We start from the raw sequence: 71,009 nt of genomic DNA, 5'->3' as shown, positions 1-71,009 counted from the left end.
TTTCTCCTATAGCACCATATATGCATTCCTAGGGATGCTCATCTCACACCATTTCAATTTACAGGAAAAACAGGGTTGGCAGACCAACAGAACTTCGTGATTAGACTGGTAGCTAAAAAACCCAGGTCCATTAAGTATGCAAACCTGATGAGTCTTTTCCAGCATTTTCATTAGCACTCACAGCCTCACCAGGAGTTTGCCGCAATGGAAACCAGAGTAGTTGGTAAAGCCACTAAATCGGTCACTACTTGACTAAAGACAATTCTGTAGAATTTAGTATTTTCTCTTCAATTTTAAGAAAGCTTGCCCATGACCACTTTAAAACATTAAAATGCAGGGGGAAAATCACATAGGAACTGGCATGAGGGTCCCATTATGCCTAAACCATTCCCTATTCACCAGCTGCCAAACACATGTGATAGCAGAAGAGACTGTCAGTCAGTCACTCATCATGGCACGTTAGTGGCTCTATCGACTGCCAGATTGCTAAAAGTTCCTCTCCCCATTAAAAAACAAAGAAACACTAACAAGCAGTCTGATTGTCAATGACTTTATGAGAACTAACACTGGATACCTTGGAAGAAAACAAGTTAATTCAGACATGCTAAACCATGGAGTAAGCCTTGGAGATGAGACCAAAAGTGAAGTCCTGTCTCCTCCTTCGGTGTCTTGGGGACATCATTTTAAACTTGTTTCCCTCATTTCTAAAATGTATCTTACTTTAAAAATTCATTTACTTATTTGAGAAAAAAAGTGTATGTGTGCGTGTGTGTGCAAGTGGGGGGAGGGGCAGAGGGAGAGACCCTTCGAGCAGTCTTCCCACTGACCCTGGAGCCCGACGTGGGGCTCAATCCCACAACCCATGAGATCATGACCTGAGCCAAAATCAAGTATCAGACGCTCAACTGACTGAGCCACCCAGACACCCCTAATTTTTTCTTTTAAGTTTTTAAGTAATCTCCATATTCGGTGTGGGGCTCAAACCCACAACCCTAAGATCAAGAGTCACATGCTCTACTACTCTAGCCAGTTACCCCTAAAGTGAGAATTTTATTTTGCTTTATTTTATTTTATTTTTAAAGATTCTGTTTGAGGGGCGCCTGGGTGGCTCAGAGGGTTAAGCCTCTGCCTTCAGCTCAGATCATGGTCTTAGGGTCCTGGGATCGAGTCCCGCATCAGGCTCTCTGCTCAACAGGAGTCTGCTTCTTTCTCTCCCTCTGCCTGTCATTTCCTCTGTTTGTGCTCTTTCTGGGAAATACATAAATAAAATCTTAAAAAAAAAAAAAAGATTCTGTTTGAGAGTGAGTGAAAGTGAGAGAGATTACAAAGGGAGGGAGAAGCGGACTTGCCGCTGAGCAAGGAGCCTGATGTGGGACCCAATCCCAAGACCCTGGGATCATGAGCTGAGCCGAAGGCAGATGCCCAACCGACGGAGCCACCCAGGCGCCCCCAACTAAAATAAGAATTTTAAAAGAGACAGTAACATTGGTAGCGCTACCATCTGATTTGCAAACGGACTTGAGGAAGATAATGTATGTGACTACACTTATAAAGTACAAAGTGCCCTGGCAAATGAAGGGATCATTATTTTGAATTACCTTTAGCTTTATCATTGTAGTGAGAGCCTGTTCTCGAGCTTGTAATTGTCCTACCTGGGCAGAAAGTTCCACTAATGTGTTGCTGAGGTTTTCGTTTCTAGCCTACAAGGGAACAACACATAAAACACTAACTGAGTCATTTAAAAGCTTTCATTACTATCATTACTTTCATTAGTATCATTTCATTTCATTTAAAAGCTTTCATTATTTCATTACTTTCATTACTACCATTAGCCACAGTCTGTGCTCATTCTGTTTTAACGTTCATTTAGTGACAAAGTGGGCCAAGTAAGCAGTCATCAAAAAGAAATACAAATATCTCTCTCCATTACCTCTGGCATCCTCTCCAAGCTTATGTTTGCCCTACTGAATCATATTGGTTATGCTTACAAATGTCTATTTCCCAATCTCTTTTATGTTTAACTCTAGGTTGGCAAAAAGGAAATGAACAAAAATTGGATTAGTAAGAAATTTACTTTACTGAAATAAAGTGAACATCTATGTGCGCGCACACGTGTGTATACATAAAGTGTTTAACTCTATGTTGAAAGACCTTCACTTCATACTGGGGTATTCCCATGTATCAGGTTTTTTGCAGGTTTTTCTGTTTTGTTTTGTTTTGTTTTTTTTAAGATTTTATTTATTTATTTGACAGACAGAGATCACAAGTAGGCAGAGAGGCAGGCAGAGAGAGAGAGAGAGGGAAGCAGGCTTCCTGCGGAGCAGGGAGCCTGATGCGGGGCTCGATCCCAGGACCCTGAGATCATGACCCGAGCCGAAGGCAGCAGCCCAAACCACTGAGCCACCCAGGCGCCCCTGTTTTGTTTTGTTTTAACCACAGAACTACGTAAGATATTTACTGGTTGGAAAAATAAGAATAATGAGGCTTTTAAGATAGTATCTTCATGAAGGAAATTTAAATACATGTTACTAAGTAAAAGAAGCCAATCTGAAAAATCTGTATTCCATATGACTCCAACTATATGACATTCTGAAAAGACGGAACTAAAAAGGTGACTGGTTCCAGGGGTTGGGAGAGACAAGGATGGAACACAGGATTCTTAGGGTAGTGAAATTACTCTGCACAATACTACAATGGTGGGCACATGTGATTACGCATTTGTCAAAACCCACAGAATATACAAACCAAGAGTGACCCCTAATGTTAAACTATGACTTTGGGTGACAATGATGTGTTAACAGATTCACTAACTATAACAGATCTACTCCCATGGTGCACAATGTGCATAGTTGGGGGGAGACTGTGTTTGGTGGTGGAGGCGGGGGGGTAGAGAAGAAATGTATGCATTCCACTCTGTTTTGCTGTGAATATAAAGCTGCTCTAAGAAATAAAGTTTATTAATTTAAAAAATAATAAAAAAATGTTCTTGCTAGGAACTGAATTGCATCCTCCACAAAACGCGTATGTTGAAATCCGAACCCTCAATATGGTGTTATTTGGAGATGCTCCTTTGAGAGAGAGTTAGGTGCGAAAGAGGTCATGATGGGATTAGTATCCTTATAAGAAAAGACACCAGAGATCTTGCTCATTCTCTCTCTCATACATTTCCTTTTTTTTTTTTTTTTTAAAGGTAAGCTCTATGTCCAATGTGGGGCTTGAACTCACGACCCCAAGAACAAGTCACATGCTCCACTGACTGAGTCAGGCAAGTGCCCCCTACATTTCCATTTTTTTTTTAAGATTTTATTTATTCATTTGACAGAGAGAGATCACAAGTAGGCAGAGAGGCAGGCAGAGAGAGAGAGGAGAAAGCAGGCTCCCTGCTGAGCAGAGAGCCGGATGCAAGGCTTGATCCCAGGACCCTGGGATCATGACCTGAGCTGAAGGCAGAAGCTTTTTTTTTTTTTTTTTTTTTTTTTAAGATTTTATTTATTTATTTGACAGAGAGAAATCACAAGTAGATGGAGAGGCAGGCAGAGAGAGAGAGGGAAGCAGGCTCTCCGCTGAGCAGAGAGCCCGATGCGGGACTCGATCCCAGGACTCTGAGATCATGACCTGAGCCGAAGGCAGCGGCTTAACCCACTGAGCCACCCAGGCGCCCAGAAGGCAGAAGCTTTAACCCACTGAGCCACCCAGGTGCCCCTACATTTCCATTTTTTAATTCAACATACAAATAGTTTACTTATTTTATAGCTAGAAACTGTCTAGAATAATAGTCTGAAAAAATAAAAAAGGCATTTTATGAAACCAGCATAATATGAAGGCTAGAACAACAAAAATATGGCTCTGTGCCGCTCATAAAACATGAGTTCAAAAAACACCTGATGACCAGTTAGAAATGAGAAGTGAAAAATTTAGTCTTACAGATTTTATTCCCAATATGCCACTCAAATGACGTAGATACTGTTTATCGTATCAGAGAAGGCACGTTTAGAAAGCATCACGTGAAGCTACCAAAACCCGATGCTATTCGTCTGACTTTGAGAAACGCTTTCTAAAATAACCTGTTGTTCATAAAGTCATGGATGCTCCTAGCTCAAATGGGCTGTCACAAAAGGTGGTAATGAAGGTCATTTCTCAGACAACACAGCCCTGCGCAGCCAGACAAAGCCGTACTGTCAACACAAACCTTGTGTTCAGATGGATGGATTGACTTACACACACACACTTCAATGGAAACATTTAAATCTAATTTCTTGATAACTTGTAACAGAATTTGGGCTAGCGAAGCTTATCACAAAATAAAAACCAACCTCGAGGTCTTCAGAGAGGAGAGAGGAATGGGTTGCCTTTTGAGCCATTTCCTGAAGCTGTAGCTGAGTCTTCTGAAGAACCGCCTGGCATTCAATTTGATTCGATTCAAGGGTTTTTACCTTCTTTGTGAGTGACCTGATTATTTCAGTTCTTTTATGTAGTTCACCTGAGGGAAATGTCATCGATGACTACCTTTTGATCAGACTGGAAGCTAAAATGCATTTTCAAACACACAATTAAAAGGTTAAGTGTGCTAAATAATTTTTTAAAGGATAATTCTTTCTTAAGAATGTATTATGGAATGCACCATACTGGACCCTAGCCAAGAAACAGAAGAGTCAGCAACCCTGCCCCTGGATGTCACTTCCTAAGCACGATGTCTCCAATTCTCACCTTCCCAACCACCGTCTGCTAATCATTTGCCTGCTTTTTAATTACAGTGTTGCCACCTATGACCACATCCCTTAAAAGTTCGATTTTAGCCATATATAATTGGGACCATACTCTATGAGTTCTTCCATTGATTCACTCACATTGTTGTACGTGACTGGTATTTGTGCACTGATGTTACTACATGATACCCCATTATAGGACTACGCCAAAATGTATTTACTACCACTGGTGGTCACTTGGGTTGTTTCCACTTTGCAGCTGTTATGAACAACACTGCTCTGAATATTCTTATACGTGTATCTTGGTGCATGTTTGCAAGTTTCTCTAGAGGCTTGCTACTCCAATTGGGTCCTTGACCCAGCAGCATTGACATCACCTGGTTAATCTGTCAGAAAAGCAGACTCAGGCCCCAGACCTGTTGTATCAGAATCTACATAGTAAGATCCTTAGGTCAATCACATGTACTCTGAACTGTGCGTATATTCCTAGAAGTGGAAATCCTGGGCCATGACTAGGTGTAACTTTAACTTTACAGGATACTGTCAAATGATTTTCCAAAGTAGCTGTACCAACTGACACTCCCACCAGCAGGGAGAGTCTTCCCTTGGCTCTACAACACCCGCTACCTTTACATATACCTGGTAATTTTTGCCAGTGTGAAGCGTAAATGGTAGCTCATTGTGGTTTTAATTTGCATTTCCCCACTTATAATGAGAATGAGAATCTTTTTTCTAAGTAGGCTCCATGCTGGGCTTGGAGCTCCAACACAGGGCTTGAACTCATGACCCTGGCATCAAGACCTGAGGTGAAATGAAGAGTCAGATGTTGGGGCGCCTGGGTGGCTCAGTGGGTAAGCCGCTGCCTTCGGCTCAGGTCATGATCTCAGGGTCCTGGGATTGAGTCCCGCATTGGGCTCTCTGCTCAGCAGGGAGCCTGCTTCCCTCTCTCTCTCTCTCTGTCTGCCTCTCCATCTACTTGTGATTTCTCTCTGTCAAATAAATAAATAAAATCTAAAAAAAAAGTCAGATGTTTAACCAACTCAGCCACCCAGGCGCCCCTCAAGTTTCTTATTTTAAAACCAGATACTGTTGGCTATGTGCAATGTGATCTTCATTCTTAAACACATTTGTATAAGGTATTATATCACATCTAATATGCGACCGAATCAAATATGATGTGAATATGTGTGTGGCTGGGTATGGTCAGAGGAAAATCAAATGATCATCAAAGAAATGGAAAACTATGCATATTTAGATGGTCACGTTTACCTAGATGTCCAACAACAGATGAATGGATAAACAAGATATGGCAGACAGTCAGGTTTATAGAATCCTTTGGGTAACAGAAGATAATAAAGGAGGTGCAATGTAGTTATCTATTAAACAGATCTAAAGTTTCCCCTTCTAATACTTATGTCTGGTATTGATGTAGTATCACTAGAACATTCAGACCTTAGGGCAAAACTGATGGGATGACAAAATTAAAATATGGTACAAAGAAGATTTTTGTAAACCATTTTTAAGACTGCTATATTTTTAAGACTATTTTAGATACTTAAGATCAAGTTCAATACCAAAAATTTAAAATCTTTCTATCAGTTCAACAGAAATGGCTAGTCCCATGGCATCTTTATTCATATTCTAGCTCAAAACTAATTTATTTTTCTTTTAAAAAGATTATTTTTTAAAAAGATTATTTATTTATTTGAGAGAGAGAGAATGAGAGAGAGAGCATGAGAGGGGAGAAGTCAGGGAGAGACAGACTCCCCGCTGAGCAGGGAGCCCCATGTGGGACTTAATCCTACAACTCCGGGATTATGACCTGAGCTGAAGGCAGCTGCTTATCAACTGAGCCACACAGGTGCCCTCAAAACTAATTTCGTTCAGATTCACTCTTTTTTTTTTTTTTAAAGATTTTATTTATTTATTTTACAGAGAGAGAGAGAGAGATCACAAGCAGGCAGAGACAGAGGGGGAAGCAGGCTCCCTGCTGCGCAGAGAGCTCCATGTGGGGCTCGATCCCAGGACCCTGGGATCATGACCTGAGCTGAAGGCAGATGCTTAACCCACTGAGCCACCGAGGCGCACCTCAGATTCACTCTTGAGCTCACTCCATACCCTTTCTACATTTAAGCTGTCTGCCCAACTTTAATTCACATTGTGTTTGTTCAACTCTGAGTGTTCATAAAGGCCTCCTACCTTCAATTAAACTAAACTCTAGGGCAGCAGGGACTGTGTTGAGATATTCTTTCTTTCTCTTATCTTTCCTGTGAGCCCCGTTTTTTCCCCTAACATATTTAATATTTAAGTACATTTGTGTCTTGGGTGCCAGGGTGGCAGTTGGTTGAGCATCTGACTCTTGATTTCGGCTCAGGTCATAATCCTGGGGTCCTGAGACTGAGCCCCCTGTCGGGCTCCCTGCTCAGTAAGGAGTCTGCCTAAGGATTCTCTCGCTCTCCCTCTGCCCCCTCCCTGCTCGTATGTGTGCTCACTCACTTTCTCAAATAAAAATATTTATTGTAAAATAAATACATTTGTGTCTAACCCATGAGTCCTTTGAATTGGCTGGCATATAGAAGTGTGTAACAGATACTGCTCGTATATTTCTGACCCTCTAATCTGCTGCAACGTTCTTCCAAGGTCAACACTTTCTGCCGATCCTCCTCCCACGAAAGAAGTTGTCTCTGATGTACTGTAACCAGATCATTGAGCTCTTTATCACGATCTTTTAGTTCTCCGATAAGCAGCTGCAGCTCTTTCCGTTGTTTCTCGATAGTGGAAATCTCAACTTCTGACCCGATGTTCTAAGCAAAGAAAGTGGTTTTACATCAAAATAAAACTAATCAATAACATAAGTCAACTGAGGCATTTTTTCCAAATAATTTTATCTTCTTTTGCTGCCAATTCGAGGCAGTTAAATTATTTTTTATTCACTGATTATAACATGGCATCAAAATTGCGTAGATTTAAAACAAGTTCTTGCCTACTGTGCACTCTGCCTCTATAATTTCCTGTCATACCACACATGCCATTCTTAAAAAGTGGGACCGTTTGTAAAACCTTCATTAGCTTATCACAAATAAACTCATTTTGGCATTTTGGTCTTTGCTGTCAACCCATTCCTTGTATTAACAATATTACCCCACACTTTGCCCCAGCAATTCCGGATCAATCAAGTAAAGGAAAACATGAAATAATTACTGTTTGAACATAAATAAGTCTCATAACATCTAACACATAATCAATCTACCAAGGACAATGTAATACTGTGATCAGTCCAAACTCAACACACCCATTTATATAGGAAAATTTTCAAACCTACACAGAAGACAAGGGAACTATACAATAAACTCTCTTATGTTCAGTACCTTAGTTCTACCATTATCAAGATTCTGTCACGTTTCAATTTTTCCTTTCTCTTTTTGTTGTTAAAAAGAACTCTCACATATTTTGGCATACATCTCTAAAAATGAGCACTTTTTATATCACCATGATGCCATTTCACACCTAATAAAAGTATCTACAGTGATTCCCTTTATGCATATGTCATTTTTAGTCTTTATTTATTTTTAAAGATTTTATTCATTTATTTGACAGACAGCGATCACAAGTAGGCAGAGAGGCAGGCAGAGAGACAGAGGAGGAAGCAGCCTCCCTGCTAAGCAGAGAGCCTGATGCAGGGCTCGATCCCCGGACCCTGGGATCATGACCTGAGCTGAAGGGAGAGGTTTAACCCACTGAGCCACCCAGGCGCCCAGCATGTCATTTTAACTAGATCGTGAAGTTGGTCTGACCTAAGTGTGAATCCAGAATTTACCACTTTAGCGGCTCTATAACATTGCACAAGTTACTTAAGCTCTCTAAGCCTTGGTTTCCTCACCTTTAAAATGGTAATAACGACACTTGATCTTCTTAGTTGTGTGGATTAAGCAAGATAAATTGTGTAAAGCACTCCACATTACCTGGCACAGCGTAAGCACTCAACAAACATTAGCTATCTTTTTTTTTTTAAGGAAATATAAGGAAAATAAGGAAAAATACCATTATATTTTTTAAGGAAAAATTTTAGATAACAACTTAAACACGTGAAGGGATACATAGTTTTTCCAAATAGCTATTATTAAGATTGTGAAGCACATTTTGAAATATGGTACTGCTCCTTAGCCAAGAAACAAAGAACTGAAAGTGTTACTTGAAGAATTTTATCTTAAAAATAGTAGTTAAAAGGAGCGCCTGGGTGGCTTGGTGCGTTAAGCCTCTGCCTTCAACTGGGGTCATGATCTCAGGGTCCTGGGACTGGCTGGAATGGGCTCAAAGCTGGGTGGGGAGCCTGCTTCTCCCTCTCTCTGCCTGCCTCTCTGCCTACTTGTGATTTCTCTCTGTGTAATAAGTACATAAAATCTTAAAAACATAAATAAATAAAATAGTAGTTAAAAGTTCACCAGAGGCCCAGGTATATCATTACTACTTTCTGGAAAATAGGATTTGAAAATAAATAATGACAAATGAATCACAGTTACTCACTAGTAAGCACAAAAAACGGAATTTGGGTCAAGTGATATCAAATCGCAAGATTTAAATTCTGGTCTTTGATAAACCATTCATTAATTCACTGGACAAATCCTTGCTGAGCGCCAAGTGGTTGGGGATGCAGTAATGAGCGGGGGGCAAAGAGCACAAGTTCTGGCATAGGAAAACCGGCAACACGTCAAACGTGCAAAAAAAAAAAAAAAAGAGAGAGAGAGAGAGAGAAATTTTTTAAAAAGTGCATTTCACCGTATTGATGAATGCCAAGCTCACTTTTCATCGTACACTCATAAATGCAAAGCTCGTTTTCAACCCTTTTTGGGAAAACGGAGTCACGAGCGTGCTCCGCCCCTGGCAGGTTACTATGGAGGAAATTCAGGCCCGGAGCGAGGCGGCGCCGAGAAAAGCCCCCTCCAAACGCCCGGGAGTCGTTACCAAGGGAGCACCTAGTTACTCGCCGCCCGTCTCGGCGCCTGGGCCGAACGTCGCTCCTGCTAAGGGCAGGGTGCAGACGCTCCGTTTCTCCTCTTCGCACAGTGTATCGTTTTCCATTTTAAGGAAAAACCGTTCCTTAAAAACCACCCGGGTTCGGCCAGAGTGCTCCCCGTCCCGCGAGGCTCGCTGTCCGCTCGCTCCCGGACGCGCCGGCGGAGACGCGGAGCCCGCGGCGGCCGCTCACCTGGCGCCCGGCGAGGAAGGTCGCCGAAGGGTTCATGGGTGCTTCCTCCGCCCCCGGAGAAAGTCGGTGAGCGCAGGGTCACCTTACAAACGCCATAGGCGCTCCTGCCCGGAGCGGGGGGCGAGCCCCGAACCCCGGAGCCCCGCGCCCTCGGCCAGTCGGAGCAAGCACCCAAACCGCCCGCCCAGAGGAACGCGCCCGCCGGCCCCGCTACGGCGTCGCCGAGGGGCCAACCCCGGCTCTCGCGAGACCTCAGGTGCGCCGTCCTGGCCCTCGCGCGGGCCGGTCCGGGGGCTGCAGGCTCTGGGAAGGTGTATCTGCGGTAGCGAGGTCCACCAGCCACGGTCAGCAAAGAAACGGTTCTTCACCGCTACCCAGCGAACCGGGGCTTAAATTAAAGGCCGCTCCTGCCCGTCACCCCAGTTTATGACGGTTGACCTGCTCACTTCTCTCCCGGTCTCGTCGGCGGGCACTGAGAACGGTGCCTGGCCATTCACACGAACGCCTGGACGGACGCAGACGCCAGCCCCGGGAGTCAGATGCTGGCCAGCCAGCAGACAGCTCGAAACGAACCAACAGATGGCCGGGAGAGGGCGATTTTTTAAAATTTAATTTTATTTTTTGATTTTTTTTTTTTTTTTTTTTTTTGGCTTTTGATGAATCTTTTGAATAGCAATGGGCACTTAGACACTTGGTCGTGACAAAATCCACCACATTCTGGGGTGAATCTTTTTTCTCGTGTTATCTCATAGTCACCCTTCTTCCTTTCACTTGTTATACAGGAACTCGACTAAAAAAATGAAACTTAACTACATTCAACCCCTGATTGCCCACCCCCTACCGTTTAACCCATAACCTGGCATTAGTGGCAAGACATTACCAAATACGGTGTGATAGTGTATCACCTTTACTTTGGTTATGAATGAGCAAAGCATGTCCTTGTGTTCATAAAGGACAATCTCAAAAAAGGAAAAATGAACATGTTTTGAGGCTTTACTGATTTGAGTGGCATTTGCCTACTTAGGATAGGACTCTTGAGAACCAAGACAATGTCTAAGATCTAAAATCAGGAAATTCAATCCTGACTAGTTAAAGGCATCCTATCAGTTAATGACTGTACAGTTAAGTCTTGGTGGAATGAGAAAGATAAAAAGGAATGTGGTTGAATATCAACTTTCCAGTTAAGGCGCATTTCAATTCAGGTTTCCCAAATTCCACCATTGTTAAAATGTGATCTTTTTCTACCAGGCAACCACATGCCTAAAACTCTCTAAAAATATGTATACAGGGGTGCCTGGCAAACTGGGTGATCTCAGCGCCTATTCTTGATCTCAGGGTCCTGAGTTCAAGTCCCACATCAGGTGTAGAGATTACTTAAAGATATAATCTAAGGGGTGCCTGGGTGGCTTAGTTAAGAGCCTGACTTTGGGCCATGATCTCAGGTTCCTGGGACAGAGCTCCCTGCTCATCCGGGAGTCCACTTGTTCCTCTGCCTCTCCCTCACACTACCCCATGCACTTTCAAATAAATAAAATATTTCAAATACATAATCTTAAGAAGTACGTGTACAGACAAAGTAGTAAGAAATGAGGCTCATTTTATGGGATTATCGTCGGTGAGTAAATAGAATGTGGTAAGAATACAGTGACTAGTTGCATATCAAAAACCTCAGTATTTTAAGTTCACTCACTCCCACAGGTTTTCTTTAAAACAGAAAAGAGGGACTCCTGGGTGGCCTAATCAGCTGAGCATCCCACTCCTGATTTTGGTCATTTTCTCAGGGTCATGAGATCCAGACCCACCTAGGGCTGTGCACTGGCAATGGAACCTGCTTTTAGGATTCTCTCTTCCTCTGCCGCTCCCCTCCTCAAAAAAGTAAATAAGTAAATAAATAAATAAATAAATAAAACAGAAATGACCTTTGAAGTTTTCTTTTAAAAATACATAAAATGTTTTACAAAATCTCCAAGAAGGGATACCTGGGTGGCTCAGTTAGGAGTCTGCCTTTGGCTAAGGTCATGATTCCAGGGTCCTGGATTCATGCCCCACATTGGGCTCAACCTCAACGGAGGGCCTGCTTCTCCCTCTCCCCCTTCTGCTGTTAAGCGCTGACACTGTCAAATATATCAATCTTAAAAAGAAAAAAAAAAAAAAAACCTCCAAGCATTATACTGCTTCTGAATTTACACTTGGTCTGATGAACTAAACAGACTCATTCCTATCTTCCTACTTATTTCCTAAGTAATTTAAAAAATAACAAAACTAGGATCTAAATGATAGACTTCATCTTTAAAATTGCAATTTATCAATTTTTTAACTAAGAGCAAGAAAGCTATCGAGGTTTTGTTGTTGTTTTTTAAGATTTATTTATGGGGTGCCTGAGTGGCACAGTCAGGTAACCATCTGACTTTTGGCTCAGGTAAAATCTGAGGTCAGATCTGACCCCAGTTCAGGATCCTGAGATGGAGCCCTTTAACAGGATATGCACTCAGCACAGAGTCTGCTTGGTACTCTCTAAAATAAACAGATTTAGAGAGAGAGCAGGAGTAGGAGGGACAGAAGAGCAGAGGGCAGGGAGAAAAATCAAGCCAACTTGGCGCTGAACGCAGAGACTGATGTGGGGCTGGATCTAAGGACCCTGAGATCATGACCTGAGCCAAAACCAAGCACCTTTACCATGTATTTTATCTTTTTTTTTTTTTAAAAGATTTTATTGATTTATTTGACAGAGATCACAAGTAGGCAGAGAGGCAAGCAGAGAGAAAGGGGCGGGGAGCAGGCTCCCTGCCGAGCAGAGAGCCCCATGCGGGGCTCAATCCCAGGACCCTGATATCATGACCTGAGCCAAAGGCAGAGGCTTAACCCACTGAGCCACCCAGGCGCCCCTCATGTATTTTATCTTAAGCAACAGCTGATTTACTGAGGCGTCTATGTAGTAACTAAAATGGAATGTAAAATCACTTGTCAGTATCTATTTTTTTAAGGGAAAATACTGCATTATCAAAGCTGGGTTTGCATTTAAGTTGCCAGTTTAACTGCGGCAAATCGTTTACAACTATGACATAAGGCTGTTTTAAAGGTTTATACTCTTTTTGCTAAAAATACTAGACTGCAAAAACATTTACGTAATACATAAAGAGAATGTATGAATTAAAGTCAATCCTTGAATTTAGCACATTTTCATCAGGGATTAAACTAATGTTCCATTTTAAATTTCAGGTCGAAGAAAAAGATTCACACATGTTATACACAAGGACAATTTTAATCCTCCATTATCCTGCAGTAACATCCACTGCTGGCTTTATATGGATTAAAACTGCATTTGCCAAGAACTGTGAACATTGAGAATCTTTACATGAAGTCACATGGTTGATACAGGCACAGACATCTTCCAGCACCAACAGAATACATACACAACACATACCAAATGGTCTTGATGGATAAATTTGCTTCATCAGATACTCCTACTATTTAGTAAAATTCACAGTTAATGCAGAATTTCGTTTTCTTAATTTGCATCTTTATTACACATTTTTTCCTAAGATTTTAATTATTTAAAAAAACCACTCATTCATTCGAGGTTGTAATTTGCATGGCAATAAACAATGGGTTCTGAATTTCTTAAAGGTGTCTTTTAGTGATTTAAAATACCAGGGGTTTTCTTTTTAATTTGCAAAGCCTAACTTAAGACCTTTATAAAAACAAAGTTTAAATTCATTCAGTGCATTCACTCAAACTTACTGTCACTGTTTCTCTTCTGAGGAAGACTCATTTCAATTGCTATTTCCCAGATTTCATAAATATATTGAGTATCGGTGTATATTCTTTTCAACTGGCTAGCAGAATTTCACTCCCAGAATGGATAGCCAGAACAAGAACTCGGCGGAATCTCTTTATGACCTTCCACTCAAAACAACAGTAATAGTAACGTATAAAATGAATTTGGGGGGCGCCTGGGTGGCTCAGTGGGTTAAGCCGCTGCCTTCGGCTCAGGTCATGATCTCAGGGTCCTGGGATCGAGTCCCGCATCGGGCTCTCTGCTCAGCAGGGAGCCTGCTTCCTCCTCTCTCTGCCTGCCTCTCTGCTTACTTGTAATTTCTCTCTGTCAAATAAATAAATAAAATCTTTAAAAAAAAAAAAAATTCCATAATACCCTTCTCACCTGAACTTTAAAAAAAAAAAAAAAAAAAAAAAAAATGAATTTGGGGTCTGCCCCCCCCCACATTTAAAATCACCAAACAGGTTTCCGAAGTATTTCTGGAAAATATTAAAAAATATATGCGTAATATTTTACCATATGGTGCACCATCATTCTTTAACCATTTCCCAATTGTTCATTTGTATCAGTTGCAATTTTTTTTGTATTTATGAGGAACACTGCGATGACCACCCTCACCCACAGTTTTAAGCAAGAACAATTCTATCTTTAGGATAATGTCAACTAAGTGGCTTACTGGGTCAGACTGCAGATGGGTTTTAAGGCTTTAATATACTTTACCAAATAATCTCCAGAAGAGTGTGAACAAGGCCTACCAACATTAAGTTAATGTGACCACAAAGTGGACTTGGTTGGTAACAATGAAGCAAATTCAACCACAAATCTATCAGATGCCCAAGCATCTCAAAACTATCACACCAAAGAAGCAAGGAGACAATTATTAATGGTGATGAAGCCAAAATTCAAATTCTTTAAAATATTACTCAGCTTTAAATCATGATTTCACTAAATCATGATTGCTTTAAGATAATAAACAGAAAAGTTTTGCACAAAAAAATCTAGTGTTTTTCCAAAAATAAAAAGTTAATAAGAGAAAGAGAAAAGTCAGTACCAAATGACCAAAAATTTTTATTTGACTAAATTCTATTTCATGCATAAGCATGACAGTCTCCCCTGTTTATTAGACTTTGGCAATAAAAAAAAGAAGCAGCCTTATACAGAACAGTGAAAATGCCAAGGGTGAGGGTAATCTACAGTTTTACTGTAGGATAAATATATATATTTTTAAAAGGCCTCTCTCCCTTTGGCCATATCAACTCTCAGTTCAGATCATTAAATAGAGACAAATTTTCAAAATCACTTCTTTACTTCTCCAAGATCTTCAATGCTATCATCATCCACCTATAAAACACAAATAATTACATCACATGAACTGTGGTATCAGATAAGCAACTTGTTTTAAAAACATATCCACAGGTGCACATGTTCTACCTACTCACCTCTGGCCATTTTTCCTGAATGACATCAATTATGTCATCTGTAAAGTCTCCCTGAATGATGATTTCATCCTCTCCTGTTACTGAGGCACCACAGGAGAATTTTTGAGCAAAAAATCTTTGTGCTTCTTTAAGATCAATTTCTGTTATTTAAAAAAAAAAGAACAAGTTTATAATTAGAATTATATATCAAAAGTATTTTTCAAGTTTGAAATTTTAAAGATTTTATTTATTTATTTGACAGAGAGATAGAAGAGCACAAGTAAGCAGAGCGGCAGGCAGAGGGAGAGGGGGAAGCAGGCTCTCCATGGAGCAGGGAGCCCGATGTGAGGCCCCATCCCAGGACCCTCGGATCATGACCTGAGCCGAAGGCAGACACACTTACCCAACTGAGCCACCCAGGCGCCCCCCATTTTAAAATTTAATCTGTATCTTAATTTCATAAAACAGAATGTCTTAACGGGTTTTATATTCCTCTCATGGTAATTACAAACTACCACAGGCAGTGGTCTTCTTAACCAATCAACTTGTATTTTCAAGGTCAAATAAAGCTTCGGTACATAAAAATAGCATTATTTGGGGGGATGGAGTAACCGGGTATGATGGGCATTAAGGAGGGGACGTGACGTAATGAGCACTGGCTGTTATATGCAATTGATGAATCACTGAACTCTGCCTCTGAAACTAATAATACACTATATGTTAATTAATTGAAGTAAAAATTAAAAAGAAAAAAAAGATGCATTCTATCTCTCTCACACTGATACACACACACAAACATTATTCATACCATTCTTAACTCATATAGTAAGACCAAAGTAAATCCAGGAACACATTAATTCCAGGCATTAATATATACATTTCCAAGTACAATGCAGTTCTTCTGTTTATCCCTCCTTACAAGAGCAATAGTTAGAGCAGGGAACAAATCTATTACCTAATGACTGTTTTTCAACTGTGTTGTCACAGGAAGGGACCTTGGTTTACAATTTCACTGTTCATTCAAGGCCTCCAGAAGGAGCTCTGAAGCAGGACATTCTGCTGATATCCACCTTCCCTCACCCTCTGCTACTGTTCTCAGAGGGCACAAGCCATTCTGAAGCCTTTTGCCATCTAGCCTGCAGGGACAGAGGAGCAGGACTGCTGGGCCTCAAAAGGAATCCTACCTAACACTCCTCATTCCACATTAAAATATGCTCAAGCAGGTCCTCTGTAAAGGAAAAAGTTAAACTAGTTCCCTTTGCTAAACATTTTTAAATTTCTTCAAAATCTGATTTTGTAGCTATACTTAGACATGCAAAATCTCATTTTGTGTCTTCTTAGCAAAAAATAGACCTGTAAAATTTTCATGATGCCAGATTAAAAAAGAGACAGAAAGATCAAGACAGAGAGAGAGGGAGGGAGGGAGGCAGGGAGCAACAGAGACTATAGTTCACACATTTTAAACATACTTAAACTTGAACTCACCGAAAGTTGCAAGGCCACATACTCTTGTTACATATTTCTTCTTTGCTCTAGGAATTTTGGCTATCGTAACTTTTTGTGGTACAGTCTTCTTTTTTTGCTTTATTTGACCCCTTCCACCTTTATTTATTAAAAAAAGAGTTCCGCGTCAATTGTTTTGGTCATAAAGAATACCGTCTTAAGCTTATTAATTTTCAAAAAATACCAAATATTAATTTCTAAAGTTTCTTCTTCTAACACAAAACTAATAAACATATGCGTGAGTATTCATTCAATAAATATTTATTAAGTAATATGTACCAAGCACTGCACCAAGGGCTGAGGACACAAAGATGAACAGAAGAAAACATAGTCCCTGCCCTCCAGGGACTCTCAGTCTAGTGAAAGAGACAAAAAAAGTTTAATAATTACTACAACTGATAAATACTTTAACAGGAATTATGAATACTGCACACCACCATGGCTTTGCAGAAGAATGGCTTATTCAGCTTCTGGAGAACAGAAAAGCTTTCCCAGAAGAAATGGCATCTAAGTTCTTATAGAAGAACTGGAGAGATACAGTTAAGAAAGGCTATCCCAGGAGAAGAAAATAGTACAGAAATAAGAGAAGGCATTATACTTGAGAACTACAATTGTCTCGATGAAGGATGTTTATGGATATGTTGGAGATAAAGCCAGAAAAGTGAACAATTACCTACCAGTCAAAGAACCAGCAAGACAAGCTTTGTTATTTGATTTTTTATTGAGGCAGAAGAAAAGCCACTGAATGAATGAAGGAGTTGGGGAAAAAAAAAAAAAAGATTTAGATTTTAGGAGATCACTCTATAGCATGGAGGGTGAGCCTTTGAGGATTAAGGCCAGCAGAGAGCTATTGCAGGCTCCTACATTAGTTTAGGTGGAAATTAATCAAAATCTAACAAAGCAGTCGTAAAGGTAGTATCGACTAGGCACAGGACAGACTAAGGAGAAGAAATAACAGAATTTAGAACTCAATGAAAGGAATTAATACTCAATAAATTAAGGAAGATGACTAAAAAAAAACAAAACAAACAAACAAACAAACAAACAAACAAAAAACTGATTAAGAGGACCAAAGAAGGGAGGTCTGGGTGATTCATTCAGTTAAGCAGCTGCCTTCGGTTCAGGTCATGATCCCAGGGTCTGAGGATCTAGCCCTTGCTCAGCAGGAAGCCTGCTTCTCCCTCTGCCTGACACTCCCACTGCTTGTAATCTCTCTCTCTCTGACAAACAAAATCTTTAAAAAATAAAAAAATTTAAAAAGGAGCAAAGAAAGAGAACCCTAGGCAAGTGTCAGGTTCTGGCTCAGATGAATGGATAAAGTATGCTGTCAATAGCCAAAAGACATAGATTTGGGACTTAGTAAGTTTGGTTTTCTTGCAAATACTGCATTTGAGGTGCCTGTGGGAGATAAGGCCAGGACCAGAGGTACAGATTTAGGAATTTCAAGCGGGTAGAGTGGTGTCAGAAGTTAGGGATGTGAAAGAATCACTCAGGGAACAAACTACAGAACGAGGTAAGAGGGCTGAGCACAGGATCCTGGGAAATACATCTTCTTAGGGACAGAAGGGAGAAGAGAAGCCTGCATGGAAGACCAAAGAGGAGTGAGCGGCAGGGAGGATGAAGACAGTGTGTTGCAAAAACCAAGGAAGTATATGGCATTTCAAAGGGCGTGCTCGAATGCTCTTATTGCTTGGCAATTATTGAACCACTGATGACCCTTACGAGAGGAATTTCAGTGGTGTGACAGTCAGCTTAGGGTGGAGTGAGGCATAACAATGAAAGACAGAAGAGCCAGGACAGTGAGTCTAGTCTTACTACAAAAGTCTGGCTAAGAAGGGCAGGGCAAGGGATAAGGTAAACAATGGGCTCTTGGGGGAATTTTTCTTGAAAGACGCATAGTCCTTATTTATAAGCTAATTTTAGTCATAGGGGAGAATAATTAAGGCAGAAGGAGAAGGCAGGGACAGGATCCAGAGACTAGGAATTCATTTTAGAAGCAGGTAAAGAGGTATTTAAAAAAAAAATTTAACCAAGCTGACAACATGAGAGAAGAAAATCTTTTATCCATGTCCTCAACGCTAACTAAATAAATAAGGTAACAAGGTAACAAATAAGGTAATAAACAAGGTAACAAAGTTTTCATGTCATAAACAAGTTGGATGCTTGCTTTTTGCATATGAACACAGCAAATCAAGTATGTTTTCTTAGGTCCAATTTACTGTAAAAGTCCAAATCATACGACATCCAGTCATCCTGAGAACACGAGTCTGTGTGCACAGGGTACACATATGGAACTACGGCAGCAAGGAGACATTACTGGCTTTGGGACTGTCCTCACTATGAATTTCCTCTGACAGATAGAAGGTGTGTTTATATAAATGAAATCACGGATTTAGGCCTTACCTCTCTTCTGCTTTTTCTTCTCTTCCTCTTCCCCTGCTGTGCCTTGACCCTCCGTAATTCCAGCTTCTTGCTTCGGTGAATTTTCTAGATATTAACAATGAAATCCAAAAGCATTAACATTACTTCAAAATAACCTTAAAAAAAAATCACCTTTGAGCAACTTCATACACAAATAAGGCATCTTGCCAACAACTGAGCATGCTGTTTCTAAAGCAAATGATTACATTGCTAAATTCCTATCTACTCTAATTCTGGTCATTATGATTAAGTGCATGATGATATAGGAAGATTAGGATCCTTTCAGCACAAAAAAGGAGGACAAAACACTCAGACTCTGCAGGCATGTTTACATCTAGACGTACTAACCTAGGTAACAGAAGTCTGGGCCTAAGAAGACTCCTTCCTCGGGTCTTATCACATCCTAGGCAGGTCACTCCTCGGCTGACCATGACCACACAGACTATAACGCCCAACTTTAGGGTTCTTATCCAACCACAGAAATGACTGTAGCTACTATCCAAAAAGACCTTCTTTGAAGTTTCAGGGGTTGTGACTCTTAGAAACAATCTGACAAAGCAGCAAAATAGCGGAATAACATCAGGGACATCTGATAGGCCTGTTTTCAGCCCAGGCTCTCCCTTCTTCCTGCTTCTGCCTTCATTTCCACCCATCTTGTAAGAGAAGCCAACAGTTTTAACAAAAGGAAGAAATCTGGTCTCTGCAGTCTTCCTTTCCTCTGGCAACAGCAACTCCATTCTTCTAGTTGCCAAAACCCTAGATGCCTCCTTTTCTCACATCCCACATGCAGTACATCAGAAAGTCCTGTCAGCTCTACCTTCAAAACAAATCGAGAATCTGCCTACATTCCCCGCCTCCACTGCTACCACTCTAGCAGGTCACCGACATCTCCTGATGTGATTACGGCCCAGCCTCTCATCTGCTCTACCTTCAAAACACATCGAGATGGGGCGCCTGGGTGGCTCAGTGGGTTAAAGCCTCTGCCTTCGGCTCAATCATGTTCCCAGGGTCCTGGGATCGAGCCCCGCATGGGGCTTTCTGCTCAGCAGGGAGTCTGCTTCTCCCTCTCTCTCTGCCTACTTGTGATCTCTATCAAATAAATAAGTAAAATCTTTGAAAAAAGAAAACACATGGAGAATCTGCCTACATTCCTCGCCTCCACTGCTACCATTCTAGCAGGTCACTGTCAGATTGGTCACCTGACTTGATTATGGCTGTAGCCTCTAATCTGCTCTCCCTATATTGCCTGTGCCCTCTTCAGTCTATTCTTTAGCACAGTGGCCAAAAGAGATGCTGTTGAAACAAAAGTCAGACCTTATTGCTCTTCTGTTCAAACCTCTTCTGATAGTTCCACATCTCATTCTGAGTAAAAGCCAAGACTAGGCCTTTAAGGTGTGGTCCTCTATTAGCTCTCTGACTTCATCTCTGACCCTTCCCCACCCCCTCGATAAGCTCTAGACACGAAGGCTTCCTTGGTGTTTCCTGAATGACAGGTAAGCTTTTACCTTAGGGCCTTTGTACTTGCCCCACACCTGGAATATTCGTCCAGATATCCAAATGACTCACTCCCTCACTTCCTTTAGGTCTTTGTTCAAATGCAGTCTTTTCAGCAAAATCTTTCCTGCCACTACCTAAAATTTCAAATTCTTTCCCCAGTAAGTCTTATCTCCCCATTCCCTGCTTATCACTATTTAACATAGTTATTTTATTTCTTATTTTACTTTGTCTCCCCTTTCTGATATAATTTCCAAAGAGCAGATCTTTTGCTTACTGCTTTATCCCCAGCATCTAAAACAAAGTGTACATATAGTATGCTCACAAGGAGTAATTTGTTAAATGAATGAATGAAAACACATTTGCTCCTAAACCTTTTTCTAAACTTCTCATAAGAAGTTATTCTAAACTGTGTCAGAGAGGTTAAGACACACGAAGCAGTGTATGACTCTATATAAGGAATTTTAACCCAAGAAAGTAAAATGGTTTTGAAGCTAATTGGTATAAATACAATTCTGTAATTGTATTTATACAATTTAGTGCTACTAAAGGGAGCACGTTCATATCTTTAAAATAATGCCTTATGTGCATTTGTTTCAGATGTACAAACATTCAGATGAAAGAAAAAAATGTTCATACCTACAGTAAGTTTTGCAAACTCATTTGGAAAATTCTTCTCTAACCACTGTCGACATTTAGCAACATCAGGCATATATTCACAGTACTGGGGGAGTGGGGGCGGGGAGAACAAATTGAGTCACAACAGAACATTTTCAATCAACCAGTACATCTTAATTCATGACCTATTATTTGCTATATTAAGAATGATAAAACCAACTACTCCCACCCTACATTTTATCCACAGGAATTCTGTATTCCAACAGGAAATGCCCCATAAGAAATTGGGATTTTTAAAAGGATTAAGCAGCTCCTCACTGTAGTAATCAAAACAGAAGAGCCATTAGAAAAAGGAGCAAAGAGAATAAAACGAGCATGTTCACTTCTTGCTTTGGGCACACAGGTGTCTCACTATTTTTGTGACTTGCCCACAGATCCTGACTCAGAAGCTTATTTACAGAAAATCTTATACATAATTTTAACTTATACTTTCCTCTGCTTAGACATTAGATTTTGGCTTTAAGGCTAATCTAGTTTTCTTAGGTAACTATTTGTAAGTTCCAAGCAAAAGTCCAAACTGTATAGCCAAGTACAAAAGATGTACACATATGATACAAAGACTAAAGAAAACAATGTGTAAGACCATAAAATTATTCTAATCCAAAGCTCTCTATAAAAAGTTGAAACTCAACTATCGAATGACAGAACATGAAAAATAAAGTTCTCAGGCTAGCTCTAAAAATCAATGACCTCAAATGAAGAAGGTAAAAAAAGAAAAGAACTTTAAAAGGACTTACCTCTGTTGGTAATGAACAGACTGGGAAAATGGGAGAGAAAAAAGATTAGAAAATTTTAATATATAAACACACACGGTTCATCCCAACTTTTATTTTAAATTTGACAAAATGCTTCATTTGTATTTTTTCCCATAATTCTGTATCACTTTTCAAACACCACCCATCTTTTTTTTTTTTGGAGGTAAAAGCCACATGGTTCATAGCGATATTCTTTTTTTTGTTTGTTTGTTTTTAATCTAAAGAAGACCATAACCTTCAGTTGGTGAGACACCAAACTGTACTATCCTGCATATCTTAAGGTTTTACCATAACCACTTCAATGGGTCTGAAGTTAAGCTGAAAACAATTCCCAACACAATAAAGCTTGAAAGGAAATGGTTATTTCCTTCGATAGTTTTACCAAAACAGCCACCAGTTTTTATTCATACTAACACATTCATAGACTTCAGTAGCACTTTTGCTATTTCTTTGCAATATACGTTTCCTTTTCTTTTTCATATTGTGCTACGTAAGATAATGCAACTGTAAAGCTAGTGCGAACACGGGTCCAATCCTGTCCTCGTATAGGCTACATGGGCTAAGAACTAGAAGAACTCAAAAGGTTTCCCAATTTTAAACAGAACTGTTACTGGGTCAACCATTTTGTTTTTATTTTTAAGGTCGAAGAATCGAATAGCTCAGTGTGCCCAATATCCTGAGATTTGTGACGGAGAAGAGGGCCGGTACAGCATTACTCATCACAGCAATTATCGTTACATGCATGATTATGTGTCATCACCACCACCACCCTGTATGTAAGAATCACGTCTGCATTACCGATAGGTAAGTAACCTGCTGCATTTGGTTAGTAGAACAGGATTTAAACCCTGGTCAGTTTCTGAAGCCCTTAACCATGAAATCAGATTACATGACACACACAGAGAGTAGCTGTGTGCCAGCCACGTGACTGTGGTATGCCTTCTCCTCATCCCACCGTCACATTTTTTTACATTTGAAGCTCTAAAAAGGGTTCATAGCTCAACCAAGGACTAAGGTGGTAGGTACGTGGCAGAAGAAATTTAGCACCTTTTTATTTCTTCTTGTTGTTGTTTTCTATTTATTTATTTAATTTTTTACTATTAGCATATGACATATTATTTGCCCCAGGGGTAGAGGTCTGTGAATCATCAGGCTTACACATTTCACAGCGCTCACCATAGCACATGCCCTCCCTGCGATCCATAACCCCGCCACCCCATCCCTCCTCCCACCCCCCAGCAACCCTCAGTTTGTTTTCAGAGAGAAGAGTCTCTTATGGTTTGTCTCCCTCCCAATCCCATCTTGTTTCATTTTTTCCCTCCAAACCCCTCACGACTCCCAGCCCTGCCTCTCAAATTCTTCGTATCAGAGAGATCCTACGGTAATTGTCCTTCTCTGACTGACTTATTTTGCTTAGCATAATACCCTCTAGTTCTACCCACTTCGCTGCAAATGGCAAGATTTCCTTTCTTTTGATAGCTGCATAGTACTCCATTGCCTGCGTGTGTGTGTGTGTGTGTGTGTGTGTGTGTGTGTGCGCGCGCGCCCGCGCGCCCGCTCACGCACAACCCCCCCATCTTCTTTATCCATTCATCTGTTGAAGGACGTCTAGGTTCCTTCCATATTTTGGCTATTGTGGACATTGCTGCTATAAAGATTCAGGTAGCATCTTTTGATTTCAAGCATGGAGATCTTTCCCTAGTTAACTAGACCTCTACAATCCTCACAGTTCAAGTTCAAATACCAGTAGGTGCAGATATTCAGCCACACTTTCAGGATACAATTATAGGTTAAATACCATTATAGCAAATACTAAAGCTATAAAACTTTGTACGCCACTTCAAAGAATATTCAGTTCAACAAAATTCTAATACAACGAAAACATCTGGACAGTTCACTGTTACTTTTTTTTTTTTTTTTTAAGGTTTTATTTATTTGACAGAGACATAGTGAGAGAGGGAACACAGGCAGGGGGAGTAGGAGAGGGAGAAGCAGGCTTCCTGCTGAGCAGGGAGCCTGATGCAGGGCTCCATCCCAAGACCCTGGGATCATGACTGGAGCCGAAGGAAGACGCTTAAGGACTGAGCTACACAGGCACCCCTGTTACTTGCTTTTAAAGTCAAATTCCTGGGACGCCTAGGTGGCTCAGTTGGTTAAGTGTCTGCCTTTGGCTCCGGTCAGACGTTTTGGCTCCCAGGACCCTGAGATCAAGTCCCTTATCGGGCTTGCTGCTCAGCGAGAAGCCTACTTCTCCTTTCCCTCTGCTGTGTGCTCGATCTCCCTCTCTCAAATAAATACAATCTTTAGTAAATAAATAAATAAAGTCAATTAATTTCCCTTTCTGTAAACCACTCCTTTTCGACATGCCGATCTAGCAGTTACCATCAAACTCGGCATCACTCATAGTGCAATTCCCTGACATTATGTACTTGCTGATGTGATGCAACATGAAGAACAAGTCATCATCAGCCATGAAACTTTCTGCTATGGTCTGAATGTTTGTGTCCCCTCAAAATTACCATGTTGAAATCCTATAATCCAGTGTGATGGCATTAGAAGGTGGAGCCTTTGGGTGTATTATTCATTCTTCCCTACAGCCTTCTGAAGTAGGCTCTTTTTTCTTCTTCTTCTTCTTTTTTTTTAAAGGTTTTATTATTTATTTGACAGAGAGAGAGAGATCACCAGTAGGCAGAGAGACAGGCAGAGAGAGAAGGGGAAGCAGGCTCCCCGCTGAGCAGAGAGCTGGATGCGGGGCTCGATCCCAGGACCCTGAGATCATGACCTGAGCTGAAGGCAAAGGCTTAACCCACAGAGCCACCCAGGCGCCCCTGAAGTAGGCTCTTTAACAGATGAGGGAACTGGATGAGGTCACACAAGTAAATGGCTGGGGTAGGATTCAAATTCAGAATGAGTCTGAAGTCACAATCCTGAAGACAAAATGTTTCCCCAGAAAGGACACCATCCTACCTACCTGTTTCTCACTCCACTCCAACCAGCACTGCTACAATCAGCCCCTCTTCTCCCTCTCTCCTGAGGACACCACATTAAATCTTACCACCAAACTGTTCTTGTGAATTCCTTCCCCCTTCCTCGCAAATTCCACCCTGTATTTAAGGCTTCTCATTTCCTTGGAAATTTCCCTACTTCCCTCTGAACAAAGATCCCTGCTCTTCCTCAACTCCTAATTCATAGCTACACTCAGTACTGTTTAATGTAGCATTTAATACTCAGAGCTTCTCCTACAACTAGACCATAAACTCCTTGAGGAAGTACCCTGTGTCCAGCTTAGTGCCTGGGACATCAATATAAACTAGGAGGGAAATGAAAATAAACCCTTCTTGAAAAGGTTAGGGACCTCTGGTTAACACAAATTATCACAGGGGGGCTCGTATTTTTTGCAGTTGTTCAAAAGTCACCTTAGGAGTCACCTAAGCAATTTAACAAGAAGGTTTTCACATACCATATTTCATCAATGCTAAATTTTTTTTTTAAGATTTTTTTTTTTTTAAAAGATTTTATTTATTTATTTGACAGACAGAGATCACAAGTAGGAGAGAAGCAGGCAGAGAAAGAGGAGGAAGCAGGCTCTCTGCTGAAAAGAGAGCCCGATGCAGGGCTCGATCCCAGGACGCTGGGATCATGACCCGAGCCGAAGGCAGAAGCTTTAACCCACTGAGCCACCCAAGCGCCCCCTTTTTTAAAGATTTTATTTATTTATTTGACACACAGAGAGAGATCACAAGTAGGCAGAGAGGCAGGCAGAGAGAGAGATAGGGAAGCAGGCACTCTGCTGAGCAGACAGCCTGATGTGGGGCTCCATCCCAGGACCGAGATCATAACCTGAGCCAGAGGCAGAGGCTTAGCCCACTGAGCCACCCAGGCGCCCCAATCAATGCTAAATTTTTATAGGAATTATTTTATAATTATGGCATGTTAATATGACAATTTTCTTTCTTAGTAGAACATAAAATAGTGGTGAATCTTATAAAACATGGAGTCTTAGATTAGATGAAATAGAGTACAAAAATCAATAGCTCTTTACCAGTTGACAAAGATAAATACACCATACTAAACTAGTAGAGTTCTCTAATAATAAAACTTACTGTACTATGTTCTTGTGTTAGTTGCTATATCAGAAGCTTTACACAAATCACCTTAGGACATAATCATCATTTCATTATACAGACCTTAAGAAACACACCTTTAATCCTTAACTGAATTAGGTAACTTGCCCAAGGTCACATAGCTGGTAATGCTGGAGTCAGGATGCAGACACTAGTCTGTGACTCCAAAGGCAAACAAGATGACCAAGTAAGACTAGTATCGTAACAAAACTCAATCAACCCTATAAAAAGTTTCCCTGCCTTATTCTCACTGAGGTATTTTATAATTTTTACTCTTGAAGATATCCAACAAATACCAAGTTGACAACATTTTTTTAACTCAGCGGTATCCCCTCTCCTTCGGTAGTAAACTAAACTCCAGATGATGTCTCTTATTATACTTAAAAAATGTAAAGTCTCCAAACACAAGGACCTTTCCTGACTTATCCAATCACTACTCAGTCCCTGGCACCTAAAACACTGTGAGGCACCAAGTTAGTGGTCAAAAATATTTCCTGAGAAAAATTAGTATTTCCTTGCCCCCTCTGCTATCCTGTCCCTTCAGATTTTTCTGAAACTTTGCAAAATGCTAATAAAATTAGGACCATTTCCAATTCACAAATATTTCTGCATTGAAAATGAGGAAAATGGGGCCCCTGGGTGGCTCAGTGGGTTGAGCCTCTGCCTTCAGCTCGGGTCGTGATCTCAGAATCCTGGGATCGGGCCCGCATCAAGCTCTCTGCTTGGCAAGATACCTGCTTCTCCCTCACCCTCTCCCTGTGCTTGTGTTCCCTCTCTTTGTGTGTCTCTGTCAGGTAAATAAATAAAACCTTAAAAAAAAGAGAGAGAAAATGAGGGAAAACACTCTAAGAAAAAAAGAATCTAGATTCAATCTAACAGATATATTAGTGATGAAACCAAGAAGACTTTCCCAAGACTGTCCTATGACCCACTGTTCCAACCTCATCAACTGCCATTCCTCACTGAATGGAGGAACCCTATCCTATATCCACACTATACTAACCCAAAGCTGCTCACTTCTCCGCAGATATGAATCAAGTCCTTTCTTGCATACCTGCTCACTTCATCTGGGATGCCCTTCCCCACGTCCTCACCCGGTCCTTGTCATCCCTTCAGACTCCGTATCTTCCAAGAACAACTCCTCTAATAGCCAGGCTAGCAAGTAACGTTAGATTGAAATCATCCATTTCCAAATCTCTATTTCTGACTGTAAGCGTCTCCAGGCCAAGGAGCAAGACACAAGTCATACACGTCAGGGGAAAAACAAGTTAACCCATGCCTCCCCTTCACCAACACCCCTCCAGCCCCCAACTGAGGATTTCCCCGATAACAAAGACAGATGAGAAGAGGATTAACAGGACCAAATGTGATACTACTATCACAATGCATAAAAATAGCATAAAAGAGCCATTTTCTGCTTTGTAACACTTGCCTCCACAGTAAAGGACTCGAAGTGGGTAGTCTGCATCTATCTTGGTATTGCCCCTCGGGTCTCCTTTGCAATCATGCCCACCGGATTCAGAAATATCAGCAGCCATCTCCCAAACCTGTAAGCAAGGAAAATAACACGTTTTCACTCTTTTGGACCAAGACCCCAAAAAGGCACTGTTCAGATGTAGCCTCACCCCCTCGCACTAGCAATACCTCATCCCTAAATCTCTTTCGATTCTGTTCTTAAGTGAAGGATACAAGCTACATTAAGATTCATAAAATACAAGCAATTCTGGGCACACCACTACCAGCTCCACAGGTCTACAGGGAAGCAAGTGACAGCAGCAAAAAGACCGTGAAGAATTGGGGTGGGAGGGGGGGTGGGGGTGGGGAGAGCACTAGGGGAAAGAGGAAGCAACGGGTTAATAGGATGGGGAGGATGATCCCTAGTGACGGGACAAAAGGTCTGGGGGTGACCTGGGAGGGATGCAAACTGCAGCAAAAAAAAAGGCCACAAAGCAGCTGGAGGAAAAGAGGCTTAAAAAGCCTACGAAGAAGGGGTGGGTGACTAGAGGTGCCCTGGGTACAGGGTGTGGGGGCAGCTCAACGCCGAGGGACGGACACAGGAATCAGGGAAGGGGATGGAAGTGGGAGGGGGCGGGGAGACCAGAATCTGAAGAGAGAAAATGGGGGCAGAAGGATCAGCAAGGGTCAGAATGTAAGAGCACTGGGGCGAGAAGGGCGGCCAGGACTTGGGGGAGGATCTGAGGCAAAGGGGCAATCCCGGGGACAGCAGAGGGGCCCATGTGGGCGGGGGTGTGGAGACGCCCGGCCCCCTTCCGCCGGGCAGCACCTCGGCTTCCCCCACGCTCTCTACGAGCTTCTCGGAAGAGCGAAAGGCACAAGGGGTCGTTACCCGGGCGGTCGCACAACCCCCGCCGCCTCCGCTCCCGCCACTACCGCCAGCTGAAGCGACACATGCAACTCCTCTTCCCCGGCCAGGGCCGCCTGAAAGCCCGTCTGCCAGCCGCGGTCCCGCGAGACAATAAGCCTTTATCGCGAGACTCAGGCCGCCGCTGGGCGGCTGTCGCGAGAAGCCTGGAGGCGGAGGCGGAGGGGCCTTGAGGAGCATGCGCGTCTCGTTCGAGGGCGGGGCCAAGCCTCCGAACGGCTGACAGCCAGTAGGCGGTGCTCGTTACCCGCGGGAGAGAATGGGCGGTGGGCGTGCGGCGCGTGGAAGCGGGCGCGGATGCAGTGGGGACGTGCGCCGTAGTCATCAGTGACTCCCTATTAATGAGCTGGGGAATGTTGCCCCGCGTCTGGGGTGCATCCGGGAGTCCTGACCAACCTCCAGCCTGTTGGATAAGTCACTCCTCCGCGGGGAGATGGCAGCTGGAAAAGGCGTTTGGTTTCAACACCTCTCCTTGCACGGGCTGAATTATTCTGGAGACGATCATGTCAGCGCTCCTTAGATTGTTCTCGTCGCCCATAACCCCCCCCCCCCACCCTAACAGCTGTTTTCATCGCCTTCCTCGTATTTACCTATCCTTACATGGGTTGCAAATTGGAATTAATCTCTCGGGTCTCCGGCTTTCAGCAGCCAGAAGCCGAGTAGACAGACAGAACCACACGCGGGCGGGGGTGCGGGGGTGGTCTCAGCTCTGCTTCCGTCCGGTTGTTTTCCTTCGGGAAAATCCCTTCCTCACCGAGCTCCGCCTGAGTCCCATTTGTGAGATGGGAACAACAGGACAGTGCTTGCAGATCGCAGAGGGTTGGGAAAATGATGACCAAAATCTGCTTCGTAGCCGGTGGAGGTCGTTCTTTTTGTATTTTGTTTTGTCCTCCACCTGTTTGCTTCCTTCCCTGCCAATTTCTTTTGCCGCCGCCGCCACCACCACCACCACCCTTAAATTTTCTGCTCAAGATTTACTTCGTGTGCACAAAGCCATCTGGCACAATCTTTTCCACCAGAGACTGTGGCCTCCGCTTTGACATCTTTCTTAAAAGAGGAGTCCCTCCTTTCCCCCATAGAAGAGTCCATTCTCTTTAACCAGTGAAAGAAGATCTTATTCCCAAACGTGGCTGAGTCCAATAATAATAGCTTTCTGTTCAATAATAACTTCCATTTACTGACACCCAGCTGCCACTATGTGCCAATAACCTGCTCATTTGGGAATATAGAGTCCGGGGGATTCACTCTACAAAATTACCTTGTGTTCCTATTATGCGCCAAGCACTGTGCTAGGCACTGGGGATACACTGAACAAGAGACAAGTGTCTACTCTTGTTAAACTTAACCATCCTAAAAGTGATAGCTGATTTGATCCTTACAATAACCCCCACCCCAAGTATTGTCTTTGATTTCCAGATGGTAAAATTGTAGCTCAAAGGTGGAATGAATTAAGTTGACATGTGCCTAAAATCACACAGCTAGGGGCGCCTGGGTGGCTCTGTGGATTAAAGCCTCTGCCTTCAGCTCAGGTTGTGATTCCAGGGTCCTGAGATCTAGATCTAGCTTCCAGGGTCCTAGATCTCTGCTCAGCAGGGAGCCTGCTTCCTTCCTCTCTCTCTGCCTGCCTCTCTGCCTACTTGTTCTGTCTGTCAAATAAATAAATAAAATCTTTTTTAAAAAATCACACAGCTAATAGCATATTTTATTGATTTTAAGATGCATATTTTCCACATTTTAATATCTCATACCAAGACCCATTGCAATGGATGAAGTTTTAGCATCGTGTCATAGTTTAATTGGCAGCTCTTTTCTTTCTTAGGGTTGCATAAAATAATGGCATCCCATAATCAATGGCATCTTAGATGTGATGAGATGTGGCTAAGTGGCCAGTCCTGCGTAGTAGACTCAATGGCTTCAGTTCCCTTCCTCACCCTTTTCCTGTTCTGCTTTGTAAAGAAGGGGGTGCTGGACCCCCAGAGACTACATTCCCTGGCTTTCTTGTTCCTGAGTTTCCAGCTGGGTTCAGCCAACAGGAGGCAGCAATAGGAACAGTCACTTTCCCAGCCATCCCACCCCACCCGGGTGAACAGCATCCCTGACTTCAACTGGTTAACCCATTGTATTGTTAGGGGATCCCTGACCCTGGGCACCTGTACCCTGGATTTCTTCCTGGATCTAATCTGTAGCCTGGCAGTGTGATTGTCGGCTTCTTGCTGCCACTAGTCTCTGAATTGCTTCAACCACCTCTGTTTATCTTTTCAACTCTTCTATTTTTTTTTTTAAGAATTTTTTTTTTTTTTAATTTGACAGAGAGATCACAAGTAGGCAGAGAGGCAGGCGGCGGTGAGGGGGATGCAAGCCCCCACCAAGCAGAGAGCCCAATGTGGGGCTCAATTCCAGAACCCTGGGATTACGACCTGAGCCAAAGGCAGAGGCTTAAACCCACTGAGCCATCCAGGCGCCCCCTATCTTTTCAACTCTTTATTCCCCATGTAACTAATGCCCCGAATGAACCCCCCCCCACACACACTTAAATACTTAGTTGGGGTTATTTTCTGGGCAGACTGTACCCGAACACCACTGGCATTCCAACCTAGACTTGAACTTCCTAGCATATACTACAGCCTAACTTCCTAGCATATACTACAGCCTATCAGCTCTCAAGTTCTAAAAGCAGGAGCCACATACTAAATAAACTTCCCAGAGGTTTCTTACCAGGAAGCCACAGACTCTTTGAGGAGCAGTGGAATTATGACAAAGAATATAGGAATCAATTTGTGCACCAACCATTGTCAGGAAATTGACTAAACATCTTTTAGACTTAAATTTTACTTTTTTTTTTTTTTTTTTTTGGACAGAGAGACAGCAAGAGCTGGAACATAAACAGGGGGATTGGGAGAGAGAGAAGCAGGCTCCCCGCTGAGCAGGAAGCCTGATGTGGGCTTGATCCCAGGACCCTGAGATCATGACCTGAGCTGAAGGCAGAGGCTAAACGACTGAACCTCCCAGATGCCCCAAATATTACTATTTTCTACCGTAAATCACGCTTTCGTTCCTGTGAAAGTTCAAAGATTGAATCTAATTGGCCTGCCTCCAGCTGCATCTGGTCTAAAATCCATCCCCATAACTGAACAAGCCGGGAGTCACGTGTCCACCTTTGGAGCTGGGTGTAGAGGGCGGAGACAGGTACAGCCCAAAGGAAATAGGAGGTTCTCTGAACAGGAGGGGAATGATGTCAGTGTATCAAAACAATAGATGTCAACTGAATTCATCTTCATACATGTGCTAAAAATTATGAAATAATCTCGTGCACTTACATCAAGTGGATATATAGGTGAGGCAGACTTCCTTACTAACCGAATCCTGCTTCACTTGAGCGAGCCGTGTGTCCAGCTAGACGCTTGATTTCCCAGCCTCCCTTGCAACGAAGGTGACTATGTGACACAGCCCTGGTGCATGAGATATAGGTAGACGGTGAGTGGGGGGCATCCCTTCTGTTGGGAAACATTGCGCGCCAGCTTTCCAAATGGACAAATACATGGTGTCGTAGTCCTCTTTGGTATCATCTCCATCTTTCACTATCTTTGAGCTATTTTATAATTTTGTAAATTGTGGAAAGCCGAGAAATGCAATTGGCTCTTGTCCAGAGAAATGCACATGAATTCTGTCTGGTAGAGCTGCATTGATCGTTTCTCTGTTGACTAGTTTTCCATCCCTCTGTAAATTCACTGTAGCATTCCCAATGGCCTGTGCATGTGTATATGATTGCCTATGTGTGAGTGTTTTCAAGAATTCTCCTCTGAATTAGTTTCAACATCTTACTGATTTCCTTATTAATTAATAGGTGAAATAAAATATTTGACACTTGTTTATTTTATGAGGTAAGAGTCATGCGTTTATTCTTTTAGAAATTCATCATTTGATACTTCTCCAATAAAAAGGCTTCACGTTAAAAAAAACCAAAAACCTTGACCTTTCTTCTTTCTGACTAGAACCTGAACATAAACCATCTTCAACCGTGAGGGTCTAGCCAGACCATGAGGGTACCTATGCCAAGGATTTGGGATTGGAAATTTATAAATAAGTTTTTTTTTTTTTAAGATTTTTTATTTATTTATTTGAGAGAGAGCATGAGCGAGGAGAAGGTCAGAGGGAGAAGCAGACTCCCCGCGGAGCTGGGAGCCCGATGTGGGACTCGATCCCGGGACTCCGGGATCATGACCTGAGCCGAAAGCAGTCGTCCAACCAACTGAGCCACCCAGACGTCCCTGGATTGGAAATTTATAAAAAGCCTGTGTTCCTGATAGCATTATTGAGTTACCCTATCCGTTCTTGACTGCCTTCCTTCCAAGGCTTTCGAGATCAGACGAGATCGGGCGCGTTCAGGGTGCTATGGCCATAGACTTTCCAAGGCTTTCTATTGTGAAAATTCCCTGCTCTTCCCCAGCCCCCATCAGTTTAAACCAATGCAGTAGGCTTTTCTATTATACTACCGAATGCATTCCTAAATTATACTATCAAAGAGCCAGAGAAAGAAAGCAAGAAAGCAAGCTAGACATTTCCTTTTTTTTTTTTTTTTTTTTTTTATGGGCTCCACATGGAGCCTAATGTGGGAGTTTGAACTCAAAACCCTGAGATCAAGACCTGAGCTGAGATCAAGAGTCAGACCCTTAGTTGACTAAACTACCCAGGCGCCCATAGATGTTTCCTTTAGCACAAGAGGGAAACCTGTGATCAAGCAAAACATGGCTGAAAAAAAGGAACAAAGGTGAGCCTTTGCTAAAGGATGATGGGGAAATAATGTTGCAAGACCAGTCATTCAGATGAAGCATGGACGAAGGGGCATTCCGACCCTTGCTTTCTGAGAAGTCTTCTAGCAAAGAGAATGAAAGAGTTTGCCCATGGCTTCTTGGATTAGGAGTGACTTCTTACCACAGGTGACACCTTGTCATAAGATCATCTATTTTTTCAGGAAGTCATGGGTTTTATTTTTCCACTGTTGGGGCTAGACTGGCCCTTAGCCAGATATTTTCTACTACCTGGTTCCTTCTGGGCATTTTCAAGATGATCACTTGGGGTGGACTGGATATTTGTTGATTGCCTTTCTAGCGTCCACTCTCTGTACCAGGGCCATTTTAGTTTGAAAGGGTTTTCTCTCTCCTCCATACTATACCCATGTGGTCCAATCGGACCTTCACAAACCCCCAACCAGAGGCAGAGCATGTGACCCAGGTCCAAGGCAATCAGCACGTGGTATCCTGGTAGTAACCGTGATTAAGTAATTCAAGGGAAGATCAATCACAGCGAATGCCAGCACATCTTCGAGGGAGCGTCTAGAAAAGAAGTTCTCTCCTCCTTACTGGACTGTGTCTCAGAAGACAAGCAATAGAGTTGTTGGCAGCCATCTTGCCACCATGTGGCCTGCGAACAAAGTCAGAATTAAGGAGGGCAGAAGTGAGACAGGGAGAACGTTGACCTCTGATTCCAGCCACACTCAAAGTCAGCTCTAACCCTTGGCCCTTTGGTTGTAAGTCAACAGATTCCCATTTTTGCTTAAGCCAGATTGCATAGGAGTGTCACTTTCAAATTAGTTCCCTCTTTTTTCTTTCTTTTTTTTTTTTTTAAGGTTGTATTTAGTTTTTTGAGAGAGAGAGAGCATGAGCGGGGAGAGAGTATGAGGGAGAAGCAGACTCCCCACTGAGCAGGGAGCCTGATGTGGGACTCGATCCTGGGACTCCAGGATCATGACCTGAGCTGAAGGTTGTCACTTAACCAACTGAGCCACCCAAGTGCCCCTCAGATTTGTTCTGATGAACACATAGGTTTAGGGCTAGGAAAGCCTTTATAAGGATTTATGAAGATCTGTTCCAGGCTAATGTTTCCCAATATTTTTCGCCCACTGTAACACATACAATGGATATTATGCTCTTGCAGAGCACAATCTCATTTTTAAAAAGTCTAAAATGAACCGTCAAAATGACTGCTAAGATGAAAAGTACTAATACAATTTATAACTTTCAGGATGCCTAGATGGCTCAGTTGGAAGAACAACTTTTTTTAAAGATTTTACTCATTCATTTGATGGAGAGAGAGCACAAGAAGGGGGAGCAGCAGAGGAAGAGGGAGAAGCAGACTTTCCGCTGAGCAGGGGGCCCGATGTGGGCCTCGATCCCAAAATCCTGGGATCATGACCTGAGCCGAAGGCAGAGGCTTTAACCCACTGAGCCACCCAGGTGCCCTGAACTACCTTTAAAACTAACACATTCTTCATCTGTTAGCCCAGGTCTGAACTGAAAAAGGATTCTTTTTTTTTTTTTTTCCTGAAAAGAGAGTTTCTGTCAGGTTTCCCTCTTGAAGGATGGGTATCCTTTAAGAATTGTTCTCTCAAGAGCAATTGGGTCTTTTTTTTTTTTTTTTTTTAAGATTTTATTTATTTGACAGAGAGAGACACAGAGAGAGGGAACACAAGCAGGGGGAGTGGGAGAGGGAGAAGCAGGCTTCCCGCTGAGCAAGGAGCCCAAAGTGGGGCTCCAACCCAGCATAATGGGATCATGGCCCCACCTGAAGGCAGATGCTTAATGACTGAGCCACCCAGGTGCCCCTGGTGTCTTTGATATGCAAACTGGTTTAAAATAGAGAAGCAGATTCCAGTTTCAAGCATGGCTGGATCCTAGAGATGAAATAGCATACTCAAGACTCTGTCTTAGGGTGCCTGGATGGCTCAGTCAGTTAAGCCTCTGACTTTGTTTCAGCCTAGGTCGTGATCTCAGGGTCTTGAGATCGAGCCCCACGTGAGGCCCCCCTGCTCAGCGAGGACATTAAGCCTCTTTCTCCCTCTCCCTCTGCCTTTCTCTCTCTTAAGTAAATAAATAAATCTTTAAAAAAAGAATCTCTCTCTCTCTCAGAGAACAATAAAGCAAATGTGAAAATGTTTATGCTCGGTAGTTCTGGGTAAATGTATAGGACTGACTTTGTACTGGACTTGCAGCTCTTATGCAAGCTTAAAATGATTTCAAATTTAAATGTTTATTTTTTAAGGTTTTATATGTTTATTTGACAGAGAGCATAAGCAAGGGGAGCAGCAGGCAGAGGGGGAAGCAGTATCCCTGCTGAGCAGCTCCCAGGACCCTGAGATCACGATCTGAGTGAAGGGAGATGCTTAACTGACTGAGCCGTCCAGGTGCCCCTTAAATGTTTTTTTAAAAAGGAAACCGTTTCTTTTCATCTCTTGGCTCATTCCCTTATGCTTTCTTCACATTCCCTAAATACTTAGGTTAGTTTCTACTAGTTTAGCGATTCCCCCAAAAAAGAGAGATTATCTTTTCCAATAGTTCTAGCAAACAACTCAAGTTAGTATCTGCCGTACACTGAATGTTCGTGTCCTCCAAAAATTCATCTGTTGAAATCCTAACAGCTGATGGTAGCAGGAGGCAGGCCTTTTGGGAGGTGATTAGGTCATGTGGATGGAGCCCTTATGATGGGATTAGTGCTCTTAGAAAAGAGACCCCAGGGGCGCCTGGGTGGCTCAGTAGGTTATAAGCCTCTGCCTTCAGCTCAGGTCATGGTCTTAGGGTCCTCGGATTGAGTCCCACATCGGGCTCTCTGCTCAGCAGGGAACCTGCTTCCTCCTCTCTCTCTGCTTGCCTCTCTGCCTACTTAGGATCTCTGTCTGTCAAATAAATAAATAAAAATCTTAAAAAAAAGAAATGAGACCCCAAAGCGTTCCTTTCCTCGTTCTGCCATGTGAGGGTGCAGAGGGACGCTGTCACTCCAGGAAGCAGACCCTCACCAATGAACTTGCTAGCACCTTGACCTTGGACTTCCCAGCCACCAGAACTGTGAGAAATAAATTTCTATCGTTCATAAGCCATTCAGTTGATGGTATTTTGCTACAGCAGCCCAAAGGGACTAAGGTGGTGAATCATTAGCCTTTCAAGTCCAGTGCCCAGCCCTGAGCCAATCACCTGTGGAGTGGGAATGAAATGATCTGATTTGCCAGGCCGGGTGGATGGAACGGAATCCTCCCAAACCTCAGAGATGGTCCAACCTCAGGGATGGATGGATCACCAAAGGAAGTCAGGGTGTTAATGCCAAAGGAGGGCACATGGATGCTGGGAAGGCAAAAACAGCATCTAAGGCAAAAACAGCACCCCATTGTATGAGCTCTTGGTCCCAGAAGCCCTGCTCAAAGAGAGAGAGGGCAGGGGACTGAAGTAATAGGCGGGGGTCAGTCGTGACAGAGGCTAATGGAAACCAACCTGTTCTGCTTCTCCAAAAAGCAGATGTTTAATAAGGCCATTTGCTCTTCTTGCAATGCAGGACTGACGAGGGACACAACCTGTTCTGCCACAAGAGGCCCATAAATATTCAACATAGAGGAAGACTCATTTGCAAAGACGATACAGTTTTATCATGATGGGCATTGCTCTAAGTTTGCAGTGAAACCAGTCTTTGCTTAGTCTACCCGAAGACCTCCCTACTCCCTCCTGTAAAGGGCCCAAAGCTTCTTGACATTTGTGTTACAATATGTTTAGAGTCATGTTACAATACATTTACATATATATATTTTTTTTTAATTAAAAAATATTACTGGGGCACCTGGGTGACTCAGGGGTCATTTCAGTTCGGGTCATGATCTCAGGGTAGTGAGATCAAGCCCCATGGTGGGCTAAAAAATTCTTAAACAATATAGAAATCTGTATAGTAAAAAAATGAAAGTTTCCCCCTTTCCAAAATGCTCTTAACAGTTTGGTACAGGGGGGCACCTGGCTGGCTTAGTGGATAGAGCATGACTCTTGATCTCAGAGTTGTAAGTTTGAATCCTACATTGGGTATAGAGATTATTTAAAAACAAAATGTTAGGGACACCTGGATGGCTCAGTGGGTTAAGCCTCTGCCTTTGGCTCAGGTCATGATCTCAGGGTCCTGGGATCGAGCCCCACATTGGGCTCTCTGCTCAGCAGGGAGCCTGCTTCCCTCTCTCTCTCTGCCTGCCTCTCTGCCTACTTGTGATCTTTCTCTCTCTGTGTCAAATAAATAAATAAAATCTTCTAAAAAAAATAAAATAAAATCTTTAAAAAATAGTTTTTTGCATATAATGATAATAATAATAGATATATTAGTTAGACCATATATAGCGTCCACACTGTGTTATGCACTGTTCCAAGCACTTTACCTAGATTAACTCATTTCACCTTCCTAGTAGAATGATGTGAGTAACCTTGTTTCCATTCCACACAAGGAATAGAGAAATTAAGTAGCTTGTAAGATCTCACAGTCTAGGGGCGCCTGGGTGGCTCAGTGGGTTAAGCCGCTGCCTTTGGCTCAAGTCATGATCTCAGTCAGGGTGCTGGGATCGAGTCCCACATCGGGCTCTCTGCTCAGCAGGGAGCCTGCTTCCTCCTCTCTCTCTGCCTGCCTCTCTGCCTACTTGTGATCTCTCTCTGTCAAATAAATAAATAAAATCTTAAAAAAAAAAAAAAAGATCTCACAGCCTAAAAGTGGGAGAATTAACTTTAAACCCAAGCATTCTAACTCCAGAGTATGTACTATTCCACATTTTTCAACTGTGTGCGCATATTTTTTGAGTTGCAATTCACATAAAATTAACCATTTAAAGTGTACAGGTCAGTGGCATTTCATACCTTGTTGTGTAAACATCACTTCTATCTAGTCCAAAACATTTTCATCACCACCCTCCCAAAAAAACCCTCTGTACCCATTAGTCAGTCAATCTGCATTTTACCCCATATTCAGTTCCTGATCACCACTAATCTACTTTTTGTCTTTATGATTTGTCTAATCTGGATGTTTCACATGAGTGGAATCATACAATATGTTACTTTTTGTGTCTTTAGGGTGGAATGATGTTCCTTTGTATTCATTCATCCACCACAATTTGTCTATCACCCATCCGCTGATGAACATCTGGGTTGTTTCCACCTGCATTAGTCATGGTTCTTCGGAGAAACAGAACAAAGAGGATGTGTATGTATAGGAGAGAGATTTATGTTAAGAAATTGGCTTATGCAACTGTGAAGACTGGCAAGTTCAGAATCGTCAGGAGAAGCTGCAGGTTGGACACCCCAGGAAGAGCCAATGTTGCAGTCAAGTCTGAGGGCCATCTGCTGGAAGAATTCCTTCTTGCTCAGGAAGGTCAGACTCTGACCTGGTAAAGCTTTCAACTCATTGGGCGAGGCCCACCCGTGTCACAGAAGGCAGTCTGCTTTAAAAGTTCACCAGTTTAGGGGCACCTGGATGACTCCGTTGGTTGAGCATCTGACTCTTGGTTTGGGCTCAGGTCATGATCTTGGAATCGTGAGATGGAGAGATCCAGCGCCACACCAGGCTCCACATGCAGCAGGAAGCCTGCCTGAGATTCTCTCCCTCTCCCTCTGCCCCTCCTCCTGCTCATGTGCACAAACACGCTCTCTCTCCCTCTCTAAATAGATAAATAAAAAATATTTTTTTTTATTTATTTATTTGGCACAGAGAGATCACAAGCAGGCAGAGAGGAGGGGGGGTGGGGAGCAGGCTCCCTGCCAAGCAGAGAGCCCGATGCGGGACTCCATCCCAGAACCCAGAGACCATGACCTGAGCCGAAGGCAGAGGCTTAACCCACTGGGCCACCCAGGCTCCCTAAAATATATATTTTTTAAAGTTCACCAATTTAAACGTTAAACTCATCCAAAAGACATCCTTACAGGAACGTCTTAAATATTTGACCAAATATGAGGGTAGAGCCAAGTTGACATGTGACAGAAACCATCACACACCTTTTGGCCCCTGTGGTTAGTGCTGCCGTAAGCGTTCATGAACGAGCATTTGTCTGAGTCCTGTTTCCAGTTCTCTGGAGTACACAGCCAAGAGAGGAATTGCGGGGGTCATATGGTAGCCCCACGTTTAACTTTTTTCCCCCAACTTTTTATTTATTTATTTATTTATTTGACAGACAGAGATCACAAGTAGGCAGAGAGGCAGGCAGAGAGAGAGGAGGAAGCAGGCTCCCCGCCGAGCAGAGAGCCCAATGCGGGGCCTGATCCCAGCACCCTGGGATCATGACCTGAACCGAAGGCAGAGGCTTTAACCCACTGAGCCACCCAGGCACCCCTCCCATGTTTAGCTTTTTGAGGAAACTCTGAATTGTTTTTCACAGCAGCCGAACTACTTTACGTTCCTTTCAGCCATATACAAGGGCCTATCTATGATATTTTAACTTCCAAAAAATGGTATTATGCTACACAAATTCAGGGGCATTTTTGGTGTTTTGTTTTTGTTTTACACTTAACAATCTGTCTTGGACATCTTTCTTGGTCAATTCTTATAATTCGATCTCATTCTGTATGGATAGCAGAGGTGCTTAGAACAGGGCCCGGCCCAAGGGATTGTTATACAAATGAATTCTGTGGTTTTTTGTTTTTTTTTAAGTAAATACACAAGTTCAGGGTGCCTGGATGGCTCAGTCATTTAAGCATCTGCCTTTGGCTCTGGTCATGATCACAGGGTCCTGGGATCGAGCCCTGCATCGGGCTCCCTGCTCATCGAGGAGCCTGCTTCTCTGTGTGCCCCTCCCTCCACAGCCTGTGCTCTCTTTCTCACTCACTCACTCACTCACTCTCAAATAAATAAAATCTTTTTTTTTTTTAAGTAAGTACACCCAAAGAAGAAATAATCCAATCAAGAAATGGGCAAAGGACATGAACAGACATTCCTGCAAAGAAAACATCCAGATGGACAACAGACACATGAGAAAGAGCTCCACATCACTCGGCATCAGGGAAATACAAATCAAAACCGCAGTGAGATACCACCTCACACCAGTCAGAATGACTAAAATTAACAAGTCAGGAAACGACAGATGTTGGCGAGGATGCAGAGAAAGGGGAACCCTCCTGCACTGTTGGTGGTGCAACACCACCACTGTTGGTGGTGCAACCACCACCACTGTTGGAATGCAAGCTGGTGCAGCCACTCTGGAAAACAGCATGGAGGTTCCTCAGAAAGTTGAAAATAGAGCCACCTTACGACCCAGCAATTGCATTACTGGGTATTTACCCCAAAGATACAACTATAGTGATCTGAAGGGGCACCTGCCCGCAATGTTTATAGCAGCAATATCCACAATAGCCAAGCTATGGAAAGAGCCCAGATGTCTATTGACAGGTGAATGGATAAAGAAGATGTGGTATACACACACACACACACACACACACGTGCGCGCGTGCGCACACAATGGAGTACTATGCAGCCATCAAAAATGAAATCTTGCCATTTGTAATGACATGGATGGAACTACTGGGTATTTTGCTAAGCTAAATAAGTCAATCAGAGGGAGATAATTATCATAGGACCTCTCTTATTTGAGGAATTTGAGAAACAAGACAGAGGATCATAGGGGAAGGGAAGGAAAAATGAAACAAGATGAAACCAGAGAGGGAGACAAACTGTAAGAGACTTTAAATGGCAGGAAACAAACTGAGGGTTGCTGGAGTGGAGGGGGACAGGAGGGATACGGTGGCTGGTGATGGGCATTGGGGAGGGCATGTGCTATGGTGAACACTGTTAATTGTGTAAGACTGATGATTCACAGAGCTGTACCTCTGAAACAAATAATACATTATATATTAATTTAAAACGAAGTAAGTAAACTGTATTTTATTGAATGAAGTCACCATAATTTATCTTACTCCCCACTGATAAAGTTGTTTCCAATTTTTTTTAAACTTTTATTTATTTTTTTAAAAGATTTTTATTTATTTATTTGACAGAGAGAGATCATAAGTAAGCAGAGAGGCAGGCAGAGAGAGAAGGGGAAGCAGGCTTCCCACTGAGCAGAGCCCAATGTGGGGCTAGATCCCAGGACCCTGAGACCATGACCTGAGCTGAAGGCAGAGGCTTAAACCACTGAGCCACCCAGGCAGCCCCCTTTTTTTTTTTTTACATTTTATTATGGAAAATGCCTACAAACAGGGAGAACACGTAATGAATGTCTGTGTCCCCACAATCCAGCTATGACAATCAAAAACGCATACCCTCTCCTTTCTTACTTCTGCTCCCCACCTGTTGGACTCCTTTGAACCACATCCCAAATATCATACCATTTGGCCCTCACATATTTCAGTATTTCTAAAAGATAAGGAGCTATTTGTTTAAACATAACCAAAATACTATTATCCTATTGACGATAATTTAGCGATCGTCCCCTAACAAGCCCATCAGTGTTCAGATTTCCCCAAGTATCTCACACTTAACGGCTGGACTAGATCCAGGTTACAAACAGTTGGTTAATATGTCTCTTGAAGCTCTTGAATCTGTAGTTTCTCCCTCTCTCTTTAATTTCTTTTACACTTAGGGCTCCTGGGTGGCTCAGTCATTGGGCGTCTGACTTCAGCTCAGGTCACGGTCCCGGGGTTCTGGGATGGAGCCCTGCATCGGGCCTCCCCGCTCTGCTTCTCCCTCTCCCACTCCCCCTGCTTGTGTTCCCTCTCTCCCCCCTGTGTGTGGCTCTCTCTCTGTCAAATGAATAAAATCTTTAAAAAAAAAAAAAAAAAGAAAAAAAATTTCTCTTACACTGGATATGTGGACAAAACCCACCATTTTTAAGACCCAGCTTTCTCTGGGGCTACAGCCCCGCAGAGCAGCACACACGAAACATATGGTAATTCATTCAGTCCTTAAATTCATTCAGTGATTCCTCTTCCCCCCCCCCCCAGAGAGGACGTTTTGATATAGTTGGGTAGAGAAAAAATTCAAGGACGCAGACGTTGGCGCTGGAAAGGTCAGTGGGTTGCCATGGGTTGGGCAGTGGTGGGCTGTGGTTGTGGGTCGTAAGGTCGCCACCAAAGATAGGTCTATGTCCTCGCCCCTGAAAACCGTGTATAGGGCTTGATTTGGAAAAAGGGTTTTGCAGGTGTAATTAAGTTAATGATCCTACGTTGAGATCATTTTGGATTACCTGGGCCCTAAATCCAGTGGCAAGTGTCCTTCTAAGAGGCACGCAGAGAGGGCCATGTGACCCTGGAGGCCGAGACAGGGGTGATGCGGTCACAGGTGTACAGACAGCCACCGGAAGCTGGAAGAGGCAAGATGCAAGGGCTTTTCCAGAAACTTTGGTGGGAATATTGCCTAGCTGACACCTTCATTTCAGACTTCTAGTCTTCCCAAATGGGAGAGAATACATCTCTTGCTGTTTTAAGCGCCCCCCAGCTGATAATAATTTGTTAGAGCAACCCCAGGAAGCTAATTCAGTCACATCCTAAGGGCCCAAGCTGGGAAAGGCATTTTGGGGAAGCGGGACCCTTAGATTTCTGTGAAACAATGAGAAATATGTATATTGTTCTCTGCCCTTGGTTCCTGACCCGAAGCTCCTAAATCTCTTGGCATTTCCTGGAGCGTCTTTTGTCCTAATGAGGTGATTCCTGGTGAGCTCCTAGATGGAGGCTGGTCCCCAGAAAGACCAAGCTATGATTAAAAGCTTGGAATTTTCAACCCCATGCCCCTCACCCACCCATCCCCTAGAAAGGGGAAAAGGGCTGGAAATGGGCTGGAAATCTATCCTGTCTATACAATGAAGCCTCCATAAAAATCCCAGGGGAATGGGGTTTGAGGGCCTCTGGGCTGATGAACCTCCATGAACCCTGCCCTTGAGATGCTTCCAGACCTCACCCCATGTACCTCTGTATGTGGCTGTTCTTTTTCCTTTATCACATCCTTTATTATATCATAAACTGGTTAACAAGTGTTTCCCTGACTTCTATTAGCTGCTTTAGCCTATGATCGAATCCAAAGAGACGGGTCATGGGAACCTCAAGTCATAGCCAGGTCGGACAGAAATTGCGGGTAATCCAGGAACCTACAACTTGTACTTGGAGTCTGAAGTGGGGACAGTCCCATGAAGGGGAGCCTGTAACCTGCAGGGTCTATACTAACTGCAGTTAGTGTCCCAACGGGGCTGAACTGTGAGACACCCAGTTGAGGGCACAGAGCCCTGCTTGACGTGGGAGCAAAACCGCACACATGCCCCGTCAGAGGTGTGCAGAGCATGGCAGTAGCAGGGAGGGGAGGAGGTCTTCCCAACACCCCTCCCCACGGATGGCTCCTCCTCCTCACACCTGCCAGGCGGCCCCCACTAGATTATCCACTTCCGGTCTGGCCTCTGTCACATCTAGCGTGAGAGGTTGTCTCAGAAAACACCGGAGGTGGGGCGTCCAGGTGGCTCAGTGGGTTAAAGCCTCTGCCTTCGGCTCAGGTCTTGATCCCAGGGTCCTGGGATGGAGCCCCGCATCAGGCTCTCTGCTCCGCGGGGAGCCTGCTTCCTCCTCTCTCTCTCTGTCTGCCTCTCTGCCTACTACTTGTGATCTCTGTCAAATAAATAAATAAAATCTTAAAAAAGTAATAATAATAATGTGTAGTTAAGTGTATGAATGCTGAGAAGAGGGCCTAACCCAGACCGGAGAGGGAGCTTCACAGACGCTTGGCCGTTGTAGGAAGTGGGCTAGCCACAAACCACATATGGCTTTTAAACTTTAATTAAATATTGAAAATTCAGGCTCCACGAGCCCCCTTTCAAGGGCTCAGTAGCTACATGTGTATTACAGAGCATTTCCATCATCGTAGAAGTTCTATTGGCAGATGCTGGTCTAGGTTGAGGGTGACAGAAGGGAGTTATCCAGGATTGGGGGGCACAAAGAAGTCCCCTGTATGTACAGAACAGCCTTCAGATACTGAACATAGCACAGCTGCTGTGGGAAGTGTCCAGGCCAGTTCTTGCTGTGCCTTGTCGGTCATCACGAGTGCCCTGCTAAGGACAACGGGGTGGGGGGGTGGGGGAAGCTGCAGGAGCTTTCAGCCAGATGAGAAGCATCATCAGGTGTGAGTTTTAGACCATGGGTCGGAGGACGACCCATCAGGAGACAGTCCCGTTCCTCCAGAATCCTGGACCAGCCAAAGTGGTAGCGACGTGGGTGAAGAGAGATTCAGGGCTTATGGGGGACGGACTGGGGACTGTTGTTCGTGAGGAAGAAGAGGGAGCCAAGCTTAGGGCTTGGGTTCTGTGGTTGGTGCTAACAGTTCCCTTCGCCTGGTGTGGAATCTGAGGAAGAGGATGAGAAACTGGTTTTTTGGGTTTTTTTTCCCAGTGTTGGTACTTAAGTGAGTGGGCTTCAGGGATCCGGAGGCCCTCGTTCCTCAATAGTACCCATTCTGTGGCTCACCACAGACCACACTAGAGGGAACACGAGGGCTCTGAGCCTAGGGGATTCCTGGGGGCCACCGTGGGCAGCTCTGTGGCTCCAGAGTGGGCGGGAGAAGGGGGGGGGTGACAAAAGCCTGTTGGTCCCCTTTCTCTCTTTTTCAACCATTCCTCCGATTGTTCACGCTGTCCCTCACTCTGGAATGGCTCCCCGCTCCCACTGAGGTCAAAGTGCCCCGTAAAACAGCTCCACTCAACATGGCCTGTTTGTTTGAGATGTCTGTTCCTTCTGCTTCTGCTCCCACAATTTAAAAAAAAATATTTATTTATTTATTTGACAGAGAGAGAGAGAGAGAGAGAGATCACAAGTAGGCAGAGAGGCAGGCAGAGAGAGAGGAGGAAGCAGGCTCCCTGCTGAGTGGAGAGCCCGATGTGGGGCTCGATCCCAGGACCCTGAGATCATGACCTGAGCTGAAGGCAGAGGCTTTCACCCACTGAGCCACCCAGGCGCCCCTGCTCCCACAAATTTTAACAGCTCTCCCCTCATTCACAAACCTCAGGTGGACCATTTCTATTTTCTTTTTCAAAACACATTTTAAAATAAAGTTGTAGCTACAAAGTCAAAATATATGTGTATATTACACTGGCTTATCCACAATAACCTCACATATCATTTGCGGTGTGTCTACTACGTTTTGAAAAATACTACCTCAACCTGCTTATTCAATGTGCTTTTTAAAATTGTTATTTATGTAGCTGTCTTATTTTCCCTAGTAAACACCAAGCTCCAGACAGCAAATAATATCGTCCTCACTTGGGGGATCCTAAAACATCTAGCAAAAACATCTTCCAGATTTGCTGAATATGCATTCTTGAATCAGTAAAGCCTCAGTCTGCATTCAGGCACTGTGGTCAAGAGCTGGGAGTTAAAATAAGATCAGTAATAAAATTGGGGTTTGAATTTTTTAAGACTATTTTCTTTTTCAAAGATTTTATTTATTTATTTGACAGAGAGAGAGAGAGAGAACAAGCAGGGGGAGCAGCAAAGACAGAAGCAGGCTGCCCTCTGAGCAGAGAGCCCGATGCAGGACTCGATCCCAGGACCCTGAGATCATAACCTGAACCAAATGCAGATGCTTAACCCATTGAGCCACCCAGGCACCCCAGACTACTACTACTTCTTTTTTTTTTTTTTTTTTTTATATATAGAAGTTTTAGGCTCACAGCACAATTGAGGGGAAGGTACAGAGAGTCCCCATATACTCCTTGCCCCACACATGCACAGACTCCCCTATTATCAATAGCAGATTTTCAGGGAAATGGAAACCTTTCTTCTTTAAGCCTCTGCCTTCCAGAGAATTCTGTAGTCAAAGAGAAAGAGAAGGTGATTTGGCAAGAAGGTGGAAAAGGAAAGCACGTGTTAGTCATTTGAGAAGAGGGAAGCACTTGTGTTTACACGAATCTTGACAGCGTCTGCTCACACAGAATGAGGAATATTTTCCATTGGTTGAAAAATCCAGCCTGACCATATTAAGGAATTCACCAAGAACATAGTCTTTGTCTCCCAAGGACTTCTTGGATTAATGGGGGAGTTAAATGGACATGTTCAATGGACACATTTGCAGTGGGGGAACCATCTGTGAAGGACCTTGCACACCAGTCTGAGGTATGTGACCTTCAGCCTAGAGCAGAGGCGGCAAACTTAAAATCCCACAGAGATCAGGTACGAAAATGAGTGAAGCCCAGCAGGTAATAGGGAGTGGTGGGGATTGGGGCAAAATGGAGAATGCTTACCCTGTCTCAGGGGAACAGCTACTCTCAGCTCCAGCTGATTGTTATTATGTGGGATTGTTGGCCCAGAACAGCCAGATCTTCCAATTAAAAAAAAAAAAAAAAAAGTCTGGGAACCCAGGTTTTTATAGGACAGTCCTAAGTTTTTAAAACATGTGGCCCAAATCCAACTGGCATTAGAACGCAGAATGGCTTACAGGCCATTTAGAACGCAGAATGGCTTACAGGCCATATAGCGATCACTGCAGCAGTAGCTTACAAGGAGTGAATGGAGGGTTTTGTTTGTTTGTTTGCTTTTTAAAGGATATGATCCCGTCTGTGCTTTAGAAAAATCACATGGTGATGTGGGAGAGGAATTAAAGGGAATAGATTAGAGGAAAGGAAACCAGCCGGGAAACTCTCTCAATAGTTTCCACAGGTGGGAGGTGGCAGCAGTCATGGCGGGGTGGGGGGAATGTCATTGGGCTGATTTGGAGTCCAGGATTCAGTGGGAAGACCTTTGCTTTAATCAGCATCTGAAAAGGGGCTCCTGGGTACCTCAGTCCATTAAGAATCTGCCTTCAGTTCAGGTCATCATCTCGAGGTCCTGGGATCCAGTCCTGCATTGGGCTCCTTTCTCAGTAGGGAGCCTGCTTCTCCCTCTCCCTCTGCCACTCCCCCTGCTTGTGCTCTCTCTCTCTCTGTCAAATAAATAAATAAAATCTTTAAAAAAAAAAAAAGGTCATCTGAACCCCTTTCCTAAGCTGGGAGCTGAAAGACCCAGGGTAGACAGATCACCTCCAAAGCCCGAGGAGAGGAAGTTTTAGCAAAGGCTCTGCTCTTGGGTGCAGTCTAATTTTACCCGTGATTATTTTAGAGATAGGCTCCTTGACTAACCTCTCAACCCTCACTCACTCCCCCAATAGGCTCTGCACGTAGTTAAAACTAAAAAGCGTATCTATCATTTGGTATTTGGCTTTTTTGAACAGCCAGGGGGAAACTCAGAGCCAAATCCTCTTCTGCAAACAGCAGAGAGAGGAACTGGGTCCCCAAGAGGCAGTTGCTTGGAGGTAGACACGGGAGAGGTGACTTCGGATCCATTGCATGGTCTTGCTGGTTGAGCAACCCTGTCGCTTGGACCGAGGGAAGGATGCAAAAGGCAGGAGGCATGAATGGAGGGCAGGAAAGCAGATGCATTTCACAGAATTTTTCTAACACCCAACAAATGCTGTTTTCAGAGCTTTTTTTTTTCCCCCTCCACAGACCCTTCTGAGTGTGGAGTGCCGTATTTTTGGGTGTGGGCAAAGGAAATGGCCCTGAGGAGCTGCGGACGGCGCAGAGCCTCCCCCCTCGGGCACCACCGGGGTGGGGGGAAAGAGCCCCATGGGATAGGGAGGGGACGGGGCAGTCAGGCAAAAGGTTAGGGGAGGAAAGCAAAGGCAGAGGCCCAGAACGGCTCCAGGAAATGTTTGTATTTCTCCGCCGGGAGGGCGGACAAACAAGCTTTACTCGTGCCTTCTGGGCAGCTTTGCACGCTCCCCAGCACAGGAGTCTGCACAGCCGGAGTGGGGCTGGAAAGAAAAACCGTCCTGGGGCTGGACCCAGCGCCCGCTCTAGGGCATGAATCTCCCCAGACCCGCCGGCCGCTCCCCAGAAATGACCACTTGCCTGTCAAAGCCCGGCCGTGCTCCGTGCTTCACTTGCAGGGGAGACAGGTAGCGTGGGACAGCCTGCCCAGAAGGGGCCTCCGGGAGTCTCTCATCTCCTGGCTGAAGTCCAAGGTCGCCTAGTGGTGGCTGCGTCCACCCACATGTGCAGTCGGGACCCGCGGCAGCCGGGGGTGAAGGAGTCAGAAAACCAGCGGCCGGGTGAGTGGGTGGCACTCAGGGGGGCATCTGTGTCTTTGCTGGGGGGAGGCTCCCGGGGCCACCCGGCCCGTCCTCTGTCCACCATGGACAACGGGTCGTGCTGCCTCATCGAGGGGAACCCCATCTCTCAGGTGATGCCGCCACTGCTGATTCTGGCCTTCGTGCTCGGCGCGCTGGGCAACGGTGTCGCCCTGTGTGGTTTCTGCTTTCACATGAAGACCTGGAAGCCGAGCACCATTTACCTTTTCAACTTGGCCGTGGCCGACTTCCTTCTCATGATCTGCCTGCCCTTCCGGACGGACTACTACTGGAGACACAGACAGTGGGCCTTCGAGGACATCCCGTGCCGGGTGGCCCTCTTCATGCTGGCCATGAACAGGGCGGGGAGCATCCTCTTCCTCACGGTGGTGGCCGTGGACAGGTACTTCAAAGTGGTCCACCCCCACCACGCGGTGAACGCCATCTCCAACCGGACCGCAGCTGGCATCGTCTGTGCCCTTTGGACTATGGTCATCCTGGGGACTGTCCATCTTTTGATGGAGAACCATCTGTGCGTGGACGAGAAGACCATATCCTGCGAGAGCTTCATCATGGAGTCGGCCAACGGCTGGCACGACATCATGTTCCAGCTGGAGTTTTTCCTGCCCCTCGCCATCATCCTGTTTTGCTCCTTCAAGATCGTTTGGAGCCTGAGGCAGAGGCGGCAGCTGGCCAGGCAGACCCGGATGAAGAAGGCCACCCGGTTCATCATGGTGGTGGCCGTTGTGTTCGTCACGTGTTACCTGCCCAGCGTGTCGGCCAGACTCTACTTCCTCTGGACGGTGCCCTCGAGCGCCTGTGACCCCTCGGTCCATGTAGCCCTCCACGTCACCCTCAGCTTCACCTACATGAACAGCATGCTGGACCCCCTGGTGTATTATTTTTCGAGTCCCTCGTTCCCCAAATTCTACACCAAGCTCAAAATCCGCAGCTTGAGACCCAAGAGGCCAGGACGCTCCGAGACCCAGAGCCCGGAAGAGATGCCAATTTCAAGCCTCTGTCGCAAGAGTTGTGTCAGCGTGGCCAACAGCGTCCAGAGCCAATCCAACGGGCAGTAAGGTCTCCAAATGTGCGGGCTGGCCCTGAAACAGGCAGACAGACAAAACAAGGGAGGGCAGACCGATGACCTAGAAAGAGTTTGTGCTAAGGGGCTGAGGAGGCTTTTGAAAATACCGCCCGCCCTTAGCTGTAGCCTCTCGCTCTGTCTGGAAACGGAATGCAGGTTACTATGCCTTTTTGGAAGGTTCCAACTGAGGAGTGAGTCAGTTGCCTTTCTATGACCCGACTGCAATGATGGGACAAGATGGGCTTGAAATGGGGCATGTGTGTATCGGGTGGGGTGATGGGAAGAGCTGGGCTCCTGTGTGGTTTGAAATGGCCGAGTAAACAGCATCAGCGTGGAAACCAGTCATGTTCTCTCTAGGGGAGTCGGGGAACTTAATGACTTAGCGGTATTTCCTATCCTCTGACCTTATGTCGTTACTCGTTTTAGAAAGCAGACACCAGAGTAAGTCAATATTTCAGGCTGAGTGAGGCTCATTAGAGGGGACTGTCATCCTCACAGGGGCCCTGGGTAGGGTTCTGATTTCTGGGTAGCCCGGGAAGATCTGCTTTGACCTTCTCAGAGCTCCACATTTTTCTGCAAGTCTTTGCATTTCAAAGAAGGTCCTGGGGGCTGTGTTTATCTGCCCTCATTTTTCCGGTGGGGGGTGGGTGGGTGGGTAGCTGAGTGCTTGGAAAAAGTCCCGTTGGCCTTTGGGAAGTGCTGAGTTCAGTGTGATTGTTTTGGCCACTTGTGACACGACTGTGAGTTGAGATTACTTATTCATTCATTCTCCAAGTGTCTGCTGAACGCACATTCTGTGCTGAGCACCTGCTAGTATCCCTTTTACCTGGGGGGTCCTTAGTCAATTTCTGTGTGACCCCTAAGTATTCGGGGGGAGGGCAGTAATACAGTTTCTAGACCATGTTCGTGGCAAACATGGGTGTATTCCTCTTGATGATTCTATGGACTGACAAGCTGCCTCTACCCTGTATTAGGGGGAGGACGTCCAAACCAACCCTTGCTTTGTTCTCAAGCCACGAGAGTGCTGAAAATCGCTCTTGGCTCTTTGGTTTACATTTCTCAGATTTCCAGAGTACTCTCTGCAGCAGATGACCTTCTCAGCTTTTAGTTCTCTGGGCCTCAAAACACTCCTTTCGGCTGTCTTTTTAATTTTGTTTTGCAGAGGAACCTCATAGCCCAGCGAGGAAAAGTATGGGCTCTGGAAAGTCCGACAAAGCTAAATTTGAACCCCAGCTCGATTGCTGACTAGGTGTGTGATCTGGGGGAAGGTTTTATTTCAACACTCAGCTTCCATTTCCTCTTAAGTCAAACAGAAGGAACAAAAGAGTACGGATTCCAAGAGGTTGGTGGGCAGATTCCAGGAACGTGAGCTCCCGAAGCGTTAGGGGTTCTGTTCACGGTTCCGTCTTTCCCAGGTCCTAGAAAGTGTGCCCGCGCATAGTAGGTGCTCCATAAATATCTGAATGAATAATCAGGGGTAGGTAGAGCATGAAACTTTGTGCCTGGCAGGAGACAATGTGATGACTTCTGATATCCACGCAGTATGGATACAAAATTGCTAAGGCAAGAAGCCTGTTTCCCTTGGGGTTCAGAGTCCCCGATTACTTGCTCTGTCATCATTACCCGAATTGCCCTGCTCCCCAGATGCCTGGGGAGGAGGGAAAGCAGGATTCTTATACGCTCATATTCTTATATGCTTATATTCATATATGCTCCTGAAAGAAATCTGTGGAAGTCCACACTATTGCTTTGGGTCCTGAACCTGCTCATGATTCTTTCCCGGACGGCTCCTCCTTTTTCGCTTCATGTGAATAAAACCAGTTTCCAAAACAAGGCCTTGTTCTTGCTGTCTGTGATTCCGAAGACTTTACCCTTCCAGGAAAAGAAGTATAAAAAAATCCAGAGGCTCCGGGCAGGCAGAGGTTCTCACGAAAAAAACAGCAAGAACAAACAAAAAAAAGGGGGGGGGGAATGAAAAACCCAAACACCAGCTTAGGCTCTGCTTTCACCTCCCTTTTTAAATTCACAGAATGTGATGAAAGAAAATCTTGTCGAGGGTTCTTCAGAAACTGAAGAACTTCCAGTGATGACACGGTAGGAGCGGGAAGAGGTTAATATTTTATCCCTTGAAAAAGATTCATTCGTTTATTCATTCCATCTTTCAAGGAACATATAATGGGCACCTGCTCTGTGCCAGGCACAGTAGAAACACAAATGGAAAACACGGCCCCTGATTGTGGTTTCTATTGTAGAAACCAAGGGAAAAATCCCATCACCTTTCAGAGTAGCCGGATGAAAGTGGTTAAGCCTAGATGCTGGCTTCGGGTTGGGGAGGGCTTCTCAAAGGAAGTGACTCCTGAACTTACCCCCGAAAACCTTCAGGCAACCAGATGACTCAGTGGGGAAGGGTATCCCAATGAGAGAGGGTGTGGTGAGTAAGGTCACTTGGGAGCTGCGGGAAGGTTAATAGGAAAAGAATGAGAAGTCCTGGGGGGCCCCGAGGCAATCTGGGAAGGGGTGAAGCTGTGAGATCCACTGGGGCGAGAAGGTCTGTTCACAATTCTTTTTTTTTTTTTTTTTTTTTTAAAGAGAGGGATTGAGGGAGGGGCCGTGGGAGAGGGAGAGAGAAATTCAAGGAGACTCCCTGCTGAGTGTGAAGCCCACGTGGGGCTCAATCTCACAACCTGAGATCACAACCTGAGCTGAAACCAACCGAGCCACCCAGGAGCCCCTCACAACTTTTCTTGCTGGAAGATTCATGACTAGCCTTTCAGATTTGTTGCTTTTCAAAAAAGAACGAAATTTCTTTAATTATCAAAGGCATATTATGTTTTTGACCAGAATTAAAAGAACATACAGGGGCACCTGGGTGGCTCAATGGGTTAAAGCTTCTGCCTTCGGCTCAGGTCATGATCCCAGACTCCTGGGATCGAGCCCCACACTGGGATCTCTGCTCAGCAGGGAGCCTGCTTCCCTCCACCTCAGCACGTCTCTCTGCCTACTTGTGATCTCTCTCTCTCTGTCAAATAAATAAATAAAATCTTAAAAAAAAAAAAGAATATGCAAATACATAAAGAAGTTAAAAAAGTCTTCCTTCCATTCCCCTTAATCTCATTGGCTAGAGCTGATGACACTTGCAACAAATGATAGATCTCTTTGGGGGTATACACAGAGATTGCACAGAGATGATGAATCTCGTTTTGTTCTGCTGAAGCTGGAGAGATAGACAGTTTTGCAAAGTATTTTCATCATGAATAGCTTCCTACAGCAGAACAGAGATCAAACTCATGGTTTTTAACTTTATTTCATTGTATAAACAAACCACATATGGTTTACTTAACCAAGGGCCATTTATTTATTCATTCATTCATTTATTTAAAGGTTTATTTATTTATTTGAGAGAGGAAGAGAGAGAGTGCAGGGGGAGGGCAGAAGGAGAGAAAGAGAGAGAAGCCTAAGCCGGCTCCCTGCTGAGCGTGGAGCCCGACTTGGGGCTGGATTCAGGACCCTGAGATCACCACCTGGGCAGAAACCAAGAGTCAGAAGCACAAGTGACAGAGCTGGGCTGAGAGCATAGACCCTGGAGACCGAACATCTGGGTTCAAATCCTATCTCCTTTACTTACTAGCTGTGTGGCCTCAGGCAAGTTACTCAACCTCTCAATGCTTTACTTTCCTTGTCTATAAAATGGGGACAAGAATAGTACCTGCTCATAGGGTTGTCAGTACTAAATGAATGACATTTAGAATAGTCTGGACTGAGCCCAGAGTCCCCTCCCTGGTCAGCTGGGAGCCTGTTTCTCCCTCTCCCTGCTACCTTCTGCCCACTCTCACTCTCTCTCTCTCTCTCTCAAATAAATAAATACATAAATAAATAATTTTTTAAATATTTTATTTATTTATTTGACAGACAGAGATCACAAGTAGGCAGAGAGGCAGGCAGAGAGAGAGAGAGGGAAGCAGGCTCCCTGCTGAGCAGGGTCTGGGGGAGGAGACTCTGGGCTCTATGACTCTTTTTAACGCACAGAATGTGCTGAAAGTGAGGTTTCCCAGCCCAGGCAGTAAGAAGTTTTGCCTGTCTGGGAAGCCTCGTGAGAAGTCCAGTGTACCCTGTAGAAAGAACACTCGAGGAGGCCCCATCGGCAGATACAAGACTACAGGGAATGGAGAGAAGGCCAGGTGTCCCAGTGTCCTGCTGGAATCTAGCTGCCCCCAGACAAGAGCTGGCCAGCTGAGCCCAGTCAGCTCATAGGATCAGGAAAGATAATAAAACCGTGGTTGTTTCAAGCCACTGAATTTTGTGGTGGTTTGTTACATGGCAATGGATAACTAAAACAGAAATCCCAGCTAAGTCCAAACACAAAGAGTCAATTACTTAACCTCAACCTTGGTTTTCTAATCTGTAAAATGGAGATAATGGCGAGGAAAATCATAGAATATCACTCACAGGGTTTTCGTGAGGATTAAATGAGATCATGTATGCAAATCTCTTAGCACAATACCTGGCACAAAGCAGACAGTTGATAAATGATAGCATTTTTTTCTTAAGATTTTATTTTTAAGTCATCTCTACACCCAGCGTGGGGCTCGAACTCACAACCTGGAGATCAAGAGTCTCAGGTTCCACCAACTGAGCCAGCCAGGGGCACCTCGCTATTATCATTTTTTTTTTTAAAGATTTTATTTATTATTTATTTGACAGAGAGAGAGATCACAAGTAGGCAGAGAGGCAGGCAGAGACAGAGAGGAGAAAGCAGGATCCCCGCTGAGCAGAGAGCCCGATGCGGGACTCGATCCCAGGACCGTGAGATCATGACCTGAGCCGAAGGCAGCGGCTCAACCCACTGAGCCACCCAGGCGCCCCGCTATTATCATTTTAAAAAAAAGATTTTATTTATTTATTTGACAGAGATCACAAGTAGGCAGAGAGGCAGGCAGAGACAGAGGGAGAAGCAGGCTCCCTGCGGAGCAGAGAGCCTGATGCGGAACTCGATCCCAGGACCCTGGGATCATGACCTGAGCCGAAGGCAGAGGCTTATCCCACTGAGCACCCACTATTATCATTTTTAATTTAAAAAAATTTTTGTTCAGTCCAGTTCAGTGGCACACATCCAAGCTGTGATAAGACAATGAGGCATGAAGATTCAAGTTAATGGTCAAAGTCATAGATTCTAAGTGGACTTTCCACAAAACCCAGTGGGATCACTCACTGTCTTAGCTGTTGAAGTGATTCATTACAAGTTTCTGTACAACTCATGCGCCAGTAAGAAAAAAAACACAAATACATACAAGAAGGACACAGACAAGACCAAACCTGCCCACGGCACAGCAGGAAGACCGGAAATTCCACAACAGGCACCGGAATCCGGGGAGGCTGCAATTTATATTCGGTCTGAATGGTAGCGAACTTTTGGTTAGACTCATAGAATGAGCTAGAAGGTTATCTTATCCCTCAATTTATTTATTTATTTTTTCAAAGATTCTGTTTTCTTGATTTGAGAGAGAGACAGAACACGAGCAGGGTGGAAGGGGCAGAGGGAGAGGGAGAAGCAGGCTCCCCGCTGAGCAGGGACCCGGATGTGGAGCTGACCCCAGGACCTTGAGATCGTGACTTGAGCCGAGGGCAGGTGCTTAACCTACTGAGCCACCCAGCCACGATCCGTAATTCCTCAATTTATACATGAAGAAGGTCAGGGGCTCAGAGGGTTCACGGTAGTTGAAGCGTCTAGGCCTCCAGTTTTTCTCTTAACAATATTTGTGTTTTCTCCTAATTTTACCCATGACTGTTGTTCTTATTTTAATTTTTTTAAAAATTTTTTTAAAGATTTTATTTATTTATTTGACAGACAGAGATCACAAGTAGGCAGAGAGGCAGGCAGAGAGAGAGAGAGGAGGAAGCAGGCTCTCCGCGGAGCAGACAGCCGGATGCGGGGCTCGATCCCAGAACCCTGGGATCGTGACCTGAGCCGAAGGCAGAGGCTTTAACCCACTGAGCCACCCAGGCGCCCCCTTATTTTAATTTTTATTTATTTTTTAAAGTAGGTTCCATGCCCAACGTGGGGCTTGAACTCATGTCCCTGATATCAACAAAACAGAAGCTCTACCAACTGAGCCAGCTAGGTGTCCTAATGACTTGTTTCAAACGCACACACACCAATATCCTAAAACTGTAAAACTTAGAAAGGGAGGGTACCTTGCACATTCCAGCTCCCAGAAATAAATATTGTTAATAGTCGGGTTTTCTGACTCTTAGTTAATAAAGTTAATAAAGGTCCTTAGGTATGCATATCACTGACAAATCTACATTTGTCCAAGAGGGAAACAGGACATTCACAGGGAGCAAGGACAGGAAACAAATACCAACCATTTCACCAGAGCCTTAATACACCCACATAAAATGACCTCAATCCAGTGCAGCCTTAACGAACGAAACAATCATATAATAGGAGTCTATGCAGTTTCATGGTTAGGGACCCGGGCTTTGAAGCCTGGGCCAGATTCAAACCCAAAGCTCTCTCTTATTGGCTAGGGTGGCCCTGAATCTCACCAACCTTTCTGAGCTTCGCTTCCCGAATCTTTTTTTTTTTTTTTTTAAGATTTTATTTATTTATTTGACAGACAGAGATCACAAGTAGGCAGAGAGGCAGGCAGAGAGAGAGAGGAGGAGGCAGGCTCCCTGCCGAGCAGAGAGCCCGACATGGGGCTCGATCCCAGGATTCTGGGATCATGACCCGAGCCCAAGGCAGAGGATTTAACCCACTGAGCCACCCAGGTGCCCCTTTCTTCCCAAATCTTAAAATCAGAATCAGTAATGAGCCCTACTTTGTGGGTTGCAGTCAGGGTAAAACATGATCGTGTATTTAAAGCATTTGCACACAGAATGCCTGGGTGGCTCTATTGCTTATGAACCATCTGCCTTTGGCTCAGATCATGATCTCAGGGTCCTGGGATTGAGCCCCGTGTTGGGTTTCCCTGCTCTTCTCCCCCTGCCTGCTGCTCCCCCTGCTTGTGCTCTCTCTCCGGCAAATAAAGTCTTTAAAATAAAATAAAATAAAATAAAGCATTTATGCATGGGGTCTGTAATCCTGGAAGCTCTCTATAACTATGTGTCAATATCAGCTTAACCTTTTTTTTTTTAATTGAGGAATAATTGACCTACAACATTATATTGGTTTCTAGTACAACATAAAGTTTTGATACTTGTGTGTAATGCAAAGTGATCGCTGTAATGAATCTAGTTCGTTCTATCATTGTACATAGTTACAGAATTTTTTTTCTTGTGCTGAGACGTTTAAGAGTTACTCTCTTTGCAACTTTCAAATATGCAATACAGTATTATTAGCTATAGTCACCATGGTGTACATTACGTGCCCAGGACTTATTTATTTTATAACTGGAGGTTTGTACCTTTGGACTCCCTTCGTCTGTTTTGCCCACCCCCCACCCTCTGCCTCTAGCAACCACCAATCTGTTCTCTGTATCTATGAGCTTTTTCTGATGATTCCATATAAAAGAGAGATCGTAGGGCATTTACCTTTTTCTGTCTGACTTATTTCCCTTAGCATAATACTCTCATAGTCCATCTATGTTGTCATGAATGACTAGATTGCATTCTTTTTTATGGTTCAATAATTTCATTCTTTTTTATAATTCAATAATATTCCATATGTATGTATATATACTTTTTTTTATCTGTTCATCTGCCTATGGACACTTAGGTTTTTTCCATTTCTTAGACATTGTGAATAATGCTGCAAGGATGGGGTGCCTGGGTGGCTCAGTGGGTTAAGCCTCTGCCTTCAGCTCAGGTCATGATCTCAGGGTCCTGGGATCGAGCCCCACATCGGGCTCTCTGCTCAGCAGGGAGCCTGCTACCCACCCCTCTTCTGCTGGCCTCTCTGCCTGCTTGTGATCTCTCTCTGTCAAATAAATAAAATCTTAAAGAAAAATAATGTTGCAAGGAACATGGGCATGCAGATATCTTTCCAAGTTAGTGTTTTCGTTTTCTTCAGATAAAAACCCAGAAATGGGATTGCTGGATGGTATGGTATTTCTTTTTAAAATTTTTTGAGAAACCTCCATACTCTTTCCCATAGTGGCTGCACAAATTTCCATTCCCACCAACAGTGCAAGAGAGTTCTCTTTTCTCCACATCCTCGCCAACACCTTTTATTTCTTGTCTTCTGGATAATAGCCATTCTAACAGATGTGAGGTGGTATTTCATCCTGGTATGGATTTACAGTTCCCTGATAATTAGTGAGGTTGAGCATTTTTCATGTACCTGTTTGTCACCCATATGTTTTATTTAGAAAAATGTCTATTCAGATTCTCTGTCCATTTTTTAAAAATATTTTATTTATTTATTTGACAGACAGAGATCACAAGTAGGCAGAGAGGCAGGCAGAGAGAGAGAGAAAGGAGTTAGCAGGCTCCCCGCAGAGCAGAGAGCTCCATGCGGAGTTCGATCCCAGGACCCTGGGATCACGACCCGAGCCGAAAGCAGAGACTTTAACCCACTGAGCCACCCAGGTGCCCCTCTCTGTCCATTTTTAATCAAATTATTTTGCTATTAACTTCTATGATTTCTTTATATATTTTGGATATTAATCCCTTGTTAGGTATATAACGTGCAAATATTTTCTCCCATTCAGTGCGTTGCTTTTTCTTTTTACTAATGGTTTCCACTGCTGTACAGAAGCTTTTTAGTTTGACGTAGTCCCACTTGTTCTTTTTTGTCTTTGCCTTTGGTGTCAAATCCAAAAAATCATTACCAAGGTCAAGGTCAAGGAGCTTAATGCCTATGTATTCTTCTAGGAGTTTCATGGTTCCAGGTCACATGTTCAAGTCTTTAATCTATTTTAAGTTAAATTTTTATCTTTTTAAAATTTATTTATTTATTTATTTTTAAAGATTTTATTTATTTATTTATTTGACAGAGAGAAATCACAAGTAGATGGAGAGGCAGGCAGAGAGAGACAGAGGGAAGCAGGCTCCCCACTGTGCCCTAAGTTAAATTTTTAAAAAGATTTATTTATTTTAAAGAGAGAGTGCTTGCCTGCCTGTGCATGTACACGTGAGTGAGGGGAGGAGCACAGGAGAGAATTCAAGCAGACTCCCCTCTGAGCAGGGACCCTGACGCAGGGCTGAATCCCACAACCTGTAAGATCATGACCTGCACAGAAATCAAGAGTCGGACACCTAAACAAGTGACCCACCCAGGTGCCCCCCCCTTTTTTTAAAGTTAAAAATTCCTTAATTTTTTATTCCTGGTACCACTACCACAATTTACAGGGCAATACACCTGATGTAATGAAAAGAAAAAGAAAAAGACAAAGCTACAACAGATAAAAGACCTCAGGAATATACATCTAATTGACACTACATTGCATTAATCAATAGCTGCATGTTTTGCAAACTGTGGCTATGATAGTCCTGAACAAGAAGGGTTTCCTGTTTAAGCTGCAGTAACTTTCCTGACTATGGATCAGCGTTCCTTCTGTGGCAGATTTTTACAGTTCCTCTAATACATTTGGGATGGCTGTCTCAAAGTAACCTGCAGCTTTCCTGACAACTCCTCACTCTCTCTCCTGCTAAGAACTGTAGCCCTGGGGCACCTGGGTGGCTCAGTGGGTTAAGCCACTGCCTTTGGCTCAGGTCCTGATCTCAGGGTGCTGGGATTGAGTCCCGCATTGGGCTCTCTGCTCAGCGGGGAGCCTGCTTCCCTCTGTCTCTCTCTGCCTGCCTCTCCATCTACTTGTGATTTCTCTCTGTCAAATAAATAAATAAAATCTTTAAAAAAAAAAAAAAAAAGAACTGTAGCCCTTTTCTTCTGAAAATTTTTTAGAACCTTCTCCTACCATATCCACCACTTCCACCACCAGAGCCATAACCACAACCATAGGGACTGCCCAAGCTTCTTCCACCAAAACTGCCCCCCTTCATGGGTCCACAATTTGATTGCTGTTGTCCACTATCATTTCCAAAATCATTTTAGTTCCCACCACCACCATAGTTACCACCTCCAAAATTTCCTCCTTCATTGTAACCATCATATCCTCCACTACCACCTCCGTATCCACCTCCTTGGTTTCCATATCCTGGTCCACCACCAACATAGCCTCCTCTATTACTGTAACCAGGACCACCACCATAGTTTCCCAGAAGTGGGATTAATTAATTTTAAAATTAATTTTTGTGTACAGAACGAAGGAGGGAGGGAAAAAAGTTAATTTTTGTGTATAATGTAAGATAGTGGCCCAGTTTCATTCTTTTGCGTGTGGCTGCCCAGTTTTCCCAACATCATCTATTGAAAAGGCTAACCCTTCCTCAGTATATATCTTGGTTCCCTTGTCATAAATTAATTGACCGTATTTTCATGGGCTTATTTCTGGGCTCTCTGTTCTATCCCATTGATTTATGTGTCTGTTTTTATGCCAGCGCCATACTGTTTTGATTACTATAGCTTTGGGATACAGTTTGAAAACAGGAGCGTGACGACTTCAGCTTTGTTCTTCTTTTCCAAGATTGCTTTGGCTACTCAGGATCTTTTGTGGTCCTGTACACAAAATTATTTTATTTCTGTTGAATTATTTGTTCTATTTCTACAAAACATAAATTATTGCTCTACTTCTATAGAAAATGCTATTGCAATTTTGATAGAGATCACACTGAATATGAAGATTTCTTTGGGTAGTACAGACATTTTAATAATATTTGTTCTTCCAAGCCATTAGCATGGAATGTATCTTTCCATTTCTTTCGGTCTTCTTCAATGTCTTTCATCAATATCTTATGGTTTCAGTGTACAGGTGTCTCACCTCCTTGGTTAAATTAATTCCTGTGTATCATACTCTTTTCTTAAAAGATTTTATTTACCTATTTGGCAGAGAGAGAGAGAGAAAGCGCACAAGCAGGTGGAGCAGCCGCAGAGGGAGAGGGAGAAGCAGACTCCCCAAGCAGGGAGCCCGATGCGAGGCTCAATCCCAGGACCTCGGGATTACAATGTGAGCCCAAGGCAGACGCTTAACCGGCTAAGCCAGGCAGGTGCCCCAAATTTCCTATTTTTAACTCAAAGTGGAAGCAACAGACTTTAGAACCTCTTGCTCAGCAAGGATCATAGTCAAAATACTAAAAGGTAGAAATGTTCTATGGGGTTACACCCAATTATACTAAAAAGCAAAGAAATGATGTGTGAAATGGTGATCGGCCGTGAGGCAGAGTTCAAAGTCCCCAAAGCTCCCATCCCTCGAAGTTTAATTTTCTGAAAATAGAGGATTTTAAAATATCGTGTGTATACACTTAGTGGGGTGAGGCGGGGGGCGGGGAACAGACAGCTACAGAAACTCTCTGTACTTTCTGCTCAATTTTGCCGTGAATCTAAAACTCTAGAAAAATAATGTTGATTTTTAAAAATATTTTATTTATTTATTTGATAGACAGAGATTACAAGTTGTCAGAGAGGCAGGCAGGGAAAGGGGAGGAAGCAGGCTCCTCGGGGAGCAGAGGGCCTGATGCGGGGCTCGATCCCAGGACCCTGAGATTATGACCTGAGCCCAAGGCAGAGGCTTTGACCCACTGAGCCACCCAAGTGCCCCAATGCGTATTGATTTTTAAAAATCACATACTTCAGGGGTACCTGGGAGGTGCAGTTGGTTGGGCGTCTGACTCTTGGTTTCAGCTTGGGCTGAGACCCCAGGGTCATGAGATCGGGCCCCACTTTGGGCTCTGTGCTTAGTACAGAGTTTGCTTGAGATTCTCTCTCTCTCTCTGCCTCTGCCCCTTCCACTTGTGCACACGCTCTCTCTCTCTCTGAAATAAATAAATAAATATTTTTTAAAAAATAAAGATCGCATACTTCAAAATAAATTGCTTACTTGAGCACTTGAGCACAGAAGCCTATCAAAGTCTAACACAAACAAACGAAAACCCCAGTTTATTGTAACATACCGCTGGCAATCCAAACTGGGTTCAAGTTTTCAAACATCTTATGAAATTGTATGCTATTCTCTTCTCCTTTCTCCTAACTACAGCTTAGCTGCAAAGTTCTGGTGTGGAAAAGCAATCCGGGTCTGTACAGAGACTACGGCAGGGAAGCCTCAAATGCGACCCGTCTGTCCTCATAAAATGTCTTCTTGGTGTTTCGGAGGAAATCAGGTACCTCCTACTGTTTCTTAAATTATAGGCATGTAATACTTCACAGTTGTTCTTAACGTTTCTAGAAAACCATGCTGTTTAGCACGGGACATTATTATTGCTTCTGTCGTTTTGTCTATGTTATAAGCCAGCCACACAACAGTGAATTAATTCTTGCATGCTAAGCGCTCGGGATGCCAGCACCCAGCCTTCCAGAGGGAAGTCGTCTGCATCGCCGTAATTCACAAATGATAGTTGGCTTGCCGAAACTTATCCTTTACATTTAGGAACCTTTGTGGGTTCCTGTCTTCCCCAGGGGATTTTTATTACTTGTTTATGCAAACAGTAGATTGCATAAGAGCCTTGCTGGCTTCTTCTTTTTTTTTTTCTAAGGGATTTCGTAGTTTCCTGGTAAGCAGTCAGTCACCAATTTCATCACCCCGACGTGACATAAAGGCGGGAGCTGAACCTCGGCATTCGCCACTCAGACACACACCTCTTTCCTGGAGCACTCGCTAGGACCGACTCATTCCACTCATGAACCTGCCCAAGCAGCAGGATCATTTTCTGGAAATAAACAAGAAGAACTGCTGCGTGTTCCGGGATGACTTCATCGCCAACGTGCTGCCCCCAGTGCTGGGGCTGGAGTTTGTGTTCGGGCTCCTGGGCAATGGCCTTGCGCTGTGGATTTTCTGCTTTCACCTCAAGTCCTGGAAATCCAGCCGGATTTTCCTGTTCAACTTGGCTGTGGCTGACTTTCTCTTGATCATCTGTCTGCCATTCCTGACGGACAACTACGTGCGGAAATGGGACTGGAGGTTCGGGGACGTCGCTTGCCGGCTGATGCTGTTCATGCTGGCCATGAACCGCCAAGGCAGCATCATCTTCCTCACGGTGGTGGCCGTGGACAGGTACTTCCGGGTGGTTCACCCTCACCACGCTCTCAACAAGATCTCGAATCGGACGGCGGCCATCATCTCCTGCCTCTTGTGGGGTGTCACCATCGGGCTGACGGGTCACCTCCTGTACAAGAAGATGCTGATCAGGAACCGAGACGCCAATCTGTGCAGCAGCTTCAGCATCTGCCATACCTTCCGGTGGCATGATGCCATGTTCCTCCTGGAGTTCGTCCTGCCCCTGGCCATCATCCTGTTCTGCTCGGCCAGAATCATCTGGAGTCTGCGCCAGCGGCAGATGGACAGACACGCCAAGATCAAGAGGGCCATCAACTTCATCATGGTGGTGGCCGTCGTCTTCATCATCTGTTTCCTGCCCAGCGTAGCCGTGCGCATCCGCATCTTCTGGCTCTTGCACACCACGGGCACGAGGAACTGTGACATCTATCGCTCCGTGGACCTGGCGTTTTTCCTCACCCTGAGCTTCACCTACATGAACAGCATGCTGGACCCTTTGGTGTACTACTTCTCCAGCCCATCTTTCCCCAACTTCTTCTCCACCCTGATCAACCGCTACCTGCGGAAAAAGGCGCCCCAAGAAGCAGATAATATCCAGAGCACAAGCATGGAGCTCACTGCAGATCTGAGCACCACCAGGAGCGTGCCAGACAATTTAGTGGCCCACATTGGTGAGCCGTGGAACCCGTCTTATCTGCCCCCAGCTTCCCGCTAAATCACCGAGCCAAGAAGGGAGATTGTCACCAAGAACCAGGGTCTCTGGGGATAGGGTCTGGCTGGGTGCACAGAGACCATCGTGAGATGGGGCCCGTGGTTTCCCGGGGCTTCCAGATTCAGAGAATCGGATTTAGAGAAGAGGTGTGGCAGAGTGGGCTGCCTGGTCGTGGAGCGTCCCCAGAGGACTCTTGCTGGGGGGGAACAGAGAGTAAAGCTCCTGTAACTTCTTCCCAACCTCTCTGACACTCACAAAACCGAAGACAGCAGAACTGTCCACACTTGTGCCGAGCGGAGCTGGAGGCAGGGAGACGCCCACGAGCACCTGTGATTCACTGTCCTTTCCGTCACCTGCCTGAGGTGGGCATGGTTCTCCGCTCCCGGGGCGAATTCCCAGTCTGTTGGTGGGCTCTAGCTGGGATAAGGAAAGCTTACGTGGTTGGAAGGGCGTTATGGCCCCTCGGGGGAGGCCAGGAATCATTCAAGAAACCAGTAGGTCACCCACATTCCATGGGACCAACTCATCTTTCGTCCAAGCTTTAGCAGAAAAGCAGTAGGTAGGGAGAGGCACAAGCTTTGGTTAATATCGGAGTTTCCGGTAGCGTAAGAGAGGGATTAGCCAGGGTGAGACTGAGCGGAACAGTCTCACTTAGAGAAAGGAACGACATCTGGGCAGCAACTTGCGGCTAATCCGTTCCTCTCCTTTGACACTAATTGGAAGTCTGAGCGGTTTGGTTAGAGGCTTCAGAGAAGACCGCTGCTCCCCACTTCCGTTTGGTTTTATCATTAAAAGGGAAATGCTGCCCAGTGGTTAGAGGGAGACGGTTCCTCCTGGTTCGTTTGCTTGTGTTTCTGTCCTTATAAGAAATCTACCACTTCAATAAATTTTGATATAAGACACACAGTCTGGTGTTGCATGCGTCTGGGTGATGGGTCACAGAAAGGGACTTCTTACTTAAGCGGAGACCTTTATGGGCGGTTAACTGTGTCCTGATAGAAAATACCAAACCCTGTCGAGTAAGGAAAGGAGGCAGACACTGAGCTGCATCAAGAGAGAGTTAAGTAAAAATGATACATGCGTTAGGATGAGGATGAGGAAGGGCTGGGAATAAGTATGAATAATTTAATTTGGAAGGGAGGCGCAAACAGGGCTTCAGGGGCCTGGTGCAGTCTATTTAGAGTCTGATGAATATTGCTATGACTATTAGCATATTAAAAAAGGAATCAGGACAGACTGGGGTGTTTGCATAGGAGGGAGAGAGAAGAAAAAATTCCCTAGGGAAGAGTTTCAGTTCCCAGTTCTGGGATGGAAAGGAGATGTACTGGTTTGAGCCTGCGATCAGTCCAAGTTTCTGTTACGCTTTCATCCCTAGCCTGTCACTCCTTGATTCTTTAGCAAGGCGAGACTTGCTTTGCCATCCTGACTCAGACACAGATAAGAAAGGTAGATACTCCAGACTCTAAGCCATAGCTCGAATGGCAGTGACTGAGGAACCACAGACAGACCTTCTCACGTTGAAGGGTTTTCAGAGCACTTTGCTTGTTTGGTTCTCCCATTGATTCTTAGAAGTAGGAAGTTAAAGCAGAGATCACCTTCCTAAAGAGGAAGACACGGCAGAGGGGAGCTCCGAAAAAAGGATTAGTTCCCCCAGCCTCAAAGGCATGAGTCAGCAGGGAGCCCGGCTCTCAAGCTCTGTTGGGAACTAACTCACCTTGTTCGTTTGCTCAGGAGGTCCATCAGCTTTTATATATTTATTTGTTTGTTTTTAAAGCAGGCTCTACGTCCAATGTGGGGCTTGCATCCTGACACTGAGATCAAGAGTTGTATGTTCTACTGACTGAACCAGGCAGGCGTCCTTCCCTCAGCTTTTAGGTATTAAGCACCAAAGATGTACCAGATTGAATAAGGCACAAGGGACCTGAGACCCTCTTCTTATATAATTCACATTCACGGGCGCCTGGCGGGGCTCCGTCAGTGAAGTCAAATCATGACTTTGGCCCAGGTCATGATCTCAGGGTTCTGGGTTGGAACCCTGCCTGGGGCCCCCTGCTCAGTGGCGAGTCTAATTCTCCCTCTCCCCCTCTGTGCTCATTCTTTCTCTCTCTCTCAAAAATAAGTAAAATCTTAAAACAAAACAAAACAAAAAAAAACCTTGCTTTTAAAAAATTAATTAATTAATTAATTAACTTTAATGGGAGCAAGTAATGTTATTCTGGACTAAACCAATGGTGTGGTACAAACATGTATGTACCTGTCTATATATTGGAAGAGGCAGTTGTTTATTTATTTATTTATTTACTTACTTACTTACTTACTTATTTATTTTTAAAGATTTTTATTTATTTATTTAACAGAGAGAGAGATCACAAGTAGGCAAAGAGAGAGGGGGAAGCAGGCTCCCTGCTAAGCGGACAGCCCGATGTGGGGCTCGACCCCAGGACCCTGAGATCATGATCTGAGCCAAAGGCAGAGGCTTAACCCACTGAGCCACCCAGGTGCCCCACAGTTATTTATTTTTAAGACTTTAATTTTTTTTTAAAGTAACCTCAACACCTGATATGGGGGTCAAACTTACAACCTTGAGATCAAGAGTCACATGCTCTACCCAATGAACCAACCAGCCACCCATGGAAGGGGCAGTTATAATCATATATGCATTATTTTTCATTATTTTCCCTTTATTTTGGAGGGTGCCAGTGGAAGCCGTGAGTTCTGTGAGTTAATTACATAAAAAGTAGGGCCTCATTTTAACTGTCTCCAAACAATTTCTTCCAAACTTGAAGAGATTACCCCTAAGTCTAGCGCCATAAAATGATTTGATGAACTCCCTTACCTCTCCAAATGTATTAGTCCATCTGACCCACAGTGCCTTGCCTGAAGAGAGGGCTCTAACTCACACCCAGGATTCTGGTCCTTAATACACGTTGTGGTTTCATTTTCAACATATTTCCTGATTATGATCTGTCGCTCTGTTGGCCGTCCTTACAACAAGCGGCTAACTTCCCAGATAGTCCTGACAGCTTTCTTCCCCCACTTTGCTTCGGTAATCAGAATTCTGCTGAGAAACTGGTTATCCGTGGTACCTTGGCCTGTGGTGGCACTTGGTGGGCTCACTAACTACCAGAAATGGATCATTTACCAACCAAACTGGGCCACGGGTGATCTCCTACTCCCCCCATCTTTTGGTTTGAGTTGGGAACTTCTTCAAAGCAGAACTGGAATTTTGATGAACTTCTTTGATGATTGAGGCTGGGCTGTTGGTGTTACCAGCCAAGTTCCTGAGAAGGAAATTCCTTTCCTTTCCTCATTGTGGTAAGAAGATGCCTTCTTACAATTGTTTAACTCGGAGGCCTCTACATCTCATAAATGCAAGAATCTGAAGCACACTTTCAATGAGCTTAAGCAAAAAATGGAAAATCAGAAGAGAGGAAACATTCTGGCGTATCTCCCAGAAACTGAGAGAGTTACAGCAGGGTCAGGCAATGCCAGGGGACCAACTCACAGCCCTTTGGTCCAGCTCTTTGCCATGAACCTGACTTAACCGCTCCACACCTGTGCCTTTCCAGACTGTCACATGAGAGAATCCAGTCCCAAACCACTTGCTACAGAAGAGTGATGAAGTCATGAAGAGCCGCCTGACAGGGGTGCAAAGGGTATTTTAAAATTACTGTTTGGGTAAAGACATGCTCTCTGCCAGGTGTTCCTCAGGGAACATTCCAGATCACTTTCCATGCCACTCATATACAGCATGTTTGGACTTCCAGTGGATCTCAATTCTTTTGCTGCCACCATGTTGCAAGATGGCGGTCCCAAGAATGGAAAAGTAATCAGTTGACCCTTGGAAGCCACACAGTTCATGTGGCCCAAACCCATTTGGATGTGGACCTCCGGATATGAGTTCTAGAACCCTACAGAAGAGCTTCCCGGAAAATTAAAGTCTTTGTGATTTTATATATTGATTTATAAACTGGGGGCAAAGAAATACTCATTGGCAGGCTTAGTTGCAGGAAATACCTGGCCATGAAGTTCTGTTCACTAAGTTTTGTGTTTTCTACAACAAATGAAACATAACTATATTGCAACTGGTATTGTTGCTATTCTCTTGGAGCTCAAATTTAAGATTTGACCACCTTGTCTCTTTAGGGAGAAGGGGTTTGCCTGTGGTATTACAAACGTCAACCTTGACCTATAGTCCACAATCCCACACCCCTGGTAAATGACAAGCAAGCACTTCTAGGCTCTTAACAAATATTGATATACTCAGTGTTCCGGCCACACCCACAGAGGGATTTACAACCATCAACAGGTATTGGGAACAGGGCATGATGGTCCCTATACAATCGAAAAGAAGAAAAAGTGAATTGACCTCCTGATGTCATCAGGTTGAAAAACTGGGTTTCTTTTCGACCTGTTTACAAAATATCCCTCCTCTTGATTGTGATACTCTTGTGGGAAAATAGAACTGATGATCAGCTTTTTTTTTAATTAAAAAAAAATTTTTTTTTTAAAGATTTTATTTATTTATTTGACAGAGAGAAATCACAAGTAGACTGAGAGGCAGGCAGAGAGAGATAGAGGGAAACAGGCTCCCTGCTGAGCAGAGAGCCCTATGCGGGACTTGATCCCAGGACCCTGAGATCATGACCTGAGCAGAAGGCAGCGGCTTAACCCACTGAGCCACCCAGGCGCCCCTAATTAAAAAAAATTTTAAGTAATCTCTTACACCCATCATGTGGCTCAAACTCACAACCCTGAGATCAAGAGTCGCAACCTCTTCTTTTGGTTTTCATAAAGCAACATGAGGCCAAGACAGACCCGCAATAAGAGAGACATTGCTTTCATCAGTATCATTATTTGTTTGTCACCAAGTGTATCTAAGATTTACTCACCTTTCAGACACTGAGCTATGAATTTCATGTAGGTGATCTCACTTCATTCTCCCAATAACTTCACAGCGGAGGTGCTATTTCCATTTTGCAGATAAGGGAACCGAGGCTCAGAGAGTTTGAATAGTTTGCCTGATGTCAACAGTCCATGAGTGAGGGACCAAGAGAACAGAGGCCAACGGTCTGACTCCAGAGTCTTTGCCTTTAAAGTTCTGAAAATAAAAAAAAAGCAAAACACGAGATGAACAATGTGAACTGGAAAAGGTGGGGTGAACACCTTGACACATTTGGGGTCACTATTCCCAGAACTTTCCAGGATGCCCAACAACTTAGGCACCCAGGCACCTCCCCGGTCCAGGCTGGGGTCACGTACTTGAGCTGCCTCGTATAGTGCCTCGCACATGGCGGGTGCTCTAGACAGTAGTCTCCCTTCTCCAAAGCTAACTGGCGATTGGCCCCTTCCTTCCTTTTTTGAAGGTCCTTCTTGTCTTTCTAAAGAAGCTAACATTTCATAAGAAGCAGATCAGGGATAGTCACTGTAACATCATTTGTAATAGGGAAAAAGAGAAAACAACCTAGGTGTCCATCAGTAAGGAAAGAGACACATAGGGATACAGGCTCCCAGTGGACTACTAAATGGCAGGGGGCCAAAAAAAAAAAAGAACCAGAAGTACTTGTATCAGTAGGACTGATTCTTGAGCATAATACCTCGAGCCAAAACCAAGTTGTCAAAAGATACATTCAGGCGTGCCTGGGTGTATCAGCTCAGGTCATGATCTCAAGGGTCCTGGGATCGAGCCCAGCATCGGGCTCCCTGCTTTTCTCTCTCCCTCTTCCCCTCCCCCTGCACCTGCTCGCTCTCTCTCTCTCTCTCAAATAAAATCTTAAAAAAAAGATATGTTCAATATGATAACATGTATGTAAATGTTTAAAACATGCTAAACCAAATAACATGGTTTTCAGAAGGCATCAATATATGAGAAAACAAAAATCTCAGTTGGGAAATATACACAGTAACAAGAGGATATAGATTACCTCGTGGATGGAGGGAGGTCTCACCTCTATCTGCAATGCTTTTACTTCATTTTAAAGATTTCATTTATTTGAGAAAAGAAGAGAGAGGACATGTGTGAGTGGGGGGAGGGGCAGAGGGAGAGAGAGAATCTTAAGCAGACTCTGCATTGCAGGCCAAGACCAGTATCGGGGCTCGATCTCACAACCCTGAGATCATGACCTGAGTTGAAATCAATAGCTAGACACTTAACTGACTGAGCCACCCAGGCACCCTGCTTTTTCTTCATTTTAAAAGAAGGATTTGGGGGCGCCTGGGTGGCTCAGTCAGTTAAGTGTCTGCCTACAGCCTGCAAAGGTCATGATCCTGGAGTCCTGGGATCGAGTCCCACTCACATCAGTCTCCCTCTCTCCCCACCCCTCACCACTCCCCCTGCTTAAATGTGCATGCTCTCTCTCTCTCTCTGTGTTCGTGCCCTCTGTCTCTCTCAAATAAATAAATGTTGTTTTTTTTTTTTTAATCTGGGTGGTAGGAACATGAGTGTTTCATGAATTTTTATTCTTTCTTTTTTTTTTTAAGATTTTATTTATCTGAGAGAGAGAGAGCACAAGCAGGGGGAGAAGCAGAGGGAGAGGGAGAAGCAGGCTCCCCACTGAGCAGGGATCCTGACATGAGGCTTGATCCCAGGACCCTGAGATCATGACCTGAGCTGAAGGCAGAAGATCAACTGACTACGCCACCCAGGCTCCCCTGAATTTTCATTTTTGTTCTTTATGAGCGTTAAGGTATATGTACACACACGTGCACATGCTTAGGCCAGCTGACAGGACTGTAGGGGACACTATCACCCATTGTATTGATGAGAACCCCATCTGACCAGATTCAGCTTATCCTCCGCCTTCTTTAGTACCCCTGCCCCCAGACGCCCTTTATGTTTTAAAGATTTTATGGCTAGCCACTTGGGAAAAGATAAAAGGTAACCAAAAATAAGCTTGTTTGTAAAAAACTAACAAGAGTAAAAATTCCTGCAAAATCACCATGGGAAACCTAACGCTGACTGGAAAAAGTTGGACACAAAAGGCTCACATAGTGTATGATTCCACTTATATGAAATGTCCAGAACAGGTAAATCCATCCAGACAGAAGGTAGATTGGTGGCGGCTGCCGGGGCTGGGGGAGGGGAGAATGGGGAGTGACTGCTAACAGGGGCACAGTCTCCTTTTGTGGTGATGAAAATGTTTGGGAACCAGACAGAGGTATCGCGAATGTCCTAAATGTCACTGCATGGTTCATGTCAAAGTGGTTCATGTTATGTTATGTGAATTTCACCTGATTGAAACAAACAAAAAATGCTTGGGAGCAGAATCTAGAGAGTAATGGTTCCTGCCTCTAGCTCATCCCCACTCCCATCCCCCACTTTTCCATCTGTCCCTGGCTCTGTCCTCTGTCCAGCAAGACCTTTGCCCCAGAGACGCTGAAGGGGGAGTTAGGGCAGGATATTAAGTGTGAGCCAGCGTCTATTGTTGTTGCTGGTATTAGATTAGGTGATTCTCATATAAATGTTTTCCTTACTCTTAAAACCCCTCGGAGCACAACACAGAACCAGAGGATCTGACTGAATTGCTTTGTTGAAATCTTACCCCCAGGGGCCTTCCGATGGGACAGTGTTTGGAGATTGGTCCTCTGGGGCGCCTGGGTGGCTCATTTGGTTAAGCAACTGCCTTTGGCTCAGGTGATGATTCCGGGCTCCTGGAATCAGGCCCCACATTGGGCTCCCTGCTCCTCGGGGAGTCTGCTTCTCCCTCTCCCTCTGCCTGCTACTCCCTCTGCTTGTGCTCTCTCTCTCTCTGTGTCAAATTCATAAAAATCTTTTTAAAAATGGAGATAGGTTCTTTAAAGAGGTAATAAAGTTAAAATGAGGTCATTAGGATGGTCTGCATCCTACAGGGCTG

The 71,009-nt window shown here is 44.2% G+C and overlaps 4 protein-coding genes across 11 annotated transcripts in view; 2 read left to right on the top strand and 2 right to left on the bottom strand.

Moving 5' to 3' along the window:
* CCDC62 (coiled-coil domain containing 62) overlaps window positions 1-10,137 on the bottom strand; it is a 44,086-nt gene extending 33,949 nt beyond the window's left edge. For 4 of the 7 annotated variants that reach the window (XM_059139394.1, XM_059139395.1, XM_059139397.1 and 1 more), the window contains exons 1-4: window positions 9,913-10,137; window positions 7,252-7,510; window positions 4,314-4,480; window positions 1,599-1,700 (exon numbers count right to left, since the gene is read on the bottom strand). In XM_059139394.1, the coding sequence (XP_058995377.1) occupies window positions 1,599-1,700; window positions 4,314-4,480; window positions 7,252-7,510; window positions 9,913-9,948 (564 nt within the window). In that variant the 5' untranslated portion in view covers window positions 9,949-10,137. The remainder of the gene's footprint in view (window positions 1-1,598; window positions 1,701-4,313; window positions 4,481-7,251; window positions 7,511-9,912) is intronic. The other 3 variants (XM_059139396.1, XM_059139398.1, XM_059139400.1) reach the window with 3 other exon arrangements.
* A 4,601-nt stretch (window positions 10,138-14,738) lies between these two features.
* On the bottom strand, window positions 14,739-28,607 carry DENR (density regulated re-initiation and release factor). 2 transcript variants are annotated; one of them, XM_059139927.1, is made up of 8 exons: window positions 28,475-28,607; window positions 27,516-27,630; window positions 21,942-21,961; window positions 21,166-21,250; window positions 19,015-19,098; window positions 16,594-16,710; window positions 15,130-15,269; window positions 14,739-15,031 (listed from the first exon to the last, which is right to left on the bottom strand). In XM_059139927.1, exons 2-8 carry the CDS (start codon window positions 27,619-27,621, stop codon window positions 14,987-14,989), a joined length of 597 nt encoding a protein of 198 aa, XP_058995910.1. In that variant the 5' UTR covers window positions 27,622-27,630; window positions 28,475-28,607; the 3' UTR covers window positions 14,739-14,986. The 2 variants fall into 2 exon arrangements, with proteins under 2 accessions (XP_058995910.1, XP_058995909.1); XM_059139926.1 differs by having other exon boundaries at window positions 28,431-28,575.
* An 18,902-nt stretch (window positions 28,608-47,509) lies between these two features.
* Window positions 47,510-50,033, top strand: HCAR1 (hydroxycarboxylic acid receptor 1). The gene has a single exon (XM_059140309.1). The coding sequence runs from the start codon at window positions 48,236-48,238 to the stop codon at window positions 49,388-49,390; it is 1,155 nt and encodes a 384-aa protein (XP_058996292.1). The 5' UTR covers window positions 47,510-48,235; the 3' UTR covers window positions 49,391-50,033.
* Window positions 50,034-61,993: 11,960 nt separating this feature from the next.
* On the top strand, window positions 61,994-64,051 carry LOC131811661 (hydroxycarboxylic acid receptor 2-like). Its single transcript, XM_059140346.1, is given in 2 exon segments — window positions 61,994-63,156; window positions 63,159-64,051. Coding segments are annotated over 2 exon segments (1,335 nt in total). The 5' UTR covers window positions 61,994-62,067; the 3' UTR covers window positions 63,405-64,051.
* Window positions 64,052-71,009: the final 6,958 nt, after the last annotated feature.

The sequence above is a fragment of the Mustela lutreola genome, chromosome 11 (assembly GCF_030435805.1).
Source record: "Mustela lutreola isolate mMusLut2 chromosome 11, mMusLut2.pri, whole genome shotgun sequence".
Classification (NCBI taxonomy): domain Eukaryota; kingdom Metazoa; phylum Chordata; class Mammalia; order Carnivora; family Mustelidae; genus Mustela; species Mustela lutreola.
The sequence above is the reverse complement of the archived record's forward strand: the minus strand, read 5'-3'. Positions and strand labels throughout refer to the sequence as shown.

Bases quoted from the DNA above. Each gene is read 5' to 3' on its own strand.
- DENR (XM_059139927.1), bottom strand. From the start codon at position 27,621: ATGGCTGCTGATATTTCTGAATCCGGTGGGCATGATTGCAAAGGAGAC. The intron at 16,711-19,014 runs GTAAGGCCTAAA...TAATAAATAAAG, and splicing joins GAAGAAAAAGCAGAAGAGAG to GTGGAAGGGGTCAAATAAAG. The intron at 15,032-15,129 runs GTGAGTAGGTAG...TGTGTTTTATAG, and splicing joins TTCAGGAAAAATGGCCAGAG to GTGGATGATGATAGCATTGA.
- HCAR1 (XM_059140309.1), top strand. From the start codon at position 48,236: ATGTGCAGTCGGGACCCGCGGCAGCCGGGGGTGAAGGAGTCAGAAAAC.